General features: G+C 33.6%; 2 protein-coding genes, 1 long non-coding RNA gene and 3 pseudogenes across 4 annotated transcripts; 2 read left to right on the top strand and 4 right to left on the bottom strand.

Moving 5' to 3' along the window:
• Positions 1-2,077: 2,077 nt before the first annotated feature.
• Positions 2,078-3,175, bottom strand: LOC120192094 (protein MICROTUBULE BINDING PROTEIN 2C-like). The gene is made up of 3 exons (XM_039194945.1): positions 2,727-3,175; positions 2,429-2,647; positions 2,078-2,326 (listed from the first exon to the last, which is right to left on the bottom strand). Exons 1-3 carry the CDS (start codon positions 3,048-3,050, stop codon positions 2,078-2,080), a joined length of 792 nt encoding a protein of 263 aa, XP_039050876.1. The 5' UTR covers positions 3,051-3,175.
• Positions 3,176-11,256: 8,081 nt separating this feature from the next.
• Positions 11,257-12,216, bottom strand: LOC120191655 (annotated as a pseudogene).
• A 7,506-nt stretch (positions 12,217-19,722) lies between these two features.
• LOC120192095 lies at positions 19,723-35,474 on the top strand (annotated as a pseudogene).
• Positions 35,475-36,403: 929 nt separating this feature from the next.
• Positions 36,404-40,285, bottom strand: LOC120192096 (annotated as a pseudogene).
• A 7,596-nt stretch (positions 40,286-47,881) lies between these two features.
• LOC120191975 (protein MHF2 homolog) lies at positions 47,882-49,306 on the bottom strand. The gene is made up of 6 exons (XM_039194828.1): positions 49,216-49,306; positions 49,074-49,122; positions 48,940-48,986; positions 48,834-48,873; positions 48,051-48,104; positions 47,882-47,963 (listed from the first exon to the last, which is right to left on the bottom strand). Exons 1-6 carry the CDS (start codon positions 49,303-49,305, stop codon positions 47,896-47,898), a joined length of 348 nt encoding a protein of 115 aa, XP_039050759.1. The 5' UTR covers position 49,306; the 3' UTR covers positions 47,882-47,895.
• Positions 49,307-53,952: 4,646 nt separating this feature from the next.
• Positions 53,953-55,699, top strand: LOC120191805. Of its 2 annotated transcripts, none has more exons than XR_005522729.1 (4): positions 53,953-54,270; positions 54,372-54,961; positions 55,092-55,291; positions 55,383-55,699. It is a non-coding gene; the product is annotated as an uncharacterized LOC120191805 (long non-coding RNA). The 2 variants fall into 2 exon arrangements; XR_005522728.1 differs by having other exon boundaries at positions 54,403-54,961.
• Positions 55,700-72,089: the final 16,390 nt, after the last annotated feature.

Raw genomic sequence — 72,089 nt, forward strand, 5'->3', positions numbered from 1 at the left:
ACCTCTATTTTAAATTAGTCATTAGATTTTAAATTATCATATATCAATCTCCAAAGTATGATATACGTTCTAAATAAGTCCCTAAACTTTAAAGCTTTATATATCAATCCTCAAACTATCAATATCATTCTATTTTGGTCCTTTTATTAAAGGATTGATATAAAATATTTTAAATCTTTTATTAAAGTATTTTATCAAAAATAAAATGATATTAATAGTTTGAGGATTGATATAAAATATTTTAAAATTTCTCATTTAGAACATGGATCATAATTTGAGGATCGGTACAGAATAATTTAAAATACAAATCATAGTTTAGAAACATTTAATGCAATTATGTCATCAAATAATTGGACCTTATAGTTTTAAGTAGTTATGTTTTCTTTTCATGTGTTGAAATCCAACTTGCTTAAATGGAGGAGTTAGGCTAACCCAACATTAATTTAGTTATAGGAAATAGGAAAGAATAACATGGCCTTTTTGGCCATTCTTGCTTTGTCTTTGAATCTTTGCCAACTCAAAGTAATTTAAAATGTAATAAATATTAATTTTAGAATATAATTTCCCTACACATGGGAGACCATAACGCCCCTATATGTTTTATTCTATTTTTCATTTCAAATCAAAAACATTAATTTAAGAGTTGACTGTATTATGTATATTTAAATTATATCTTTTATTTTAAACTAATCTTTAAATTTTAAGTATTTTAATTTTATCTCGAAACTACCACTTCCATTCTAATTGGTCTCGGACTTTTGAATATTCCAAATTCATCCCGAAATGACGTGACATAAACACTAATTAATGTTGGGTTTAAATAAAATAATAATTTAATTTCCAATTTCATTCTAAATAATGATTTACGAGGACATGATATAACATTAATTGTCGTTTATATCCTAATATTTTTACATAATGCACATCAATATTTAAATGGCAATTGATAATTTTTATAATAATTTTATAAACAAGGAATATGATTAATGACGTGGAATTAAAATGTTCAAAAGTTTAGAGACTAATTAGGATGAACGTTACAGTTTAAAGATGAAATTGAAATATTTAAAAGTTCACAGATCAATATATAATGAGAATTATACTTTGAGGATACGTGATCCAATTAACTCTTTACAAAAAGACGGAAAAAAATTTAAGTTCGCTTGTAATGACGTGGATGAAGAAGGAAAAAATGAAATTTAAAAATAAGAAAAATACAGTAATTTTTTATTTATGTTTAAATAAAACTATAAAATAAAAATGAAAAATAATTAAAAAAGAAGAGAGATAGAATTGAAATTAATGGTTAAGTTGACTAATGATTTAAGTACAATAATATATTGGATTTGATGGGCTGTCTGTAGGGCCCTATTTGTGAGTTATTAGGATGGGCCCAAATTAGAGAGTTGGAGTGGGCCGTGAGATTTATGATCGTTTAAGAAAGAAATAGGAAATCATTAACTACTACATTTAAAACATGTTTAAAGGCACATGCAACATGGGACCTACTCTTTTGCTAAATGTAAACTAAATAATTATAGGATAAGGTCTGGCTTAAGGATGATCATGGGTCGAGTCAGAACTTTGACCCATTCAAATTTGATCCGAAAATTATATTTCTTCATAAATGTTAAAGTAAGGATTAAGAATAGAATGGGTTGGGTCAAAATTAATTTGAACTTTTAATAGTTAAGGAATTCAACAAAGCATTATTATTCCGTATAGTAAGGGGACTATTTGTAAACTTTAACCGAAAATCAATTAGTTTAAACTTAAGAGTTACTTGAATTTAGACACTTAAATTTAATTCTTTCTATAACTCAAATTACTCGAATTAAATTCAATAAGAATGGATTCGAAAAAATAATTACAAGAATTAAATTTAATTTGATCTTATTTATGGTATTTGTACTCGAATTTGAATTACATAGTTTATCAATGTTGTATAAAAAACTACATTGTCAAAATAACATGATGATTGAGACTTTTTTAAATGAGTATATTCATATTTGTGGGAATCCGAAATTAAATCATCAATAAAAGAATAAAAAGAAAATATTTAAATTACATGAATATTTTAAATTTTTATGGGTGTGATTGTCTCAATAACATCCCTCTCAATCCATCCTCGACTATTACATAAATGAGTTCTGTGCGAATGTAAGAAATTCTTCGGATTTGTAAAGAAGGGATTGAAGATATAACCTTGCATCAGCTGCTGCAGCAAGGGATTCTTCATCTTGCTTCTCTTTGGCAACATCGAGAGCGGCGATGTAAGCTGTCTCGCTTCTTCGATTTTTGGCATCTCCTTATCATCTATGTCATCCTGTTTACACCGAAATTGAAATCGATATAAATATTTTAGGAAAAACTAAAAATGCAAAGGAAATTTTCAATAAATTGATTAGGCAAATGATGGTGAGCTTACTATGTAAGGGAGATGCTCCAAATGATACGGCGCAACATCGTAATCTTCGACACGTATTGTATGCGTATTCTTCGTCAAACCATTTAACAACGGCATGAATGATGAAAATTCCCCTCGCATGGAGTTTATATCATTTTGCAGTTTCTCCAACTTTTGCTCGGATTTCATTGCTTCCCATTGTGTCTTTTCCAAGGCAGCCTGCTTGTCTGCTAGTTTAATCTAAAGACAAAAGCATGCATATGTGTGTATGTGTGTGTATATATATATATATATTAGCAGGAAGACATGAAAATTGTACCTTGGCATCAGATAGCTGCAGCTGAATTGAGTTGATTAAAGAGTCCTTTTCTGCAGCAACTCGGTTCACTTGATCAAGTTCTGCTTGAACATCATTATTCTGCTTCCTCAGAAGCTCCTCCTTCTCTGATAACTTTATCTGGAGATCCCCCACTTGTCGTCTCAGTATAATTAACTCCTCGTTTTCTTTTTCCGGTATCGATGAAAAGATCGATAAACCATCACCATTCTCTTCTACTCGATCCTTTTCCCGCTGCACCGGAATAGATAGAGCTGCATCCCTTCCTTGTACATGGCTAACCTTTATGAACAAAAACAGCAACATGATGTATTTAAATCCAAGAAAATGAGAACAAATTTGATAACCAAAAGGGTTGGATAATGAAGAGTTGTAATGTAAAAGTATTAAACATTGGATGTTTTACATTTTACGTCTTTGCTCTCCACACAAATGTATAATGAAGAGTCAATTATGCATACTATAATAAGACCGCCACTTCAATTCAACAAATACCAACAATTGATAACCAAAAAAAAAACAATTATTTAGAGACATGAAAAAACACCAATGATTAATGAACCTATATTATTTGGATTCAGATATGAGTATCATATACAAATACGAGTCGAATTTAATATTAGAATGTTCACTTTTATTCTAATGTCCTTGAACAGTTTATATTGTAATCTATGAGAACTAGACATGTATATAGGTCGGGTAAAGTTTTTAGTCGACTTTAACCCAATTCAAGTATTATAAATCTTCCACCCATTATCACTTAATCCGGTTCAAATTATATTAGAATGTTCATTTTTATTCTAATGTCCTTGAACGGTTTATATGTATCTATGAGAACCAGAGATGTATATAGGTCGGGTAATGTTTTTAGTCGACTTGAACCCAATTCGAGTATTATAAATCTTCCACCATTATCACTTAATCCGGTTCAAATTTAGGGACTCCATCCGATTTAAACTTGACTGATTTTTTTGGATAAAATCAACATCATACCCAACCTGTTTTTTAAGTAAAAACTCACACTCGAAGGGATCTAATACAAACTTAGAAAATATTTTTTTATTCTCTACATAGAGACATAATATATATATATATATATATATGATAATTTTGGATCGAATTTTTTCATCTTAAATTTAATCAATCAACTCAATCTTACTCTAAAAAAATTTGACTCAAACTAGTATTTTTTAAAAAAAATTCTAACCATATAAGATTAGATAAAAATTTGTGAATATGAATCTCATAGCCATCTCACACTAGAACCCATCGAAACCCAATAGGGAGGCTAGTAGAGATCTATGATAGGCTGATTAACTAGTCACATCAAAAATAGTGCACATTAAATAATATATTTAAATAATAAATAATTTGATATTATTTAATAAATCTCAAATTTATATTTATATAAAAATATTATGTTAAGAGATTATCTACTCAAATCAGATATAACATGAATTAATCAGAATTAATCAAGATGAAACGTTTGAAAAAAAATAGAACCAGTGTCAATGTTACCTTTGGCCAATCTTCAACGCATATGCCTAACTTGAGCTGGCCACTTTCAAGTCGCAATCCGTGCCACATTGTCGCCTTCGCTCAATCTTCAACGCATCATGGTCAACTCTCTCATTGCCCTATCATGTCAATTGTACCACCAAAAATTGTTTGTATTCTTCTCGATCTTATATTTGTTTAAGATTTATTTTAAAAATATTTATATTTTATAATAATTTAATGCACAAATAGGCTTCTAAAATAAATGGTTATTTTCTCGGTATATCACCGGTGATCGATATATTATCGATCTAACCGGTTAGATTTTTCGATTAACCCCTTAGCAGAAAAGCGCCCCCTCACCGCGTTATATGTTGATTGGTGCACGTGGGTATAGCGCGCCCCCCCCACGATATACGGTGATCTGGCGCCACGTGGGTATAGCGCCCCTGATCCGCTATACGCCACGTAGGGGTATAGCACAAATCAGGGGTCGCGCTATACGTCGTACCCAAATTATATTTAATGTGGTCCCGATCCGCGCTATATCTTTTATCTGAATAATTACATATAGCGCGGTGCAGGTACCGCGCTTATGCTTATAAATACACTCCTCCGGCTCACATCTCCTCGCATCTCTCATCTCTTATAATTAATACAATAATTCCGTCACGAGTAATAATTGCAATCTTCTCAAATTTGATTTAGAAGTTCGTGCGATTTTCGTTATAAGGTAATTTGTTATAATTTTTTAATTATACTTATTGTTTATTATCATTATTTGAAAAATATTATACTAATTATTTTCAATTAATTTTTTGTTTGTAAAATTGAAAAGCGGGAGCATACGTCGAAATAGTTTGCGGTGCAAGTAATAATATAAAATATATTATTTAAATTATTTACGTGATGTGTAAAAATTTATTGTGTTTATTTCGTTCATATATAATTTATTTAATCAGGTTTGTTTAAGTTATTTTTTTTGCAGATATAATATTGCTGCATTTTAAACTCAAAGAATGGCGCGACTTTCAACTATTGTTTATTATGATGGTGAAATTCGAGAAGATGAACCAGCGTTTTTTCGTATCAAATGAGCGTGTTAAAATATCATTCAAGAGAACCATACTCTGAGGAGCTAATAAGAAGATTTCGAGGAAGATTCATGTTGGAAGTAACAAAAGAATATCGTCGTTGCAGTACAGATTTCCAACATCATTGTTGCCATTAACTTATACACGTTCGAACTTTTGAACAATGATGATGTTCAATGATGGTTGAAGCTCAAAGTAATTATTCAGACGCCGCTATTGAGATGTATGCACATTTTGTTCAAGTGTGCTGTTCGGGGTCAATCTTAAGCTCACACTATGGGTTGGCTGAACAGTTGATAAAGTTGACAACCGACTACAATAATAATGTTTTAATGCCATAATGGGGAGACATTCATCCACAACTCCTTACGATATGTACCGAGGTGGGTCCACGAACAATCCGTATGGCAACACCGCGTCCAGTTAAGGGGAAGGCATTCATCTGCAAATTTCTTTGACCATAGGAGATGCCATCGACGCAACCATCTGTGCAGTTTTCATTTGACACGATGGCTTCAAGCTTCAGGGAGGCATTTGACTGCGAGCTTTTTCGATCTCAATGTCGATATGCCTTCCAGTTCAAGGGGAAGACGTGCAAGTAGTAGGTTCTTCGACCTAAATGTGGAGAGCATGGAGGAACCATCATCTCTACCAGAAGAACCGCTTCGTGAGCCTGGTGCGTGGTGCTGAGACTGGACTAATCATTCACCCAGAATCACGCAATTCAACTCCGATGATGAATCCAGGAAATGTGGCATAAGTGACCCTCCTGCACCATGTATGAAGCTGATTATGGTGCAATGTACGGGCCAGAATTTGCGGATGCCTCATCTCGGTGACTATGATATTATCATCAATAAATATGGTGTATCTTTAGGCATGGAGTTTTCAAGCAAAAAAGAAGCGATGATGGCTATCAAAAATTACAATATTTGTAATTCTGTTCAGTCCAGAGTCAACCGATCGACGACCGAAAAATATGTATGCTACTGTACCCGACGCGAAACGGATGCAATTGGATGGTTCGCGTATCGAAATGAAGAGAAAAACAATATGGGAACTAACAGTATACAACGGTCCTCATACATGTTGTGCTGGAGGGGTCAACCAAGATCATCCGAACTTGGACTCTGAAGTGATATGCCAGGGTACACCGTCTCCTATAAAAAAGCTTGGTTGGCAAAACAAAATGCCATTGTCAAACTTCATGGTAAATGGGATGCATCTTACAACGAACTTCCAGATTGGTTTAGGCTGGTGCGTTGAATCCTGGGAAAATTGGACTTCGAAACCTCTTATGCATACCATAATGATAGAGTTCTTCGCGATCGATGCCAATTCTACTGGGTTTTTTGGAGTTACCCACAGTGCGTTAATGCTGCCAAATACTGCAAGCCTGTGGTCCAGATCAACGGGACTTTCTTGTATGAAAAATACAAGCAAGTTTTATTATTGGCAGTTGTCCAAGATGGCAATCGCAACATTCTTCCAGTTGCTTTTGCTCTTGTCGAATGAGAAGATTCAGATTCTTGGGCTTTTTTTCTCCGAAATTTACATGCACATGTTATCACGAGGGAAACAATTTGTGTCATTTCAGATCGCGGAGTTGGGATCAAAGCAGCAATGGAGTCTTTGGGTCCAATGTGGCAACCACCCTTTGTCCAACATAGGTATTGTCTCCGACACATTGCTGCGAACTATCATGGAATGTACAAGAAGAATGATGAGCATCAATTAATTATGCGTATGGGTAAGTGAAAGCAAGTTAGTAAGTTATACATTTTTTGATCAGGTTACAAACTACTTCCTCGAACGTTTGTTTCAATGCTTCAAGATTTGCGAGCGAAGAACGAGGAATGATACGATTACATCAGCCTCATCGATAAAGAAATGTGGACGAACGCATATGATGGTGGATATCGATATTGACACATGACGACCAACTTGGCTGAGGCAATCAATTCAACTTTAAAGGGTACACGTCACTTACATGTAGCGGCTTTGGTAAAAACTACATATTTTCGTTTGGGGCACTTTTTGCGAAGCTCGGGGGACAAGCTCAAACCTGGATGCAAGGCGGTCATGTCTATCACCCTAGATTAGTTGCAGATCTACAGAAAAAAAAATTGATGCATCAAATGGAATATCTGTAACAAGCTTCTCTAGAAGGCATGAAATGTTTCGTGTCACAGAGTTGCCCCGACCTCTTCAAGGGATTGAATCTGTGTCGTTAAGAGTAAATCTAAGGGACAGAGCGTGCGACTGTGGGTTTTTTCAAGCTCTTAAGTATCCATGCTCTCATGTGATAGCAGCTTGCTCGCATACACGTCAAGACTATAACCATTTTGTGGATCCCGTATACCTACAATCTGAAGTTTTTAAGGTATACAAATTTGAGTTTCCCCCATAGGTAATGACAAAACCCTAACGAGGTTCAAGATTGGCTTCCGATTGTACCAAATCCGAGTTTATTGAGGGAGAGTGGTCGTCCAAAATCTAATCGAATTCATTGCGATATGGAGAAAGATCTAGACAAGACAGAAGATGTGGCCATTTTAGAAACCCAGGACACACTAGAAAACATGTCCACTTCTGTTGTCATCAAGTAACAATTGATGAGGAAATGATGTATTTGTTTATCAAATAATTCTTGTATTTAATTTGCATTTACTTCAAGTTAATGTCATTCGATAATCGCTGATGAAGATTAAAAAAACGAACACAATTATTAAATTTTATCAAACTAATAACAATTTGATATTTAAATACAAAATAAGAATTAAATGGTAAATGATAACCAAATTACAATACTGATATTAAATGGTAATAAACAAAATTAACTAAATATATTAAAAAAAGTCTAACAAATTTAATAAAATAAAGTAAGTATTAAATGAGAAATAATAAAAAATTACAATTAAACAAAATAAAGTAATACAAATATATAAAAAAATCTATCGATGCATGCGTCGCGAATGTGTTCCGCATGGCGGTGGCTGTCGGTCTCGAGGAGGATTTCTTCGTATCACTGTTCTGACTCCTCGCTGTCATCATCATCGCCACCGTCGTCGTCATCATCGTCATCGTCATCGTCGTCGTCCTGAGCAAGTACATCAGGTTGATGAGGAGCTGATGACGATGAAGCACCTCCATAGAATAAGGACCCTGGAGGTGTATGACTAACTATCCCACCGGCATGCGAAAACTGGGAAAACTGGGAAACCTAGACATTGTTGAGTGAAAACTGACAGGAGGTGTATGCTGCGGCCATGGGTGATGAGGATGAACCCGCCAAATATCTAGCATATGAACCCCAAGTCGAATCTACAAACATAAACCCATAATAGCCTCTAGAGGGGTAATCTGTGACGGTGGCGGTGGGGGTCATAAAACCAGGTGAAGGCGGCGACATCTGGTAATGAAAGGCGATGGCATCATCATATATGGCGGCATCATATATGGTTGTGGCATCATATATGGCTGCGGTGGCTGCTGGGAAGGTCCTGCTGGTGCAGCTGAGATGAACCGGAAGCACCTGCTCTCCGTCCACGAGTCGGGGACGATGGTGCTGTGTCGGTGAACGTCTGTCGACGTCGTGGAAAGGTCTGCCATCGTGCATTCTCGGGAAGTAGAAATGGTTTCCCGTTACTGTTGAACACTCATAATCCTCAGCATATATCAAGAAGTCAGTAAAAATGGGCTCTTTATGGAAGGTGCCGATATCGATCCTCCCACAACATGACCCACTCATGATGCCTCATCAACCAATTGTATCTGTCTTGCCGCGTCTATCTAACTATGCAACTCGTCCATATTGCGAGGTGCTTCCGGAATTGGTTGAAAACAACCAACTGCGGAGCACGCGATCATTGGAGTGCCACTCGACGGTCGCATAACAGATCAGAGGGACCATCGCCATCCAAACATCTGATGGACCCCTCAACTCAGGTGAGATCACCGCCTCACATCATCAGTAGAATATGACACCTATTCAAACTAAAAAATATATAATTTTTATCAAAATAATCTAATTATAACTATAATCTAAAATCGATTTTAAACATTAAAATTCATACATGTGTGCCAGCCTTCTGATCGATTAGCACCCTAATTTTTTCTAAATCATCAGGTAGCTCCTGATAATTTTTCCTATCAGTAGACCACCTATTCAAGGAAAAAAATTTGTTATACGATGTATAAAATTATTAATATACAAAATCAGTTTTATAATTACCTCAGAAGTAGTGGAAATACGAATGGGTTCTTCACAACGGGACATAAAAAGGGCAATCAATACCATGCCCAAGACTGCAGCAGCAGGAGACATCTGTCGATAGCATTACGCCTGTAGTCAGGGCTCCACATATCTCCCTGTACAACAAAGCCAAAACTGCCGAGCCCTAACTGAATGATCCGGCGAGACGAAAGTCGCTAAGATGTCGCAACCACATGCAGTGAACTAGGTTACGCGATTTGTCCAGCATCAGCATGCCCGTGTATACATCTTAACCTCATCCTTAGAGGCGTCTGCGCTCAACTCCCGAAAATTGGCATCTAACCAATTTAACGGTATCCTACCTCCGATAAAATTTTTCGGGACACGTCCTAGACTATCCCGACACAAAGTAGTCCAAGAACCGGAAGCTATCCCCGATATCACATCTCCATCCACAGAAAGCCCAGGTGTATAGAAACATCCTAAAGCGTGATCGTGCACTCTCCGCACGGAAGATGGAATGTGTGGGTCTCCGGCCTCCACCGCTCTACTAAGGCAGAAATCAGGTCTGGCTCTATCTTACAGTGACCCTGATATCTACCTATGTAACCGAATCCAACCTCTACTAAATACGGCAAGACATGGCTGGGTATCACTAACTTAAGATTCCTAATAAAAGGATCTAATACACGGCCCTTCTCCTAAAAATAAATAATTACAAAAATTAATTCTTAATCTAATAATTATGCATTAAATGAATAAACTAATTATTACTAATAATTTAAATTAAATTAAAACGTTAAAATGTTACCGTATCAGCAAAGTGTCGAGATATTTAATTCTTAATCTAATAATCATACATTAAATAAATCAACTAAATATTACTAATAATTTAAATTAAATTAAAACGTTAAAATATTACCGTATCAGCAAAGTGTAGAGATATATGATTTCCATCCGAGTGAAGTAGATTGCCTTCCATTATATCTGCAAAAGAATTATTAGTAAAATATTAAATAAAGTAAAATAATAGTAAATATTATAAAATATACCTTAAAAAGAGAGTATTTGAGAAAAATTTAGAGAATTTGATGTGATAAAAGTGATTGAAGATGGGGGTATTTATAGGGAGGATGGGGATATGAAGGGTTGGTAATTAGGGGTATAGCGCTCTCCCTGCACCGTGCTATACCACACGAGTTAGATATCCAGGTATAGCGCGGATTAGGGGGCGCGCTATACCCACGTGGCGCCAGATCACGTATATCGCGGGGCAGGGGGCGCTCTATACCCACGTGACACCAAATCAGATATAACGCGATACAGGGGCGCGCTTTCCTGCTAAGGGTTAGATCGAAAAATATAATCAGATCGGTTAGATCGGTAATAATATCGATCACCGGTGATATACCGGGAAAATAACCAAAATAAATATTAGTTAATTTTAGATTCTTCATAATTTTTTTTATTAAAATTTATCACTTAATCAATTCAGATTCATCACATATTTGGATGAATTTGAGATAAAATTAAAATTGAAATGATCAAAAGTTTGAAGACCAACTTAAAAATTAGGACTATAGTTTGGGGATATATATATATATTATGATGTAATTAACTCAGTTTTTTAATTTAATTAAATCCATAATAAAAATTTGAAGGAAAAAATCACATTCATATATTATTTTTAATTTGTGTAGTTAATAAATAATTTAAAGAAAGTTAAAGGTAAGATACAATTTAGGGGAGATAGAGTGAAGGGTCATATTGATTATCCCACTGACTTTGATTCCAGTAAGTCTGGTCAACAGTTTCGATACAGAGACCACTGAACGCTGTCCGTTGATCTCCATTCCCTTCCCAATCAAACGGTCCGAATCCTCCACAATCTCCACCCTCCGATCTATGATGCAATTCAGATAACTCAACCGGCACCGTTTGATCAAGCAATAATCCCCTGGTGATTTCATTCCCTCCTATGCTTACCATCTTTAGCCACTGTGCTTGCTCACTTAACGCAGCAATACCGGAACCAAACGGCACCGTTTCATCGTTCGACGATGACGCCAAGCTGGTAAAGCTCCCAATCTCCGTCGTCAACCCTAAATTATTAGGGTTCCCGTAAAACTTCGAATCGCTTACATTTAACGAGCTAGAATGAGATGTTAATCCGATGCCGCTTCGGCAGTTGCCTGCGGAGCCATTCTTCTTGTTGTTCGTGGAAAGTTAGAATTGACTGCAGTAAGACTCGAATTATCGCTGCTAGAGTGAGAATTCTTTTTGAATTGATGTTCACGGTGTTGTTGCCGTAGTTGTGGATCTGCAGAGACGCCGGAGACTGTGGTAATTTCGGTTGCAGGTTTGGTTTTGGAGCGCCTGGCTTTGCGGCCGCCACCGCCGACGGGGACGTTCCGGTACGCCACCTCTTGTCCAGTAACGACGGCAGCTCTTGCAGAAATGACGTGGCTGAGAGAGGTTGTAGTTGTTGTAGTAACAGAATTTTGTGTTGAGAGAGTCGCAGCGGGGGCAGTTGAGTGAATGATAGTGGTTCTGCTGCCGTAACCTCTTGTCTCCTCCACCTCCGCCGCCGCCGCTGAACACATGGCCAACACCTACGATCGAGTTCATGTCTTGCATTGCTCACGACTTTGGCTCCCGCGAGAAGTAGAGGTTTATTTATTTAATTTCGAGAAAAAATTATAAAATAGAAATATAAAGTGTTGTAGACCAACTTACCCTATTTCGGACATGAATAGTTTATCCGTCATGGGAAAATGAGTTGCGAACGTGTGGGGATAAATAGATCGTGGCCGTTGGCTCAGCACGTGCAGGGTGGAGATCTTCCTAAAATCAAATTGTCGGCCACCATTTTTTAAATACGTGGTATTGAAGTTGCCACGTTACGTATTATAATTGGTGGACCATATGACATAGTAAAAAAACGTAAAATTTTATTACCAATTTATCCAATTAACATAAAATTTTAATATTAACCAATACTATCATTAATACGTGGACACGAAAGTTAAAAATTAAATTGAACTATATAGCAACATTAAGGATATTTATGCTATAATTTATTTTGAATGTCTGAGTTCATTTTATAATATTTCTCGCTTATATAAAATCATATTATTTAAAAGATTTTAAAACATTAAAATTATAGTTAAAATAAAAAATTATATTAATAATTATGAGGTAAAAATAAAATTTATGAACCATATTCTAAATATTTTTGTTTTAAAATATTATTATATTATTAAAATTATAATCAATTAACATGTAATATGATAATATGAAATACGTTACTTTTTTTGGTGTAATATTTTCTTTTGAAAGAAATATTTTGTTTTAATATGATCGTGAAATATATTTTTATATACAGATATACCTATAAAAACATACCCATCAATCATTAAGTAAATATGATTTGTTTATTTAAAATTTTCATAAAATTATATATTAGACATAAGAAAAATATAATAATTGTCGCAGTCGTTTTTCGGGTTGGGCCCGAAATTAAGCTTCAGCTTGAAAAAATGGGTTAGAGTCGCCACCAATCATTTATTTTAAAAAATAGGTTGATCGGATACCTTGATTTCTTACTTGATCTGCATTTTACCAAAGATATGTCGGATTCGGGAGTTGGTTACAGTCAAGAAAAAAGCACTCTTGAATTGCATTTCGGTACTAATTAATTTCCAGTAATCTTAATTGAGAAAATTGTAATTTAAATTAAATGATAAAGTTTGATCCAATTACTTACCTCTAATAGATTTAAAAGTGTATCCTTAAGAAGTCAAGAAAATGTTAGATAGAGAAGAATGCAAATCGAATTAATAAAAATGCATGCTGGTGAATTAAAAGAAAAAAAAAAATAAAATAAATAAGGGTCAATTGAATTGAAGTATCGAGAAAGAAAAAATGCATAAATTAAAAATACTAATTGCAAAATTAAATATAAATAATTACTATAATAAATAAATGAAGTAAATAAAAACATAATAAAAGACTAATCTAAAAAGAAAAAAATACAATACAATAAAATACAATATAAAAATGAAAAAATAAGTAAAATAAATAAAACAAAATAGAAAAAAAAAAATAAAATAAAAATAAAAAAAAATGGAATTAAATAAGATTAAAAAACAGAAACAAAATAAAAAAAAGAAAACAAAAAATAGAATAGAAATAAAATAAAATAAAAATATATAATAATAATAATAAAAAATAGTATTAATTAAATAAATAAATAAAAAGGATTAAAACAAAATTAAAATATTAAAAGAACTAAATTAAAATAAAAATAAAATAGAGGGAAAATTAAAAGGAAATCGAGGGTAAAATTCGAATTTAATGGTCAAAATGAATTTTAAAAAACAATGGGGGACCAAAATTATAATTCCCCCTTTTAAATTGAAAACAAACGGATCCTGGAGTTGGATCGGGTCAACACGTGAGTCACCCAGTTGGTCGGCGGGTCGAGTATAAAGCCCAAAGTTCAAAAACACAAATCATTTTTCCTTCTCCTCCAAAATAGATCAAACACCCCCTAAATTCTCTGAAATGTTCTCAGATGAAGAACATCGCCGTGAAACCCAAAAACTGACATGTTACAGCCTCGCCAGCAACCGTTCATCGACGGTGGTGGCCAATTTGTTTTTGTGTTTTTTTAGAAAGGACTTCTCCCCCTTCTAAAAAATCAACATGGTTTCTTGAAAATCGCCTCGGGGAGGGCTAGATATGAGAAATAAATTCTCGACTTAAACCCTCTTTTTTATTTTTCGAATCAAAATCAAATAAAAAAAAATCACATGCAAGCAAAAACTGAACTGAAATAGGTAAAAAAATACATCTTTTATTTATTTTCGTTTTGAAAATTACAAGTGCTTCACGTATTTTCTTTTTTAATTCTGTCTTTCTTGTGTGGTTTTACATGCAATTATAGGGCTAAAACCTATTTTTGTTGTTTGTTGGTTGGCTTTGGAGTCCTATAACATCACGTCCCCGGGAAAATCAGAGGTGAGGATCTTGCTTGCGCGACGCTAAGGAGATGGGCTAGGGTTTGAAAACCGTATATGCTTCAAGTGCTATCTGGACTATTGGATGGGTCTAGATCCAACGGTGGAGATTGAGAGGCGGCTGTCGTTGAGATATTAAAATCTCTAATCTACTTTAGGGTTTCAGATCAAATCAATTCGGGTTACAGCTTGGGCCGGTACGGGTTGCTCCAATTGAATCCAGGTATGCTATTATTGGGCTATGGCTGGTCTTCGGGCTTTCGGCCTGATATAAAACAAAACCCAAAAACCTTTAGACATGTAATATAATATGTGTATTATAGTTTAATAGACTATAATATTATAATATGTATTGTATGGTTGATGTAATAAATAATAATATGCATGCCATGATGAAAATAAATGCATATAAGGTTGAACAAAAATGGGTGGCTACAGCTGCCCCTTTTTGCCAGGGCCGTGTAACGGGAATAGGGCAAAGATTACAAGACATAATTTTCGTCCATTACGAATGTAACATTGAGTTTAACATCCTTTATTATGGGGATCAATCCCCATCTTATCGAATATCCTCCGTTGTAGAGTTGAGATCCGATGATTGGTTTGTTAATTTGGACTAAATCACGAAATGATTCCCTCGCTTGTGAGGTTGAGTTGAACGGGAAAATTCTGAGCATGATATCCTTCGTGAAGTTGAAATCGTGGACTTCTTGAGCGCTATAACTCTCGTTATGATGTTGAAACCGAGCTCAAAGTATTGGGAAGTAGCTCCTAGACAATCTTCTAGCCCAATATATTTCATCGTGAAGCTGAAATTCGACATGAAGATACCACTTTTCCATTGTTTGTTACAGTTGACTCATTCGTCATGAAGTTGGGTTAATCTTTTGGGTACGATATCATTGTTGTGAAGTTGAAAGTAGGTAAATCTAAAAATGGCTCTTTGTTGCCTTGGTTTGAAAATTTGACCGAAAATAGTTCCTCGACACTACCATGTGGTTGATAGACCCTCGAACTAAATGAAATTGAACTCGAAAGTTTTTTTTTGACATATAACCTTTCGCCTTGAGTTATGTTGTACTAAGCTGAAAGACTGCCCCAGATCTTCCTCTTGACTTAAATACCTTAGTTTAAACTTCAACCGAAAAGTAGTTAATCGTTGCTACCATGCGGTTGATATACCATCGAGTTGAATGGAATCGAAGTTGAAATTTTTTATCGACAGATTACCCTTCTCGCCTTGAGTTATGTACTAAGCTGAAACTTCCCCAGAGCTTCCTCTTGACTTAAAGACCTCAGTTTAAACTTTAACCGGAAAGTAGTCCCTCGTTGCTACCATGCGGTTGATATGTTATCGAGCTCATAGAATCGAACTCGAAAGTTTTTGTTGATAGATAACCCTTCTCACCTTGAGTTATGCTGTAAATTTTATATGTCTTTGAACTGAATGTAATCGAACTCGAAAGTTTTCGTTGACATATCCCTTCTCGCCTTGAGCTATGCTGTAAATTTGTTATGTCTTGAGCTGAATGGAATCGAACTTGAAGGTTTTGCTGACAGATAGCCCTTCGCCTTGAGCTATACAGTAATAGGCTGGGAGATAACCCCCTATTGATGAGAGACTAATTTGTTGTGAAACTAAGTCAATCCACTTGGGCACAATATCCTTCGTCGTGAAGTTGAAATTGTGGATAACTCCTTCGCTGTGAATTTGATCTTTGGATCGGATGTTCTTTGTTGTGAAGTTGAAATCCAAAATTGCATTGTTTTTTAGTTCAATATATTTCACTGTGAAGTTGAAATTGACTCAGAATGAAACTGGAGAGTTGTTTGTTGACACACAACTTTTCTCGGCTTAAGTTGTGGTGTAAATTTCTTCTAATTGAATGATGGCCTCCCTTCGTGGGTCTAAGCCGATCATAATTCTTTGGATGACTCCCCTTTACGGGAAAATCAAGTGGTAAATTCTGTCAGTCGAATATCATCCGTCTTGGAGTTGAAATCTTGCTTGAAAATTTTAACTGGAAAATAGCCACTCGTCGTTGAGTTAATCTGAATTAGCTCTCAAACCCGTCTGAAGTTGATTCTCAGATCTATCGATCTTTCAATATGTCAAGTTGGTTGAGGTGTAGCTTCTCACTGTTGAGTTAATCAACCACTTATCAATCTTTTTTGAAGGTGCTTTTGAATCGAGAATCTTTCGTCTTGAAGTTGAAACTTGACTCTAAAAGCTGTAAAAATTATGTATGCGAAAAATGATAAATGTGATGCTCTTAAGTATGTCTTAGATGCATGCAACATGAATTAGTTCTGTTTTATCCCTTGAATAGAGTTTCATGTTTTCTCTACTGATCTGGTCCTTGGAATCGATCATGCCCCATTTTCTTCTCTGGTTACTGACAATGTCACAAGAGAGTGTTACAAGTTCTATCTGATCACTCGAACTGATTACTTCCAAGAATGTGAAATGCTCGAAATTTGGCATTGTTTGTTTTTTCTTCAATAGAGGTAAAATGAGCCTCAACAATTTCAAGGACCTTTCACATTTGAAATTGTCCTGTTTGAAAATGTTTTTCTCATTTCTTTTATTTTAGGAGGGAAAAAAGGATATAAGAATATAAGAATTTTGTAAAACATTGCCTCTTAAATCAGGCTCATAATCGAATCAAATCATAAACATGAGTTCACAGAAAATCAAAATTTATGAGTTGGCTTCCTAATTTCTAAGGTTTTGGCCACCAAAATGTCATTTCTTTTTTGAACATCGCAACATGCCCCTCTTTCTCGGCTTGGCATTTTAATCTGATGCTGACAAAATGACGCAACTAGCATAATCAATTACTATATCTTCTATTTCGATTCTTTGAAATCTTCTATATGTTCAAGCTTCGAAGGCTCCTCTAAATAAGGCAGTGCAAAAATATCGGTCTAAAGATGAAATTCCTGAGTGCTCGTGTGAAATTAACTATAGCAGGTGTTCCTTAACTCCCTTAGTCCATTTTTACCGAAACTCTTTATTTCGGTAAATTACCATTATCTGGCTAGCTGAATCCATAAAGCCGGGTCGTTTAACCAATTACTCTAGAGGGACAACTCAATATTATAACCACCTTTATCAGGCTAGCTGAATCTTATCCATAAAGCCGGGGCGTTTAACGAATTGCTTTAGAGGGACAACTCAAGCTTTATTATATAGATATTATAATCACCTTTATTAGGCTAGCTGCATCTTATCCATAAAGTCAGGGTGTTTAACCAATTGCTCTAGAGGGACAACTCAAGCTTTATTGTATATATATAATATTATAATATGGGTATACAGATCCAATTCTTAAGTTTTTCAAGGAGAACCTATTAGTCTATGTGTTGAAAGTTAAAGAATCTCATCTTTAGAGTTCAATTTCCAAGCAACTGACCTAAACTAGATTCACCTACTCGACTATTCCATCTGTGAAGATCATTATCATCATTGAACGTCCTCAATAAAAGTATAGTAATGTCATACACAAGAGATGCCCCATGTTGTCCACTCTTATGCATACCTAATACCAAGCCTCTTGTTCATTCCCTTATGAAAGGAAAATGCTATATCTATCCATGCAAGAGAAGGATAGGGTGTTCGAGTGTATCTTTTGGGGTAAAATCAAGGGTCATTATTTTACCAATTTTAATCATGTCACTTTGTCAATGATCTATAACTCCGATAATTTACAAAGTTGCTTAACTCAGATGATATTCAAAGAATTTCAAGTTGTAAATTTGGTTCAATACTCAACATAAATTCATTTAAATATCCATATAAAAAGAAAGTTCAAAAAAACAAGTTACAAAAAATGAGAAAGTTCAAAAAACAAAATCAAACAGGATTCTGTAAAGTAGAATAAGGCCTCATTAGGATGCCTCACTAGTTGGATTAAAGCCTTCATATGCACTTGCTTCCCATTTCTCAATCGTTTCACTTGTCGGGGGATCCTTTTGATGTACCCTCAGACGCACAAATTTCTGCTTCCTCCTGAGAAGCTTCTTGTGAAAATATCATTTCCTTGTGATTTATCAGCTTTTCCTTTCCTGGTTGGATATTGGGCCCAAATTTGGATCCAAAACGATTTTCCTTGGTGATGATAATTTTGGTTGGATCCCGAACGTTTATTGCAGCTGTGATTGGCGTAATATTCGTAAGGTCTTCTAAGCTGCCTAAAACCCCACTTGCCTTCAGGAAATCTGATATAGGTGTTTAAGGCGTCTTCAAAGCTGCATTTATCCCACTGATTCTTAAACCCACGGGCCAATCTCAGACTATATTCATGGAAGCCCTTTTGTTTGAATTTCCTTTCATATCCTCTTGCACCTTATGTTTTTCACAATAATCCTCTGTTGAAGTAGTTTGAGGTGTTCCTGGTTGCATCTGCCTCATCCATTCTCAAAACACAGGCCAATCTCTAATTACATTCATGGAAGCCCTTCTGTTTGGATTTCCTTTTTCACCCTTTTGCTCCTTACGTTCTTCATAGGAATTCTCTATTGAAGCGACGACTTCTGATTTTTGGACCTTGATCCCTTTCTCTTCTATCTTACACCCCTGAATTGCTTATTTTAAAGGATCCTCAAGGTTACTAGAAATCTTACTGAATAAACTGGGGTTTCATCCTGGTTTATCCAAGGAATCCTTATAGGTCTATTTATCATTCGGGGGCCACTGTGGCTAGGACATATCACAGTGCAACAATCTGGCTGTGAGTATTTTAATGTAATTTTTCAAGTGAAAATGGAAGGGAACTAAAAACCTTGCACTCTCTTTTTCTTCGTCTAATCCCATGACGAGAGACTACTGACAATGAATTTATAGATAGAGCTTGAGTGTCCTGACTAGATGATTGTAAAGGGTTGAACCTCGAATCATGAGAGGTTGATCCTTCTTAACTTTTTAGTCAATATTTGGTCTTCTATGACCCTCTTCTTTGAGTGAAACTTATCTCTTACAAGGGAATTTATCCCTCGTTAGCTTTCCTTCATTGTTGGCCCAGTGGAACCTTCTACACCACATTTGATTTTTTAGAGCTGACCTGAAATATCCACTCTAACAGGTTCTCTTGCCACTATCATTTTAGTTCCAGCACCACCATCATAGTCCCCCAAAATAGGATCCACTAATGGCTTCTCTCATGGATCAAACATTTACCATGTCTATTAACTTGGTTATTGTTCTCTTGATTCATCCTGAATCTTCTTGCTTGATACCATCTCCTGTTGGGTTTTTACGAGTTGCTCTTGTATTTTCTTAATCTTACCTATACTAGCTTACAATACACGCTAGTATCTCATTCATTGCTTGGATCTTCTTACACCGCTTCAGGTAACTTCAATTTTCTTTTAAAGCTTCTTTTTAATTGAGTTTTTGAACGCTCAACTTGGTTATTTGTTCTCTTGATTCATCCTGAAATCTTCTTGCTTGATCTACCATCTCCTGTTGGGTTTTTACGAGTTGCTCTTGTATTTTCTTAATCTTACCTATACTAGCTTACCAATACACGCTAGTATCTCATTCATTGCTTTGGATCTTCTTACAGACACGCTTCAGGTAACTTCAATTTTCTTTTAAAGCTTCTTTTTTAATTGACGTTTCTTTGAACGAGCTCAGTGTGTCCAGTTTTTGCTCATTTTTTATGAGACATCCCTTGTTAGTTAACATGAATGTAATGAAATGAAAATAATAAAATGAAAAATATGTTTGAATGCATGATGCATGAAATGTTCGAGGCATTGATCTAAAAATACTTTTGTTATTATAAATAACCTTTATTGGGACAAAAGTGTTATTTCTTAAGAGACAAAAAACCACTAATTCTTCTAGACCTCCATACTTAAACGGAGCCAAGTACCGTCATTGGAAGAAATTAATAAAGGTATTCACCCAATCCAATGATCTTGATGCATGGAAGAAGATCGAGAATGACTACTCTTCTTCAAAGAAGAAGGAGAAGAAGTGGAGTGACCAAGAACGGAAGAAAGCTCAACTTAATGCCAAGGCCATACACATGTTGTTTTGTGCATTTGGTCTTGATATCTATGAATGAGTTTCTTCATGTTCGAATGCCAAGGAGATTTGGAATAAGCTCGAAAAGCTTCATGGAAACAAGAAAGAAGAACCAACAAAGGTGGTGTCTCAAATGGCTCGTGAAGAGCCCGAGGTATCTTCTAACTCAAATGAATTAAATTATTATTCTTTTAATGAGTTACAAGATGCATTCGAGAAATTATTTTCGGAGTTTGAGACCATGAACTCTAAATATAAGAAAATGATTTCAAAATTAAAAATTGAAAACGATTTTCTTTTGAAAGCTAAAATTGATTTTAAAAATCAAAATAAAATGTTGAAAATGATTTAGAGCTTTCAAAAATGAAATTGAAAATTTTGAAAAAGAATGTTTTGATTTAAAAGTTAAGCTTGAAGGCTTAACAAAAGAAAAAGAAATCATTTTAAATAATTCATCTAGTTCATAATGGAAAAATGCTCACATTGTCATTATCATGGTCATAAGGAACATACTTGTTCTTTGAAGAAAGGAAAACGTTTTAAAATTAGATAAGTATGGGCTCCTAAGGGAACAAGGGGCATTGAAACTAACGTCCAAGGATCCAAAGCAATTTGGATACCACAATCGAAATAAATGTCTCTTGTAGGTGTGGGAGCATGATGATGAAAGTGAAGATATTCAAATGCTCTAGCCGCACATGAAAAATGAATGGGTAACCTCTAAGCTTAATGCTTTTGTTTTTGATTAATTGGTTGCTCATTTAGATTTATACATGCATGAGTTTTGAACTTAAATGATTTTGTGTTAAATTTCTAGCTCATGTATGTTAAAAGGAAGTTATGATGAACATTTTAAAATTTTTAATGATTTTTCATAATTTTTAGTTCATCATAATGAATTTTGGTCAAAATTGATTTTCAATGCAATTGATATCTCTCTAACAATTGATATCAAATTTTCAAATGCTTTGATTTTAAAAAATTTAAAGTTTTTGACCTAAATTTAAATGTTTATGCATATGATCTAAAATGTAGATGATATCTCTCTAACAATTGATATCAAAATTTTCAAATGCATAACATTTTTGGAAAACTTTATGCATATAATTTCAATAATTGGTGTTGCATAAAATATTTTAGACTTGAATATATTAAATTTCATGTGTTACTAACATGTTTGTTATTCTTTGTTGAAATTCAATTTTGTTTAAGTGTCAAGTTTTTTATGCTAAATTTTGTTTGGAATGCATTTATTGAGGGGGAGCTTTCATTTTTCAAATGATTTTAAATGTCAAATTTACTACTTACTCTCCAAAGTTATTTTTAACTTCAAAGATTGAATTATTTTTTATATAACAAAAATGGGGAGAAGTTTGGATTGAAAAAAATCAAATTCTTAATGAAAAAATGGTAGCTTAACATTTTCATATATTTTCCAACAGTTGGTAACAATTGATATCTTTTTAACAATTGGTAACCTTTTGTTAACAATTGACATCTTTTTTATTAAACATTTTATTAAGGGGGAGTTTTTCCAAAAACAAATTTTCAAATGTTTTGTTATATCAAAAAGGGGGAGATTGTTGAATTATATTTTGATATAACAAATTTAAGGCAAAATGTTTTTGGACTTGAATTGAATTTATTCAAAGTTTTAAAAAGGTTTCAAATATAATTCAAAGTCTATTAAAATTCGGATTTGAGCAAAAATGCTAAAGTGTACCGATACACCCTGCAGTGTATATATACACTGGTGTACCGATACACCCTGCAGTGTATCCATACACCTATGACTGCTCAAACACCGAATGTAATTAGTGTACCGATACACCCTGCAGTGTATCCATACACTTTGGCTGCAACGGCTAGTAACGACTAGTTTAATTTGAATTTAATGAAGATGTATCGATACCCTATTAAGGGGTACCGATACTCCATGTTATGGGCAGCTTTGTTTTGCAAAAAAATAATCCTCAAACGGTTCCAAAACATCCCCAACGGCTATTTACGACTTCAAACTCATTGCAACTTATAAATACATGTTCAAGACACTTAAAGAACTAAGAGAACAACTATCCAAACAATCAAACACAAGAGAAGAGTTTTTCATTCTTATTTCATCTTTCTCTTGTAAATATTTATGTTCTTGTTTGTAAACACCTACCTTAGATAGGTTTTCTTGTTTACATTTCCTTTCATTGTAAATAGGTTTTGGTTCTAGCTGAGCCCGTAAAAAGCTATGAATAAAATTCTAGTTTAGCCCTTGAAAAACTAGGGAGTTGTAAAGGTTATCTCTTTGTCCTTGAAAAAGAAAGAACAAATTAGTGAATTTGTTGAAAAATCCTTGGTGAGGAGCTAAGGTAGTGGATGTAGTCTTGGTTGAGAAGTCGAACCACTATAAATCGCTGTGTAAATTTTCTATCTTTTAATCTCCTTACTCCCTAAACACAAAAACCGTCCCGGCCCCTATTGGAGAACATTTTCGGTTGTCAATTTGAGCTTCCGCAAATCCTAACAGACTCTCCAGGTTAGTAACATTTTTCTCGTCTTACCCCTGCAACCTTTGCTAACCCATTTTTGTAAAGCTTACTTTTATTGTGCTTGGTGTAAACCCGATCAATTTTGAGTCTTTTCTGACCATAGACAGACTTCTGAGCTTTTCATCTCTTGTATTATAACCCCTTTGTCCATTAATGCAAATTATTTATATTTAATGAACACATTTTTGGTGGATCAACACCCCTTTTAGATGATGTAAATGATAAAAATAAAAATAGAAGAAAACAAAAATGAAAGGAAAAAAAGTTAGTGAGATAAAGATAATAATCAAATGATAATAAAAGTCATACCCCACATGATATCAACCCAACATGCTTTAATTCTTACCCATATATGATCTCTATCCCGCAAGTTGGTTTTGGACAAGTCCTAACCACATAAATTTCTAGTTCACATGCTCTGAACAGAAATTAAAGCAGGAAATGATATCAAAATAGCCTATGGTTTGAAATGAGGTTTTGGGGTGGGCTCTAAGTCCTTGTATTCTCCCGATTTAGGTTCTAAAGAAAGGTACCCGAGTTATCCTTGCTTGTGCCCCCTTGGGCTTACCAAACCCTTAGTCCTAAACCCATTACAAGCTTATGTGAACCAAGTTAAACTCAAGAGGATACATTCTCTTATGTCTATGCGGTGAATAAATTCACACGAAGACATAAGGTATATGAATCCCAAAGGCTACTTGCTAGGCCCACACGGAGAATAATTTCTCACGAAGGCGTTGCTTTTTCACCACTTAAACAGGGTTTAAAGCTCAGGTATAGAGCCTTATATGAAAAAGCTTAGTAGGCTGAAACCATTGAAAGAAATCGTCAGTACAACTATTTATTTGAAAAGATAATCAAAGTAATTAATAAGGATCGAAAAAATTACCTTACAATTTAAACTTACCATTTTCACTTAAAAAAGACAACTGGAAATTAACCTTAGCCTTACTCACTTACCTATCCCCAACAGAGTCGCCAAGTTGTCGTTGAGCCCATAATTGGGCTTCGATTTGAAAAAATGGGTTAGAGTCGCCACCGATAATTTATTTTAAACAAATGGGTTGATCAGATACCTTGATTTCTTACCTGATCTGCATCTTACCAAAAATATGTTGGATTCGGGAGTCGGTTACAGTCAATGAAGGATTAGCACCCTTGAACTGCTCTTTCGGTACTAATTAATTTCCAGTTGTCTTAATTGAGAAAATTGTAATTTAAATTAAACAGTAACGTTTGATCCAAATTACTTACCTCTAATGGATTTAAAAGCGTACCCTTAAGAAGTCAAGAAAAGTGCAAGATAGAGAAGAATGCAGAATCGAATTAAGTAAAAATATGCATGTTGATGAATTAAAAGAAATAAAATAAAAACAAAGCAAATAACGGGTTAATTGAATTAAAGTAACGAGAAAGAAAAAATGTATAAATAAAAAAATACTAATTGCAAATTAAATATAAACAATTACTACAATAAAGAAAGGAAATAAAATAAAAAACATAAAAACCCTAAATAATAGCTAAAATAATAAATAAAATAAAAAATAATAATAAAAGACTAATCTCAAAAAAAATACAATAAAGAAAAAATGAAAAAAAATAAAAAAATAAAATAAAATAGAATAAGATAAAAATAAAAATAAGGAAAAATGGAATTAAATAAGATTAAAAAACAGAAACAAAAGAAAAGAAAAAGAAAAGAAAAAGAATAGAAAGAATAGAAAAAAGAAATATATATATATATATATTAAATATAGTATTAATTAAATAAATATAAAAATAAAAATAAAAAAGGATTAAAACAAAAAAACTATAAAAAGGACTAAATAAAAAAATATGGCAAAATTAAAAGGAAATCAACTGTAAAATTTGAATTTAAGGGTCAAAATGAATTTTAAAAAACAAAGGGGGATCAAAACTGTAATTCCCCATTTTTAATTGAAAACACGCGGATCCTGGGGTTGGATCAAGTCAACACGCGGGTCGCCCAACGGGTCGGCGGGTTGAGTATAAAGTCCAAAGTTCAAAAACACAAATCATTTTTTCATTCTCCAAAATAGATCAAACACCCCCAATTCTTTGAAATATTCTTGGGTGTTCCTCATTTGATGAAGAACACCGCCGTGAAACCCAAAAATGGTCGGCCACCGCCTCGTCGACCGCCGTTCATCGACGGTGGCCAAAATATTTTTTGCGTTTTTTTTCGAAAGCTCTTCTCCCCATATCAAAATCAACATGGTTTCTTGAAAATCGCCTCGGGGAGGGCTAGATCTGAGAAATAAGTTCTCGAAACCCTCTCTGTTCATCGACTCAAACCCTCTTTTTTTGTTTTTTCGAATAAAAAACAAAGAAAAAATCACATGCAAGCAAAAACCGAATTGAAATAGGTAAAAAAATACCTCTTTTATTTATTTTCGTTTTGAAAATTACAAGTGCTTCGCGTTTTTTCTTCTATATCTTGTATATTTCTGATGTGGTTTTTACATGCATTTATAGGGAAAAAAAACCTATTTTTGGTTCGATTTTAGACTCTTAATAGGACTAAAATTCCTGTTTTTTTGTTGTTTGTTGTTTGGCTTTGGAGTCCTATAACATCATATCGTCGGGAAAATCGGAGGTGAAGATCTTGCTTGCGCGACGCTGAGGAGATGGGCTAGGGTTTGAAAACCCTAGATGCTTCAGGTGCGATCTGGAACGTTGGATGGGTCCAGATCCAATAGTGGAGACCGAGAGACGACTGGCTGTTGAGATGTTAAAAACCCTAATATGCTTTAAGGTTTCAAATCGGGTATGTTCGGGTTGCAGCTTGGGCCGGCTCAGGTTGCTCCAATTGAGTCTGGGTTTGCTACTGCTGGGATATGGTTGGTTGGGTTTTGGGCCTGATATAAAACAAAACCCAAAACCTTTAAACATGTAACATAATATGTGTATTATAGTTTAATAGACTATAATATTATAATATGTATTGTATGGTTGATGTAATAAATAATAATATACGCATGCCATAATGGAAAATATAAATACGTATAAGGTCGAACGAAAATGGGTGGCTACAATAATAAAAGAAAATCTTAATATTTATAAATAACGTTGGACACAAACGGAAATAGAAAACTTAATTGTTAGTTGATCATTTAAAAATATTTAAAATAAATTAATATAATAATAAGGTCGAAGTCAATTTAAATATAAATGCACATAAAGAAGAACATTAGAATAACAAATAAAAGGAAAAGAACTGTGGGTAAATGCTCAAAGGAATCAGTTTAGTCATGTACTCTATCATAATATCTATCTCGCGTTTGATCAAATGAAATTTAACATACTAAACTGACCAACAAAAATTAATGATGGAGGGAAAAATAAAGAAAGAACTATCAGCGAAGATATTTTTGCTTATATCTTTAAATTACGTCTAACACGTATTGTATAAAACATAATTATTCCACTCTATTTCAAATAGATTTAGAAAAAAATTATTTTATTAGTTGGCATTGCATTAATTATTATTAACAACACTATGACAAGACAACGTGGATTTGGTCATGAGGCATTATTACTCATTTAATGGCATTCTTGTTATTGTATATTGCTTGACGTGGTGCAATCATTGCCTTGTAAGGTGGCATTGTGTTGAGGAAGGATCATGGTTTTAGAACCGGACCGGTTAGCGAACCAGTCATGCTATCGATTCATTGATTCAACCCGTTGAATCGGTATGACCGGTCGAAAGAACTGGACGACGTCATAATTATTTAAAAAATTAAATAAAAATACCAAAAATAGTTAATAAAAATAATTTTTTATATCACAAGTCATATTCAAAGCAAGTAATAACATATATAAGTTAAAAACCATAAAAGCAAGTGAAATAAAACGATTCAAATAAACTACAATATAATATTTAAGGTTAAACATATTAAATATTAAATATAATTATATAACTATAATTAAAAAATAAATTTGGGACTAAAAAATCATAACAAAATGATATTGTTTGGTTTAATTTAAAAAAATAATCTCACATGCTAAAAAACATAGAAGAACATCTCAAAAGTCTAAAGAGTAAAAATATGAGAACAAAACAATCCTACATGGCTAGGAAACATAGAAGAGCATCCCAACTAACTTCTATAAATAATAGAGGTAATTTGACATCCAAAATCATGGAGCCTTTTGGTGAGCATAGAGTGAACTATTCTTTCACTTCAATCAAGCTCGAATTTTAGGCTTCAATCGAGCTTCTAATTTTTTTTTTTGAGTTCAAGCCTTTTCGAGTTCAAGATTCAATATTATATTTCGAGTTCGAGTTGAACTTGATAATTTTTAGTTTGTGAGTTTGAGTCGAGTTGAGCTTACTTTTAAAGTTTGAGTCGAGCTCAGCAATACTCGAGTTCGACTTTGCTCGTTTAACAAACGACGTCGTTTGGTTTAATTTTTTTTAAAAATAAAATAAAATTGACGGTTTTTCCCGGTTTTCAACCGGTCCGGTTCGAATGGTTCAACGGTTCCGACCGGTTCACTAATAGCGGTTCAACCGGTTTAGTTTGAACCGGACTAGGCAACGGTTCCCGGTTGAACCGACCGGTCCGGTCCGGTTTTCAAAACAATGGGAAGGATCGAATAATGCGAGCGAGGGTCGTTGCTCTATGTAAAATTAAAATTATCACATATTTTAATTTTTTATGTAAAATTGTATTCATCCTTCTTAATATTTTATAAACTTATTTCTTTTTAAAATTTAGAGATTGAATTCTAAATTAAAATCTTGTATTCGTCCCCAATTGTATTATAACTTAAAATATAGACTCAAAATTTAATTGAGATTTTATTTAATTCATAAGGTTGAAGTTTTAAGAAATTTGAAATTTTAGGTTTTAGCTTTATTTTTTTTCAATTTGTAAATGTTGTTTGTGTATCTTAGGTTTTTTTTATCTAAGTTTTATAATACAAATATTGAATATATTTCGACTATTAATTTGATGTTATATTATAATTGTTAAATTTGATTAGATTTTAATTAATTTGATTTAACTTGAGAATTATATTCCTCCATTCAAAGTCGAATTCAACCATAATTAATTTCCACTTCCACATTCATATATATGCTAAGTAACTTAATATCACATTACTCAGACTCAGTACAAGTGTTGGTAACAAATATATATATATATATATCACCATTTATTTTCCAAATTCACTTTGAGAAGAATTTTCAAACAAATATAATTTCACTTACTATCCATAAAATCCACATGAAATACTGTGGAGATAATTGCATCACATGTCTTTAAAATATGACACTCGTTTTAAATTGGTCCTTAAACATTAAATTTCAATTTCATCTCTAATCTATGGTTATCATTCTAAATTAGTCCTCAAACTTTTGAATATTTCAATTTCATCCCCAAGTTATGTTGCATTCTAAATTGGTCTCCAAACTTTTTGAACATTCCAATTTCACCCAAGTTATATTATTATATGTTTCAAAAAAAACAAAATTAGGTTAAACTAGGGTTGAAACTAATCACATATTTGGATGGATTTGGGAATGAAATCGGAATACTCAAGAGTTTAGGGACCAATTTAGAAAGAGGGTCATATTTTAGGGATGAAACTAGAATTTCAAAAGTTTAAAGATTAATTTAAAATGAGAATCATAGTTTGAGGATAAAATTAAAATATTCAAAAATTTAAAGACTAATTTAAAATGAGTTATTATTTGGGGGCATATAATATAATTAACTCATATTGTGAGTAATGGAAATAGTAGGGTGAATTAGAGAGTCAGTTAACGTTTAGAGAAGAGTTATAATGTTTAGTTGTCATTTGACAATTTTACTTTTCTGTTATTTGGGATAATCATTCTAATTGGAACATATAATTAAGAGAAAATAACCTCAGTGACAAAAAATCCCAGATAATATACGATTTTGATCAACTTTTTTTGGATTTGCGAAAATGGCCAACAAAATCGCAATGCGATCTCTAATTCGCATTGCGATCTCCACTATCGCAAATTCGCGTTGCATTTCGATTTGCGATAGTTGAAAATCGCATTGCGATTTTCCATTTCGCGTTGCGATAGTCTACAGTTGTCGTTGCGATTTTCCAAATTCGTTGCGATTTTCCAAATTCGTTGCGATAGTCTATAGTTGTTGTTGCGATAGTTTACAAATTCGTTGCGATAGTCTACAGTTGTCGTTGCGATTTTCCAAATTCGTTGAGAAAATTCGTTGTGATAGTTAAAAAAAAGATTTTGTTTCTTAAGAATTTTCTCTAAAAAGATAGTATCCGCGCGGACGTGTCGAAGACACGTATTACCACGACCACGAGCACGAGCACGAGCAAGACCACGACCCGAGACGAGACGGCGGCGGCGCGCGAGAGTCCCCTTGTTCTCTTCCACTCAACAAGGAAGTGGGAAATTCAAGCCTTAAATACCATTCCCATAGTTTCCAAACTATGTGGGATTGAGCATTACCAACACCATAGAATCTTAGTTCCCGACCACCACTTACTAATCAAAGAGACCGAAATATGAAGGGACTGTTAAACTGCATACATAAGCATCTGTTTTAGTGCTTCCTTGACTATGTAATGAGCATGCATTTCTTTGATATATGTGTATTTTTCTAAATCTCTGCATAGGAAAATGCTAATAGAATATAGTAAATAAGTACATGCAGTTGTTTTCTCCTCGAAACATTTCTATTCAGTTAATATTATGGTAGCAGAACATGTGAAAGTATTAGATAATCTTACTTGATCGGTGGTTTTAATGCGTCTTATGATGGTTATCCATGAGTATCAAGAGTAACTTATTGGAAATTAATCGCTAAAATGATTGGTTCAAGGGCTTGATTTGCGGTGTCGTCTGTTATTGATTGAGTTAACAATAGTTGTCTATGTTCATTCTCCACTGTTTTTGAAAGTCAAGTTAGGGAAGTAGCAGTGAACTAGATATGACTCATGCCTTTCAAGTGATAATGGAAAGAGATCTCAAATCTGTGGTATGGTATATATCTTTCTTGTTCTTTAATTGAATGAATCTTAAATAATCAAACGGTTTTGATATGTGGTCGGGAACTAAGATTTTATGGTGTTGGTAATGCTCAATCCCATATAGTATTGGAAACACTATTGGGAATGGTATTTAAGGCTTGAATTTCCCACTTCCTTGTTGAGTGAAGAGAACATGAGGACTCTCGCGCGCCGCTGCCGCCGCCGTCTCGTCTCGGGTCGTGGTCGTGGTAATATGTGTCTTCGACACGTACGCGCGGATATTATATTTTTAGAGAAAATTCTTAAGAAACAAAATCTTTTTTTTACTATCGCAACGAATTTGGAAAATCGCAACGACAACTATAGACTATCGCAACGAATTTGGAAACTATCGCAACGACAACTTGGACTATCGTAACGCGAAATGAAAAATCGCAATGCGATTTTCAACTATCGCAACACGAAATGCAACGCGAATTTGCGATAGTGGAGATCGCAATGCGAATTAGAGATCGCATTGCGATTTTGTTGGTCATTTTCACAAATCCAAAAAAAGTTGGTAAAAATCGTATATTATATGAGATTTTTGATCACTGAGGTTATTTTCTCTATAATTAATGATTATATTATATTATTTTTTTGAAATCTTATGGAAGTAGCAACACAAGTGGACTTTACTTCTTCCCTTCAAGTGTGTGAGGTTTGAAGACTGTACTAATCTTGGAATAATATTTATTACAATAATTGTATCAATTCAAACGAAATTGTTATTAACACGGCACTATTACATTAAAAATATTTTATTAAAAAATTCCCTCGCAATCTGTCCCCTACCCCTTCCCGTACAATCCCTTCCCTCCCCCACGCCTGTTCGTTCCCACCCGCCTGGGCAAATTGTCCCCGCTTCAATCAATTGTATTCAATGATAAATTTAGGGTTAGAGTTAGGGATTTGGATATTAAGTTTAAGAATTTAAGTTCAAAATTTAGAGAGATTGAGATGATAACAAGAAGAATAGTTAGCAGTGGATGTTCGATGACGGGTGGGTGGTCGTTCGATGATAGCGAAGACGTCGCTGGTGACCGACACAATTGAAATGGGTTGGAAGGAAAGATTTTAGGGTTTTTATGGTTTTAGTGATTCTTTTGTAATTTTTGAAAAATAAGGTTTTTTTAAATAATAATATTCATAGTTTTTAAAAAATTAAATTTTTAAAAAAATAAATGTGACACGTGCCATTAACGTTTTTTTAACGACCGTTACAACTTAGGCACCTAAAAATGTAAAGTTAGAAACATTAAACACCTATTTTCAACAAAAAAATTCTTTGAACACCTAAAGTTAACTTAATGTATAGTTTGAGTTAATATGATGATTTGTTATAAATCGATGACGTTAATGTCAATTCATAGTTTGAAACTTCAATAGAGAATGAAAATATACTCAAACACTAGTGAATTCATATAATTTACCATATTATAAAAAATAACTCTCAAACACATACTAGGATTTCGTCAAACTCTACTGTTAAAAAAGTTTATTTTACTCAGATACAAATAAGCAAACATATAGAAGGAAAAATGTAAGGGTAAATTATAAATTTCTTCACTAAATTTACTCTCTCTTATTATGCTTATGAACTTTAAAAGTTTATAATTTCTCACAAACCTAATATATTTAATTTTTTTGTTCACTCTGCCGTTAAATAATTAATAGCGTTAAAATGAGTGTTTGAAAAAATATTTTTTTTATCAAAATGAAGTTTTGTATCTATATATCAGTCCATTTTTAATGTCGTATTAAGTTCATTGAGAAAATTGAAAATGATCTAAAGATAATTAGTGAAAGAAGGGAGTAAAGTTAAGTTATTAAATTTATAATTTACCCAAAAATAAATAAAGAGAAAGCTAAAAACAACTTCTCTACGCGCTATAAATTTTTTCAAACACGCCCTACGCACAACATCAACTTTTGTGAATCTTTCTAGGGGCTGTTGTTTGCTCTGAATTGAACCGTTCAATATTCAACATTTGTTTTTATTTCTGAATGATTCAGTGCTGACTGATTCAACAAACAATGAATGATTCATCACAGAAGTACATTCTGAATGATTCAAGTATTATCAATACAGTCACATTCAGAGCTAATTCATACAGAACTCTAAATATCAATATTTAAATCATTCAACGATTAATTATCTTAAATAAACAAAAGCCCTTAGTCCCTAAAGCTAGCGCGTTAATTCACGAGCTAACAACTGAATGTTCGCTTATTTTCCTTTTTTTTTGTTAATTCTTTGTTTTACCTAATCGACTGCGCTTCTGAGGTTCCTCTCTTTATCGTGAAGCCCCCTCCTTTGCCTTTATCTGAAGAACTCCATAAATCAATCATGTCCTTCCCCTTGAATCCCCTGGACTCGGATCGCGACTCGCTTGACTTGTTCACCGTACTTTACGTAGGAACATCACGCCCCGACGTCTTACTCGGTAACTCGGTGAGTCGATTCTCTCCTCGGTCTCCTCGCACTAACGTTTTAGATCTGTTTATTTTCGTTTGTTTTGAATTTTTTTGTTAATTTAGTTTTGAAGAATTAAAAGATGGATCCGATGGATATCGTAGGGAAGTCGAAGGAGGACGCTTCGCTTCCCAAAGGTAAAATTTTCACGTTCATACTTTCTCATCGTATTGTTTATCTTATCTATTTGAAATTATTTGGCATTTGATGATTTTTTTTAATTTCTCTCATTTTTTCGTTATTTTGATTCTTTGGTTTAAAACTTCTCAATCTCAAGACTCGAATTTGCTAGTGGTGCTTTCTCCAGCATCAGAGTTAGTGAGATTGATTGAGCTCAACCGTTTTGTCCCTTAATTTAGGGTTCTGGATTATCTATGTCAACGTATGCTTCGAATATTAGTAAATAAGTGAATCAGTTCCATTTAAAGTTATTAGGGTTATAAGTAAGCTACCAAAGGGTGAAAGTTTGCATAAATTGAATTTGATGGTGTTAAGGTGAGCACGATGAGACGATTTAAGAAAACATTTATCTTTATGATGTAAAGCATAAATTTGTGTTCAACGTTATCTTGTTGTTGATTCGTTTTCTATCGTGAGAGTTTCAAGCTTTTCCCGAGGCTATATGTTGCTTTGTCTCTCAAAGATGTTTAAAAATGTTGTTGGTTATATATGCGTGTATCCATATATTATATATTATAAATTATTTATAGTACACATTTTTTTTGTTTTCAAACTCCAAGAGAGAGGTTCTTGTCTAGAGCTTATTCTATGGGAGGGATTCCATTACATGGTTGAGGACTGTGATGTCTTTGAGAATGGATGATAAATATTGTATAAGAAAATTTTCTATGCTGCATGGAATTAAGAATTGGGAAGGTTTGCAAGTGTTTGGATAATTATGCCTTGTATGGGTGATGTATTGCTTTCCATGTTAAGCTTTTTTACTTGGTGAAATGGAGCTTATTAGCTAATACAGGGTTAATATTTCTAAACATCTACATGATTCACTTTTGTAGTAATTTATGATTTTGATTCGATTTTACTTTTTAATGTTATCAAAAGAGTACAAGGATGTCAAATTTTTGTCTAAAATAGCTGAATTCCTTCTTTTTGCACATGCAATTATCTTGTAGTGTGTGCTCAGGGCTTTGTACCTCTGTGGTTTAGTTTGGATTTGTTTTATGCTTTGTGAATTGCGATGCCGATGTATATATATATATATTTTTCAGCAACTATGACAAAAATTATAAGGAGATGTTACCGCCAGATGTACGTGTTGCGAGAGATACTCAAGATCTTTTGATTGAGTGCTGTGTAGGTTAGATAATAAGTTTGATCTTTCTTTTTAGTCTATTTAAAGTAACACTTTCTACTTGGTTTCTACAGCCTGACATCTTTCTTCCTTTTCAAGCTATGCTTTTGCATGTTAGTGTCAATTTATTTAGTAATGGTAGATCTATGCATGTGGTGAATAAGGGAATAATCTTCTCCTGTGTAATATTTATTTTTCACTACAAGTCCTAGTGGCTAGTCAAGCCAGGTTAGAGACCTTTTCAGTAGCTAGCACCTTACAGCTGTACATTAGTAATTGATAAGTTGAACGATCGAGTATCCTTCTCTTGTAAGCACAAGTACTTGAGCTAACCTTACTGTCGCTATCCTTCAGTTTTACTGTCCCAAACCATAATGTAATTGGTAGTATTAGTTCTTATTTGTTGGAACTAATTAAAACTTTAATCCTTGCAGAGTTATTAATCTCATTTTTTCAGAGTCGAATGAAGTTTGTAACAGAGGAGAAACGAACCATAGCACCTGAGCATGTACTGAAAGCTTTAGAGGTATCTATGTCACTAACCTACTTTCACTTTTTAATTTGGTTCTTTTTGTTTGTGGTTTTGTTTTTTCTTGTTGCCTTATTAGGATTGGAGAAAGTAATGTATTGAATAGGACCTTTACTGTATGGTTGAGCAGTATCTTTATGTTATAGGCACTTTAGCCTGCTCTCGACCTTAAGTAAATACATATGGGATTTTAATTAGTTATACCAAAAAGATTCCATCAATCAAGGGTCTAAGAAGGATAATTTTTGTGTTTATATTAATCAAGCTTTAACTAGTACATGCTCCATCTGAACGATAGAGGCATAACTCTTAAATAGTTTTTTTCTCATAACTGTGTGAAGTCAGGTAGCTTTAAGCAGAAGTTCTGCAACGTCCATTGAATTGGCTCGTACTGGTGATTTCTGTTACAGTGATCTGAAAAAGGTAATTATTACTGAAACTTATGTATATTCAGGTTCTTGGGTTTGGAGAGTACATTGAGGAGTATATCTGCATATGAGCAACACAGATCGAGACCATGGTAATTGATTGTCTTCTTGTTCCTTCTTTGCATTTGGCATTCTGCAATCTCAATCTTTGGAAACTGATTTTAGTTTGTATAACCGAGATTACCCGCTTTGTTTTATCTCCGACTCCCTCTCTTTTTCTCTGGGCCTATTGTTTTATCATTTGTTATTGACATGAAGTATTCTTGAAATGCAGCATGACTCCTTAAAGGGGAGGCAAATGGAGCAAGCAGAGATGACTGAAGAGAAGCGGCAGCTGAGCAGAGAGGATGTTTGCTGAAGCACGAGCAAGAGTGAATGGTGGGCTGTTGTTCCGAATCAACCTGAATCTGACCCAACATTAGAGAGCTAACTGTTTAGACTTATTTTCTTTCACTATAGGTAAGCATCCTTGATTCTTCCATTAATGCTCTAAAGTTATAATCTGAATGCCATGGTTAGTGCATTGGTCCATGTGGTATCTGTGAATTCTATCTATATCTACAACATAATGCAATTAGCAAGAGTTTGTTCATTTCTTTCTGTCATACATTTATCTATTAGCTAACAATATATGATACAAATTTGATATATAAATATGTGAATTATCTGATTCAGTGACATTGACAAGTAGTGACATGGATAATCCGACTTGACCGGTATGTTGGTATGATGAATTGTTTTAGCCATATTATCACAGATCATCTGAATCGATAAGGTGTCATCAGTTCATTCCATTGAGTGACCGTCATATCGACATGAAGATATTGTTTATTTCTGTCGTTGATATGTTGATTACCATTCATTTCAACCTATAAAGTATTATCAATTTCGGTATCGGTCCATCGGATTTTGATGATTGTATATACATAATGGTGGTGGTTCTTTCAACTTTACCAATACAGAGAAAATAAGGAATAATTGTATTAAATTTTGAACTTAATTAACATAAATTACACATTGAAATAATTAAAATTAGAGTAAAATACTGTGGTCTTATATTATAATTTGTTGTCGAATTATAAATTTTATTAAATTGTTTTAATTTTAAAATTATTTAACAAATTAATCTTTTATATTTAAAAATTCATCAATTTAACTAGTTTAGCTTAGCAATTAGGCAATTTTAATCTGTTAGTATTAGATAAGTAATTAGAAAGTAATAATGTCATTAGAAACATACAATGTAAGAGAGCAAAAAAATTAAATTGATAGAAATTTTTAAATATGAAGGGTTAAAGTAAATTTGAAAGTATAAATTTTGGGAAATAAAGCTGTTATGATATTTACATCATTATTTCTTCTAATATCTAACTGCTAATATTTATATAATATTTACTTGAATTAAATTGTAATTTTTTTTAAAATAACTCAATAATTGTGGCGTATTTCCCAATAAGAAACACTAATGAGAAGAAATGAAATGAGAAATTAAAACATTTAAAAGAATTTCTAATGTATTTTGAATTGATTATTTCTTCATACATCTGGTCTTTGACGTGCAAATCCTGGCTGCAAAATGTGGTTAAGCATCTATTAGTTTAATCCGAAATAAAAGGACGGACGAAGGATGAAGAAGGTCACCATACCTGAAGAAGCATGGAAGGAGCTCCAAAAGGTTGTGAAGTTGTATGACTTCGCGTTTTTCTTGCATTCGATGTAGCAATTGAAGGATTGTTGACCGTAGTAATTTCCCAGAAACTTCGTTTCTTCGTCTTCGAAGTGATCGGCGTTTGAAACCGATGATTCGGGCTTTTCGATTCTCCTAATGGTTTTTCATTCTTTCTCGAAAGCTCCCGGATTATATCTTTTTTTCTTTAATTCCAAAGCATGGTCTTCTTCATTCTCGCCATTTCTGATTCCAAAGCTTTCACTCTCAGTTTAAGCTCATTGACAGCTTCTTCTGCAGCCCTTTTTCTGGATTCTGGTGTGGCGAAATTCCGAGCTAAAATGGAGAGTTTGAGCTTCATTTTCTTGGCTGGTTGGGATGTTGATGGAGGTGTCGTTATAGATGTGAGTGAAGTAGGCGTTGGTGGCGAAATGTTGGCAATGGCCGCTATTGATTGTGACTGAAAACTTAGCAACTTTTGCCGTTGGCGAACCAGTTGAATTTGCAGTTCTCGATTCTCCTTTCGCAGTTCAAGTACAAGCTTGGTTTGATCGGCGGCTCTTGTTTCAGGTAATGCAAGTACTCATTGGCCTATGCCTGCAAGTATAATAAAATGTTATATTTTATTCTGATTCGGGTGAGAATATAAGATACGATGCGTTCGTTACACTATATTTATGTCTAGATATACACACATGTATATCGTACACGAATACTTCAAAAAAAAAAAAAGTTGGATTCGAATATAAGTTACGAACCTTGGTTTGGATTTCCTTAGTCCGGTCAGCCCAATGAAGGGTGCTTTGTGTTTCACCAAATGAAACATTACTGGGACTGATATTAGTGATCATCTCAGTGTTACAAGCTCCACCTAACGAGTCCTTCAAGAGTTGAGTGAGTTTCGAGTTCTGGTATGGTATGTGTGTCTTACGCTCGGCTAGAGCATTGAAGCAGCTGCTGAGTGCGAGAAGCGACCGATTAATGTTTGCACCTTCGAGTGATCGAAGCGTACTTTGATCGGTCGCGGGCGCTCGTTCTGAACCAGCAAGATCGATGAATGAGAGCTTTCCAACTCTATTAATGACATTCATTGAAGCGCCTTTCACTCTATATTCAACCACAACCTAGAAGAGCAAAGATAGTCAGTCATGGATCTGTAACAGCCAAGTCTTTCGGACTCGGATTTGACTCGGACATAGGCATATATGATTCTTTCAAGCTTTTCCGTATTTAAAGAATCCTATACCTGAAGAATTGCATGGGATCGAGAAGATGTTTCGTTAGCAATGGTCGGTTCGGTGATTCGGTTTTGGTTTCCTCTTTGAAGCAATGCCATCACCTGCCACAACCAAAAAGATTATTAAACCCTTTTCAGCAATCAAATGTTCCAGGTTATACTAATAAAATTAGGGTTCAATATGAAATTTACTTCATCTGTTGAGTAAGCCCTGTATTGTGTGAAACCTGCTGCTGCAATTCCCTGCATTACATAAAATCAAAGGCATACATGTTTAGAACTTAAATAATATGTAATCATAGGGTATTTTACTAAAATTTGGGCGTAAATGTCGGAAATCTGCATGTATTCGGATGACATTTGAAGGGTTATGTCAAAAGAAAGAGTCGAAACAACATAGAATATCGATTACAGGTCTCTGTTTGATCATATCAGACATCTCACACTCATGAATATATATCAAACACAATATGAAGGCCTATATTACTCGAACTCGAGTGGACGTGCTGGATACGGATACGTATCAAACTCGGATATTTAAAAGAAAAACAAAGAGTCGGAATAACCTGTTTATCTTCTCAACAAGGGTCTTCCAGGAGAGAATAAATCTCTGACGGTTTCATTGTAGACTTCGAGATAAGAAAGATGAACACATGGTTTCCATCAAAGCTTCTTTGTCTAATCTTTGTAAAAAGATCCTTTATTGCCAAAACCACGACGCCTGGGTTATTGACGGTGCCTAACATCGTATAAGTTTTGCCGGCCTGTGGCACCATAGCAGAACACTGACCCATTTCTTCCCCGCAACACGGCTTCCACAAGCTCTGCAGTCCTGCAAGTCCAACTTGCTTCAGACGACATCCGACATGGGTAAAGGGATAAAATCCTCCAAGGATCTTTTCAAATGCAATAGAAAACTTGAAAAAATGAAAATATCCATCTCGGTTACATACTTGTATCTAGCATTCATGCCCGACTTCGAAAAACATTAAATACCAAATACCAAATACGTATTCGTATTTAGAACTCTTACGTAAAACCGAATAACATAAGCTATAACAAGTGATAACAAAAACTAAAATCCAACTTGAACCTCAACAAGAAGTGTGAATTATCAACTGAACTGATCACTAAAAACTGGGTCAAGTTAACGAATGTCTCAGATACGGAATGTTCAACTTTTTAAAGGTTTTTCGAGTAACATACTCCATATCCATATTCGAATATGTGTCTTAAATTGTATATATTCATGTAGTCTGCAGTTCATATCAAAATGGAACAATGCATAAAATATTTTGCAACAAAGCTAACATTGTGGCATAAACTTCATATTGACAATTGGGATCTGGAAATGAAGCTTCAAAAGTGAAAATTTTCCTAGCTTCCAAGCACACAGTTAAGAGCTAAAACTACCTATGGTACTTCAACTCCTCGAACATGAATGTCGGATATGAGTATCTCTTGGTTTTTTTCCAAGTTTTTCGCAGTTATTAGAGTTCATACTACTACATAAGTATCAAACACGAAAATTTTGAAAAACCCGAAGTGCTAGAGTCTGCATTTCAAATCAAAATAGAATCATACATGAAAACAAAACTACATGCCTACTTCCATATCTCAGGTGCAAGTAACATACTCCATATCCATATTCAAATATGTGTCGTAACTTGTATATTCATGTAGTCTGCACTTCATATCAAAATGGACCAATGCATAAAATCTTAGCAACAGAACTAGCATCGTGGTATAAACTTCATATTGACAATTGGAAATGAAGCATCAAAAGTGAAAATTTCCTTGCTTCCAAGCACAGAGTTAAGGGCTAAAACTACCTATGCTACTTCAACTCCTCGAACATGAATGTCGGATAAGAGTATCTGCTGTTCGAATCAAAATGGAATCATACATGAAACCAAAACTTACGTGGTGGTATAAACATCATATTGGGTACTGGAATCAGGGAATGAAGCATCAAAGGTGAAATGCTTGCCTTTAAGCCTCTTCAATCTAAGATAATCACTCTCATCACCACACTCAGTCAAGTAAACATCTTTTTTGTTCACAATCTTCACACAACACCTTGATCCTACTTCTTTCTCCTTCTTCGACATCAGCCTAAGCCTTACGAACACACGAATTCGACTCTCGTTTTTCTCATTCATCTCCATTGATAGCTTCCTTGCAACTGCAGTGTCTGTACCCTTTGTTGCAAAAGATGAAACCCCAAGAATCTTATGATCAGTACCAATGAAAAGATTCTCCTTTGAATCATCAAAAGCTTTCGAATTCGCTATCGGAGCCGATGTTGTTGTTGTCGGAATTGTGTTTTCTTTCATAACATTGTTGTTGCTGCTGTTTCTAAGAACTGCAGAAGCTTTCTTTTGTTGTTCATATAAAAGAGTTAATTCTCTGAGTTTTTCCTTCAATCCACGGTGAAGATTTCTCATTGGAACATTGTGGATTTCTTCTCCTTCTCGTTGTTGTTGTTGTTCGTTTGATTTACTCTTTTGCTGATCTGAGAGTGAGATCTTGTAGAAACTGTCATTTATGATTTTCTCGCTATCCAAACACGTCTCGAGGTATAATTATGTTGAACACCCAATTGAGAAAAGAGCTGAAAGTGCAAGAAAAATTGAAGGAAACTATTTTCCTAGAAAATTCAAAGCTTGGGAAAACACCCAATTGATATAAAAAAGTGTAGTTGATACGAATTTCCTAACTATCCAAACATGGCCCGAGATGCAAGTTTTTTTAAAACATCCATTAGATAAAAACAGCTGAAAATGCAAGATAAAAAGTGAAAGAGACTATTTTCCTGGAAAATTCAATGGTTGTGAAAACTCAGTTGATACAATTTTTCTCATTATCCAAACACTCCCAATATATATTTTTTAACACCCCGATTGATTTAAAAAAAACAGCTGAAGAAGCAAGAGAAAATATGAAAGGAACTATCTTCCTGAGAAAATCATGATTGGGGAAAGTATCCATCTGATACAAGTTTTCTCACTATCCAAACACACCCCAAGATGCAATTTTTTAACACCCCAATTGATAAAAAAAAGCAGCTGAAGAAGCAATAGAAAAAGAGGAAGGAACTGTTTTCCTGAGAAAATCAAAACTTGGGAACGTACGCGAGAGCTAAAACCAGCTAAAAACGAACGAGAGGGGAAATATCAAAGATCGGGTTAATCTAAACCGTTGGTTTTGTAGGTGATGAATATTAACGGTTGGTAGTGGATCCCTTAGATCAGATGAGAAATGAAAAGGCTATCGGCACTCAACATTTTAATTTCTTCAAAAAGGTAAGAGTGGAAGAAGCAAAAAGTGAAGGGTCTGTTAAAGAAATTTGAAATGGTGGTTTAACGGTAAAGAAACATTGTCAGAAAATTCAGGGTCCACGTTCACGTAGAAATTAATATATATTTTATGATCCGATAATTCATTTGTTATGTTTTAATTATATTTAAAATATTTAATTATATATTAATCAAACAACTTCATTAGTTAAGAGATGATGTTTTTTTATAGTTTTAAATTTGAACATGTCGGTATTTAAGCGTTTAATATTAAATGATTGAATTTTTTAAAACAAATATAATATTGTAACTATTTATACTAATAAAAATATTTAATTTAATTAATAAAATATTGATTTTGTATTTAAATTTAGAAGAGAAATTTCAAATTTTTGTTGAATGGGTGGTACTTCAACCATTAAACATATTATGGCCCATGTTATTATTATTATTATAAAAGCCGATAGTTTTATTAAAAAGATAAATATTCAAAATTATAATAAGGGTTTAAAATTATCATAGTAAATTAAATATGTGATTTGGATTTTCCTATAACATTGACATAAGAAATTAATCACTTTGGATCATATAAGAACCATAAATGAAAATATTAAAAATCCAACTAAAAGATTCGAAGGAAAATATATAAACAAATTGATTCCATCAACAAACGAACCACAAAAGAGATTAAACTATTAAAAACCAAGAGAATCTCAAAGTTGGTTAATATCACATTAATAATATGATTTGTTATTGAAATATCAATTCAATTCCTCTATTTGAATTTATTGAATGCCTAGTGGTTAAAAGGTGCATTATTGTAACATCCTCAATAACAGGTTAGTGATTAAATTGTAAAATTTCAGAATTGGTGATTAAAGTAGAATAGTTAATAGTTCAATGATTTATTTGGAAATATTTCCTTAAAGTTGTTAGTGATTATGAAAGGAATTAAAGGGCAAAATGATCATTTTCAAGAAAGATATTTTCCCCTTTATATGAATGAATCACGTAGGGGGAAGAGAGTTATCTTCTTCTTCTTGCTTTCTTCTTCTCCACCGTGAACCAGGAGCAAAGGTGAGTTTTCTGATTACTTGATTGTTGTTGATTTTAAGTATGAGTTTTGATCCTTAGGTGATATTAAGCTTAAGGAAAGCTTAAGTTCTTAAAATCAAAAGATGAAGAAGTTATGAAAGATTAAAGAGAATAGGTTTTTAAGTGAATCTCTGGAAAAGAGTTGACAAGTTCAATTTGAAACTAAATTTGACTTGTCATCAACTTAATTAAGAGATATGAAGTGATAGAATTGAATTTAGAGTATATGGAAAATTGGGTATGATTATTGATTTTTATATGGATAATAGGTTTTTGAGGTTTGAGATGTGATAAATGAGTATAAATGGGTTTAAACATATGTATGTGAGTAAAGAACATGAAAGGGGATGAAACATGAAGAATTTCAGCTAAGAAGAGTGAATTTTCGGGTTTAAATAGTAAATTCTGGGTTGAGATTAAGTTGACAGATTATGCATCGATACCCTGAAATTTTGAATGCAATATGGGTATCAATACCTAAGCTGTGTATCGATACCCTAGCTATGGAGGTACCGATACCTTATGGGGAGGTACCGATACTACCCTAAGATAAAGTGAAATTAAGCTTTCTTTTAGTATAAGAAATGAAGGATTGAATCATAATAATTGAAATACTGATATGGATTATATGTATGATTGTATAGATATCAAGCAAAGCAAGTTCATGAACAACCGCAAAGATAAGATCGATTCAAAGAGAGAAATCATAGAGGTGGAGTTGGTAATTAAGTGAGGCTAAGGTGAGTGCAATTTAATTTGTACTTATGTTATTGATCAAATTGGCTTGCGATGAGCCAGTGACGGAGTTACTATGGTAAGAAGAAACTTCTAAAATGTTATGTGATTCTTATGTGTGCATGAATATATAGAAATGGGTATATGTTATTATATGTGACATAATCTATATGCTTACATGTATATGCGATAGGTGATACTGAACTATAGGAATATAGTAAATTATAATATAAGTATGTGGTATTGACATAAGTGATTATGTAATAAAGTGAAATAAGTCCCATGATATTGAAGTATGTAAATATAGTATATGTGATATATGTGATGTATGGGAAACATATGAAAACAAAAGATGACAATGATTTACATGTCATATGAACACAAGAGAAATGATATAAGTTATATGATAGATAATATGTGAACGTATTCAAATGACATATGTTATATGATATGAAATGGATGATCATATACACATGTGTTATGTGATAAAAGAAATTATATGAGTACATGAATATATGAAGCATAAGAAAAATGCCAATGTTATATGGTACGAGAGTTATAGGTATAGTTGGCATGCCAAGAGTCGAGGGTCTACGCGGTTCTTCGGGACATATACAATATACAAAGGTCCTTCGGGACAAATACATAGGTCATTCGGGACAAATTTCATATGTCGCTCAGTGGGACTTGTATGAGCTGTGGTGACAACATAAGTGCACAACCTGTACTCGAATACCTTAAGTTCTTAGTAATGTACACGGGCCTATAAAAGATATCAAAAGTGGTTGTATTATTATATGATGTTATGTGTTTTCTTTGTGAAATGATATATGAGTTACATTATATACCGAAGTGATAGTACAAGATCATATGATAAATGAGTTAATGATAATGGTAGAGATCATGATAATGAGGTTGATGTTGATAATGATGGTATATATATATATATATATATATATATATATATATATATATATATATATATATATATGTATGCATGTATTTGTTATGTGAAATGTATATGATTTATATATGTTTTATATGCCTCACTAAGTCAACAACTTAGCGTGTGATTGTTTCACGCGTAGGTCCGAGAAGAGGAAGAATAATAAAGTTAAGCAAGACATGTCAGTTCTCCTTTCCAAAGATCAGATCAGAAAAAAATGAATAGTCTGTATTTTGTAATACTAATTGTGGTTGGTATATAAATAAAGGTTTGAATCCTATATGTTCTAATTGGTTTGTAAAATCATATGATTGAGTTTGGTAATGTTTTAAACGTATTTAAGTAATGGTAACAGTTTAGTAATGAAAGTTTAAATTTTTATACATGTTGACCGAATTACTATAGCAAGGGTATCGGTACACTGTATCAGGGTACTATACCCCTGTAGCATTGGAAAATTTTAGCATTCGGTACTGTTCACGTACTGTTCACACTGTTCACACTATATACTGTATATGTTCATAAAAACATTTTTCCTTAAATTGTTATAACGAACATAATTCAATGGTATTATCGTATTTTCTTAATATAAGTTCAAACGATTTGTTATTTGTAAGAATATTATTTTAAAAAGTCAACGTGACATCTCGAACTCGTATCCGGGTCGGGTAGGGTTGGGGTGTATATATTTTCCTTGAAGTCCTAGGTTTCAAACAGTTACATTACAAGGTGTGCATTGTCAATCGTTAAAAAATTATAAATAGATTCAATTGTAATCACCCCATATTATTCAAAAAGATCTTGTATTATTTTGAAATATTTTTGAGTTTAGGTATTAATTTGAAAAATATATATATAAATTTTAGTAAATTAAGTATCTAACTTTTTTAAACATCTATATTTTCTCACATGTTTAATTATGATTCGTTCTACTTATAATTTTAACATTTAATTAAAATAAAAATTATGTTATATTTAAAAGTGAAACAAAATTTAATATAAGCTCATGTATTTAAAAAATTAAATACCTAATTACATCAAAAATATGAAAAACATCTAATTGCACCCTAAAAGATAGAGAGAGAAAAAGCATATTGCAGATAAATATTAAAATTAAGTACCAAAAGTTATAACCTTCTAAATTTATCACTAATTAAATTAACAAATAATATAATTAAAATTAAAATATAAACTTCCCATTTGTCATATACATATCAAAGTGAAAAAAAATTAAAGCTTAATAGCTAAAATACGAACATAACCAAATTTGGCTGATGAAATTTATAATTTACCTTGTCTTAAACATGCTTTAATTTTATATATTCTTTTTAAAATTTAGTCCTCTCAATAAATTGTTTATTAAATTCAAGTCTATTAAAACGTGAGCTTTTTACTTACATAACTATCAAGTATTGTTATTTTTTAAATACCTGTAAAGTACTTAGGTGTTTCCTATTAACCAGAAATTTAAGAGATGGTGATGGAAATACTCGTGTAGAAAACTACTTCGACGTGAGCTGTTACATTATCATTTGCTCATATATTTTTTTTAGTATTAAGTGATACAAAATAATATTTATTCGAAAGATTTTAATCATTTGACAATAAACGTTCATAAATCTCTATAGATATCGTGCTCGACCCTAAAATCTCAACAAATAACAATAATTTCATAATCACTGAGATAACTTGATTTATACTGACTCACGCATTTCAGTTACTCACAAATGTTTCACGAATTATTTTACATGTTAACTTAAGTTATCGATTCGAGATTCATTCTTTTAAAGTTATATTAGTCATTAAATGAAATTTAGCCCGTACAATAACAAGATTTTATATTATTGATACTAATTTCTTAAATTTTATTAAAAATTTAGAAGTGTATAATTATAAAATTCAATAAGTATGTAATTAGATCATCGATAAAATAAAAAATTTAAATTATAATATAAAATAATATATTAATTAATGATATGTATGACTAGAGAATTATATGAAGTTTTCATGTTAACAGTTCAGCCATAGACTTCATATGTACCCAAATTCTCAACACTTTCACCGGCAGACAACTCCCTATCAAGCCAATATACAAAAGTCAAGTGCCGCCACATCAAACATCCCGGGGCAGCGCGGTCGTCTGCAACCGAACGGGATGAACCGAAAGTTTTGACATTCGAAATCAACAGCGTTGTTTTCGAATTTCTCTAAGATAAATTCGTTCATTCAGTGACGAATTTAAATTTTTTTTAAAAAAAAACACATATATATGTTAATAATATAAAATTTTATACGAAATGAACATAAATAAAATTTCAAGATAAATATAATCAATAATATATATAATTATTAGAAGAAAATTCATATTATATGCCTACCATCAAACCTTAGTGGAGACGTCACCTGCGTCTAGTTTGTCTTACCATGTGAGGTCTCTTTGAAGGCTTTTTACTCAAATATATCACATTTAAAAATAATTTTTTATTCTAACCGTCATTCCATATTATTTTATAATTTAATGCGTTTTCTGCAAGAAGTGTCATCCGCTTACATGGTACAAATGAGTTAAAACCCTTTAAATGGATTGAAATAAATAGGGGGAAATATGGGCAAAAATTATGAAAGAAAATTATACGAATTTTATTCAAAAAGAATAAATGTATGTTGTGCATAGCAAAAACACATAACAACACGAGTACGAATCAAATAATACAACATCACATGTATATTAGTCTTATGTTCATTAACTCAATAAATATATGCTTAAAATGCTATAATTAAGCACTTGAAAAACTATATATTTAAACAATGTGGTTGTAAAAAAATGTTCTTTATCTACATGACAAAAAAGAATGTTAAATTGGAAAACAATATGAAATAAATGTTAGAATAAAAATTATTTATAAATGAAATATATTTGGATAAAAACCATCTTTTTAATAGTATGATTAAAGTAATATATATTCAAAATTTTAATCTATTGATAACACATACTGCACATAATCTTTAAATTACTCATACATCAATGAAAATTGTGACATCAGAAGGAATACCATAGTTGGAAAGTTCAATAATTGTTAAAGTAAAGTTTTTTTTTTCTCGAGGTTCTTAGGCCTTCGTCTTGATTAATTCAGATCGATCCGTGTTACACTAATTTTGATGATGAATCTCTCAAAATTATACATATACAAATATTCGAATTTAAAACTACTTAAATGATATTTAAATTGCGCTACTTTCAATATATTAGTGACGTAAAGTTTCTTTGATGACACATTTAAGGTACTCCACTTTGTGATAGCCATCGGTACTATTTTAGGTTTGTTAAACTCTTCTTACTTCCATTTTAACTTCTTTTGTCATGGTATTCGGATGAACTTGGGATGTGCCTTGGATCGATGCGATAAGTAATCGATTTGATTTTATGAAGTTTTTTTTTCTTCCAAAAATATAAATTTAAATTGCGTTTAGATTCAAATTTATGACAAGAATATTTGATTTTAATTAATAATAATATAATTAACTTTTAAAAATTCGATCTAACTCTATATTACTTTGTTTTTGAAAAATATGCACAATATCATTGTTTTTAAATTTTAATTTTTTAATATGAAATTAATATCTTTTAATTCTTTAAGGCATAATATAAATAATAATAACACACTCTTTGGACGATTATTTCTCTATTCACAAAGACTTGAACCCGAGAACGAATATTCCGGTAAACTTTGGCAAAGCAGTAACAAAGGGGAAGTATGGATGAACAAATTGGAAAAAGAAACAAAGCAGCTAGGTTAATTCATAACGGTGAAATTACCGCATTCTTTTTCTCTTTCCTTAGAGGAAAATCGAACAATTCCCTTTACTTACAATTAATGATATATACCAAATTAAAAGCTATAATCACAAGATTCTTGTAAAAAAAAATCAATTAAAGGCATTAATTAGTGAGTTAAGTTGAAGTAATCGGGGAGAATTCTTTCTAAATGAATTGCTTCAACTTAGCACCACCCTTTGCTTCAGCAACCGTAGCAGCTCGCTGCACCGCCTCTGTTTCCAAAAATAAATAAATATTTTTTAACCCAAACAAAAAGTCTAATATATATTCTGAAATAAACACTACATTTTGACAAGAACCTGTAATAAAAAATCGAACGAGTTCGCAACTCAGCTTTAGAGCATTTGGATTAGCTGCAATCAGATTGATTTCATCAATTTTAGATTTATACATACTTGACACGTTAGTAAATGTTAAAAATTACTCGTAAAACTCAAACATAAAATACTTTTAACATTTGATTAAATAGTATTTTTGGTCCCTATCTTTTTATTACTATTCTTTTTAGTTGTCATCTCAATTTCAAAGGCTTCACATTACTTAATCTGATCGACCCACGTCGCACATTGATTTGATGGACGAGTCTCCCAACGGAATTTTTGAATACACAAGACATCAAACAATACCTACTTTAGCTATATCAAACTGCTTACCACTTGAACCAATTCGTTAATTTTAACCTAATATACCATTTTGAAATAAAAAAAAATCTTTTTGTAGATTGAAACGGTTAATTAAAAACTTTTAACGCTCAAAATAGGAGTTTTTAATCATACAATGAAATATTGGAGTCAAAATATTTTTAAAAAGAAAAATAATTATTAATGTGATAATTTAACCAAATATTCTGAATTTTTTTGCTTTACAATGAAATATTGTGATTAAAATGCACCAAAAGAAAATAAAAACCAAAACATTTTCTGATATTATGTTTGATTATTATTCTAAAATTAAATACAATATTCAGTCAGATTAGATATTATAAAATCATATCACGAGGACGATTTATCAATTAATTTGCTCGATTCATAATAACAATATTAAAATTTGAATATTTGACGTTGTTTAAGAAATAAAATTACCGAATGTTGGTCGAATCTTCTTTGATGTTCCTGCTCCAACCTAAAATTAAAGATTTTAGTGAAAGAAAAGATGAAATGTGAAAGAACAAATCACTGATAAAGATACCTCGGAATCCATGGCGTCGGTGTGATGAAAATCGATTCCTTCACGCTCTGAAATAAAACACCGAAACCCTAAGTTTTTCTGAACTCAGGCTAAAATGGAAGGAGAAAATGGCGAGATTGATGAAATTGCGGAACCTTGAGCTTTTCTGGTCCAAATCTGCTTGAAGATGTCTCTTGTCAAATCCTTGAAAGAAAGAAAAATATAAATTAATTTCAAACAATTCGATTCAAATAAGAAAACGTAAAAGGAAATTGATACAAAAAGGGAGGAGATTACAGGTTCAAGAACGGGAGTTTCGTGGTCATCCATGGCGGAATTGATTTGATTTTGTTCCTCGATCTTGAATTTTCGTCGCTTCTTGTCCATCTGAATCGGGAGAACGAGAAGCCGCCATGGAGCAGAGCTCAAGGGTAGAGCGCGTCTCTTGTGAATTGAAGGTAGTAAGTTTCATGAACATATTTTACTTAGGATAAACTATAAGAATGGTCATTTTATTTCAGTCTTGTTCAATTTCAGTCATCTATTTTAAAAACGTTACGTTTAGGTCACTTATGATTAGGGATGACAATGAGTCGGGTTGGGTCGGGTTTTGATCAATCTGGCCTGGCCCGACCTGACCCGACACAAAAAATATATACTCTTTACCCTACCCAACCAGATCCAAAAAATATATACCCTCCACTCGACTCCGACCTAACTGACCCTAAACCTTAAACCCTAAAATAAAGACTTAATTAAAAAAATAGAGAGGGGGTATTATAGAAATTATCCAAAAATTTATTTGAAGAAATTACACTATATCCCCGAGTCGGGTCGGATCAAATTTTTTTCACCCTTAACCGAACTTGACCCGACCTGACCCGACATAAAATAAGCTTAAATAAAAAAAATAGAGAGGGGGTATTATAGAAATTATCCATAAATTTATTTCAAGAATTATCCCCGAGTCAGGTCGGATTGAAGTTTTTTCACCCTCCACCCGAACCTTATCTCACTCCTTTGTAAAATTCGGTTCGATCTAATCCGAACCCGAATTTATTTAAAAAAAATTTAACCCTATCAGACCAGGTCAGGCCAGGTTTATTTAAATTGACATCCCTACTTACATTATTAATTTATTATATTTTGATAATTTATGTTACGTATTTATTATATTTTGGTTACTAATTCGTTAACTTATGTTCTAATATTAATTTTCAAATTAAAGTATATATTAAAATGTCGACATCATTTTTCGCCTGGACGGAAAAAAAACTCGTACGACTTGGGGGTTGTTCTTTGAAAAGGTTTTGAAATACGAGTCGTCACCAATCATTTAAGGTGTGATTGGGACACTATAAAAACCAGGTGATTTTAATCAAACATTTTATTTTTATCAAAATACCTAGTTTTAGGGTTTATGAAAATTCAAAAATCAGATTTGGGAGTTGGTTACGCGTGGGGAAGGATTAGCACTCCCACAAGCGCCCAAAAATTAGTACCTAATTGATTACCCTATATTTAGAATTGAAAATTTTGAGTTTGAACTCTATATAATTTAAAATCATTAAAGATGCAAAGTTAAAAGGGTATTCGTTTATTAATGCCAATAGCATTCTCCCACTAGCATAAATGTGGGAGATCAGCTATTGTGCCTAATAACTGGACATTGCCTTAATTTTAGAAATCATGATGCGGTCATGAAAAGGATGTTGACCTATTTCGAGAATCACCAGTAGTCACCCCAGAGCATACTTGCGAGAGATACACTATCGAATCCGTAATAAGTGAACATTGCCTTAAATTTTAAAATAAAATGCAATCGAACAAATTTTTATTAATCCTAATTAAATTAAGGATATATTAAGGGTTTCTCTAGCTTACAATGTCAAATTATGAAAATTAAAGAACTTAGAGGCATAAACCTAAAAATGTAGGCTCTAATATTAATCCTACTTGATTTTAACCAGTTATTGAATCAAATAATTGATATGGTCCCGTGAGCATTTAGGCGAGGGCCAACTCGAATTATTCCCTAAATTAAAAGGACTAGATTAAAATCTAACTAAATTGGAGGCTCTAATATTAACCTATTTAATTGTATTAATTTAAAATTCTAATTAAACTTTAAGGACCATAATGTAAGAGAACTAAAAACCAAGGATCTAAGTTTATAAGACCTAAAGTTTGAGGATTAATTAATTAATCAATCAAAGCTCTAATAATCCTAATTGATTTGTTTTTAAAAGATAAAAAATTAGTCGTTGATTAAAAAATTAAGGGTTCAAATAATCGATTCGAGTAATCGGGCATTTTATACGAAAACTCGAATTGGATTATTCCCTAATTAAAACTAATGTGAAATCCTAATTTCTAGATCAAATTTGATTTACAAATCTAATATAAAGACAAATTATAAAAAAACTAATTAAATAAAACTAAAATAACAAATTTAAAATAAACAATAAACATGCAAAAAAATAAAAAAAGTAAAGTATGTAAGGATTAAATTGTATTAATATTAAATTACAGGGATTAAAATGAATAAATTAAGCATGCAAGAAAGACTAAATTAAAACAAATTAAAAATTAAGTGACTAAATCAAAACAAAACAAAAAAACATATTAATGACTAGAATACAAAAACACGCCAAAATTGCAGGGTCTAAACACTAATTATCCATTTTTTAAAAACCTAAAATGCACTATTAAATAAAAATGCAAAATTATGAAATTGGTCCAGTCAAATTAAACTAAAATTAAACTAAAATTAAACAGTCACTACATATGACCAACATGTAAAAACATGCTTAAAAAGAGGGACTAAACAGTAAATAACCCAATAAAAATTTTACATAAGAAAAAGGGGTAAATAACAATTTAGTCATCACAGATGACCAAAATGCAAAAACACGCTAAACTTAGAGGGACTAAACAACAGATTACCCAATAAATGTATAACAAGCATAAAAGGGATAAATAACAGTTTTGGTCCTTACAAGTAGGGGTGTGCAAATCCGGGTACCTGATTTCCGGGTACCCGGAACTTCGGGTCGACGATTTCTCGGCCCGTGTCCCGACCCGGATGTTACGGGTACCCGGAAATCAGGTACCCGGATTTTGCGGGTACCCGTAATCGGGTACCCGATACCCGATTTTTAATATTTTATTTTCAAATTATTAATTTAAAAAAATATATACACAAATTTAAATGTTCGAAACTTCGAATTACATACTCTAATATCCGAACATAAAATTTAAAAGTTCAAAATACAAAATATAATAATCCATAATATAAATAATTCATTATATTTTATATAATTATATAAAAAAAATAAAAAAAAATAAAAACTAACCGGGTACTCGGGTAATCGGGTACCCAAAAAAACTAGATTTTGTGACCCGGGCCCGACCCGGGAAATGTCGGGCCAGGTACCCAACCCGGCCGGGTAATTTTTTTTAGAGAATTACCCGGTTTTTTTAGATCCGAGTCGGCGGGTCGGGTCAACCGGGTCGGGTAATTTTGCATACCCCTATTTACAAGTGACCAAAATGCAAAAACACTCTAAACCTAGGGGGACTTAAACATGATTTTACTCAAAAGATTTTCTATAAAACCTATTTTTCTAAATTTTTTTCATTTTACCCGAAAATCCCAAAAAAATTGAAAACTCCCCCTCTCTCTTCTCTCTCTCTCGACCCACTGCCAACCACCTCACATTGCTGCTCCAGCCACCGTTTCGACCCCCAAAATAGCCTAAACTTCTAGACCTACCACCTTAAACCCCTATTTGGGGCCTAAAACACTAAAAACGACCCCTTAAACACAAAACAAACCACTCGACTTTCGACCTCCTCTCACTTCAACCACCGTGGAGATGAACCGACCCTTCTTTTCATCTTCCCCTCAAGTAACCGCTCACTCTCTTCCTTTTTTTGCTTTTGTTTTTTTTTTTGTAAAATACTTTTTTTGTTATTTCGAAACTAAAAAAAGGAAAAAAATTGCCTCAAAAGTTTTTTTTGTATTGATTTTGCCAAACGGGAAAAGAAAATCCTTTTTTACAACATGTTGGGGTTTTTATACCCATATTTTTACATAGCCTTTCAAATAAAATAATACCTAGTGCTATTGTTAAATAGCTGTTTGTAATGATTTTGGGTTTTAATATCCTAAATTTTTTGAGGTTTGCTGATTTTAACATTGATTTCCCCTTTTTTATGTTGTTGAGATGATGGTATCACAATGAAGGTGGTTGGTGCTTCAATCAACTGACAGCGGTGTCTGGAAAAACAGACCTGGCAACGACGACGGTAGCAATCATTGTTGTAATGATTTTAGGGTTTAATACCCTAGATTTTTAGGGTTTGTTGATTTTGACATTAATGTCCCATGTTGCTAAGATGATGGTGGCACACTGAAGGTGGTCGGTGCTTTAGTCGATTGACGGTGGCGTCTGGAAAAGCAGATCTGGCGACGGCGATGGCTGAAGGGACACTAGGGTTAGGGTTAGTTTGTTTGGGTCGTTTGGGTTTGGTTTGGGCATTTCGGGTTTGGGTTATTCTGTAAATGGGCCTGGGTTTTTTCTGTGTTTGTAATAATATTTAAATAATAATAATAATAAATAATAATATAATAAAAATGAAAAAATGGTGATTGTAATTCCTCTTTGCTCATTGATGTGGAACGGGAATGAAGCAAAGATATAAAACATATTTTTTGGCTCAATCACTGTTCTTCAAGTTGCGAGTTCTTCTCATTATGAACTCTTAGCTGGGGATGTTAATCCACCTTCACTACAACATAATGGTTTTTTAGCAACGTTTTTTTGAATACTCGTCTGTAAATACTTGTACTTTAGTGGTGTTTGTATATAAACTCCGCCAAAGATTCATACTTTAGTGTCGATTTTATACAAATATCGCTAAAGATTTATATTTTAGTGACGGTTTTATAAAAACACCGCTAAAGACTCGTAGCGTTTATATATATATATATACCACATTTAACCAAATTTAGCAAACCCTAGCCATAAACTCAACTCTAAGCGGCCTCATGCTTTTGAGAAATCTCTCAAATTTCACCTCCATTCTCTCTCGGCCGACTCCTCAAAGGCCCAAGGCATTCACTCTAAAGTCACGGGCCACTCATCGACCACCACTTTTCGGTGGCCATACTCCGATCTCGATGGCTAAACAAACCAAAACTAACCCCAAATCAAATCTAAACATCACTTTTCTTTAACCCTTATCTCTTTAACCCATGGTTGCAGCCTTCGAGAAAACAAAGCCATCGTCGTGGCTACCGCATCTGGGTAGCCATCCCTACCTCCGAACGCCCAAATCCAAAACCAGGTGAGATCTATAAAATAACCTATTGTTATTTACCATGCAAAGACAAAAATCATTTCTCATCTTTCACGTGATGGTGCTTTTAATTGTTGTTTGATTGCCAGAACTTTGGGGTTTTTTTTGGTATAAATACAGGGAATGGAGAGTCACATGTTGCACTATCCTTCAATGAATTCTTTTTAGCTTTCTGGGTTTTTTTATAGAGCTTGAGAATTTCATTTCTGATTCAAAGAAAGAGAAAATGAAGGGATTTGTTCTATTTATGGCCGTTGGTGTTTTCTTACTACGTGGAAGTGTTGTGAGTAAATAGTGTACGAACATCCCAACTCAGCTATTGTCACATAGTTTTCGTTACGAGCTGTTGAAATCTAATAACGAGACATGGAGACATGAGATGTTTGCTCATTACCACTTAATCCCGACAGATGACTCTGCTTGGTCTGATTTGTTACCAAGGAAGATTTTGAGAGGAGAAGATGAATTGAGCTGGTAGATGACGTATCAGTGCATAAAGTTAGATTGGATTCTAATTCGATTCACTAGAGAGCACAACAAACTAACTTAGAGTACTTGATGATGCTTGATGTGGATGATTTGGTGTGGAGTTTTGGGAAAACTACTGGTTTGCCTACTCTTGGGAAGCCATATGGAGGGTGGGAGGCACGCGATGTTGAGCTCCGGGGTCATATCGTCGGTAATTGATGGCTTTAGTTCGATTTCTTTGCTATCCAAATTTCTTAATTATATTGCTTGCCGATGTAAATTATGAATTTAGTTCCTTTCTGCAGCTCTTGAACTTAGATTCACTGTTTTGAATGTTGAAGGGCATTACTTGAGTGCCATGACACAGATGTGGGATAGCACTCACAATGACACTCTCAAAGAGAAGATGTCGGCAGTCGTGTATGCCTTATCCACTTCAGAAGAAAATGGGGACCAGATATCTTTCGGCATTTCAGTCTGATCTTTTTGATCATTTCGAACCAATAAAACCGTCTGGGCTCCATACTACACCATTCACAAGGTAGATTATATGTCTGTGATTTCGAAGAATGCTTATGGGGTTCAATTCTAAGGAGAAACATAATAACTTCTAACTCAACTCGATTTAGTAGATCATGGCAGGTCTCCTGGATCAATATACATTTTCCGATAATGTTGAATCTTTAGATATGACAAAATGGATGGTCAAATACTTTTATGGCCGTGTTCGGAATGTTATAACAAAGCACAGTGTGGAGAGACATTGACAGTCACTTAACGAAGAAACCAGTGGCATGAACAACATCCTCTACAGATTGTTTACCATAACGGTGGGTAAATTTCACTTTTGTTTTACTTACCGCATCTCGTTTATTTCACTTTCTTTTTTTCGAAACTCCCCTTCCCCCTATTTGTATGTTTGTTTGAATGAAAAGGAAAATGACTTTAAAAAATGTGAAAAACTATAAATGAAAACACAAGTTTTTCCTCTGTTTATTGCTTCGAAAATGGGTGGGGTGGATATCTTATATGTATATATTTATATCATAATTATGGATTGAATGATGACTACTTCCTGTGGAAATAGTTCATCTAAGACTCTAAGTTGTATTATAGAACAATGTATATCATAATGGCCATGCTGTATATCTATGGTTGCAGAACCTTTTGGACTTTTTGGTGATAGTATGACAAATTAATGGTCTAGCTCATTAGTGTCAATTGGCAATTAACCAAAACCAGAGTCATAGTCTGGAATCTCAGTAGCAAATGCATGATCGTTGAGTATTTATGCAGTTTGCAAGTGTGCATATGATTTTCCTACAGATACACACCTTAACATTTACCACAATTAGATCCACTCGCACTAGTGACTGATAATATGCAACATCAGTCTCAAATGATAATTTTATGCGTGGAAATGATTTGTTGAAAAAGAATTCAGTCTGATTGATATATACTTGCTTTAAATGTCTGATAACTAAATAATTTCGTTTTGTTGCCTCAAGCTTATGTTTTATCACCATTGATATTTATATGTGAGACTGCGTCTTTTGTTCAGAGTTGACAGTTAATTAATGATATCCATTCTCCTTTGTATAATGTACCCCTTTTAGGTTCGTATTTTCTTTTGGTAGTGAAGCAGTTTTCTCATGCCAGTACTTTATTTTGTTAAACATATCTTAATTGATATATAATTAGTTGTAGCTTAGTTTTGGAAAAATAAAAGATTAATCTATTATTTTCATTAACGTTGAGTTACTTTTGGGTCTATCTCTTTCCATATGCAATATCGTCCATATTCCATACAACATTACTTAGTACTTCCTAAATCATGCTCTTGAACTTTGTCTTGCAGTATAGTCTGAACAATGGTGATAGATACAACAACACTGATAAACACAATTTATTAAACCAGAATACATCAAGTATGAAGTCCAAGTAGAGTGATGATTAAGAGGGTATCTAATGGGTTTCAAATGAAGGTGAAACCAAACAACAACTTCTCAAAACAGCGCATTGCTATCTACTTGGATCATATGAGACATGGAAATTTCCAACATCTTGAAACAAATACACAATCATAAAACAACACAATGTATCAATCTAACATACATAAGATAAATAACAGCGTTTGGAGAAAATGCCGTTAAATATCATTACCCTTAGCGACGTTTGTAAAAAATGCAACTAAAAACATAACCTTTAGAGGCATTTGTGAATGACAAATGCTTCTACCTTTTGCGGTGTTTGTTTCAGCGGGGCTTTTTGTGGTTTTTTTAGCTCATAAAGGTTTTTAGCGGGCTTAAAAACGCCACTATATGACTAAAAAAGCCACTAAAAACCTGTTTTTGTTGTAGTGATTCTTCTGTGATGGAATCACCTAAGTTGAACAAGTTCTTATTATTATGAACTTCTTCTCCCTCGTTGGATGAATTCTTCTCATTATTAACTCTCCCATTGGAAATGTTGATCTGCCTTCTTCTGTGATGAAATCGAACAAAGTGATGATGTTGATCTAACTCCATATGCGATGGATGAGCCAAATATTGGTTTTGTTCCAACTCCTTTTGTAATTGAAATGAACTAAGGTTGAACAAGTTATTCTCATTATGAACTTCTTCTCCCTTATCGGATGAGTTTTTCTCATTATGAACTCTCCACTGGAAATGTTGATCCACCTCCTTCTCTGATGGAATCAAACAAAGTGATAATGTTGATCCAACTCCATATGCGATGGATGAGTCGAGTATTGATGTTGTTCCAACTCCTTATGTGATGGGAATGAGCTAAGGTTGAACAAGTTCTTCTCATTATGAACTTCTTCTCCCTCATCAGACGAGTTCTTCTCATTAAGAAGTCTCCATTGGAAATTTTGACTGGTTTATCCTATCTCTGATAAGTTTTAAACCTACAAAAGATTATCACATGTTAGTGATTGTATTTGAAATACGCGAAGGTAATGACCCGATAGTCCTCCATTTTGCTAAAATCCATTTCTTTCAATGGCCTAATTCTTTGCTGAAATCATATTCTTTCTCATGAAGTCATGAAATGAAATATTTGTTGACTCTTTGAATTCCTGTCAGATTTTCAAAACTTGATGAAAAATGAATGTGAATGCTCCTATTTTTGCAAATGCCTAAATGTATGATGTGATTTTCGTGTTTTGAGTTCTAAGGTCTTGTGGATCTTTGTTTTTTTTTCTATCTTCGTCGAGTCCTCATATTTGCTAGATCCTTGCCTGATCGGTAATCCTGACATTTTTCATTTCTAAAATCAAGATTGATCTCTTAATAATCTATGTGTGCCTCTGCTCGGGAGCGGCTAGAGATATGCCTTGAAATGAACTGTGTTATTGCCATCTCATTATTCATTTTGTCATTCGGGCTATTGACATCTCTTGTGTCGCCTTCTGTCAACCACTTACTTTAATGAGTGTAGATATCAACATGGTGGATTGCCTTGGATTCCCAGTATTTTATAGGTTAATTCAAAGTTATACTGAAAAAATCACTTGTTTGGAATTGGATTATTTTAGGTTGTTTGTAACATAAAGACATGAATGATTTGAAACTTGAAGTGATAATCATGAATTTTATTGACAAAATATAGGTTTGTACACAAAGTCATGGCATTCAAAAGAATTGAATAGAGATTCTGGAAATAAAAAACATATATCCTAATGAATTCTAGCACAAATGTTCTTGAATTAGTTAATTTGACATCTCGAGATGATCCTTTGTCTGGGAGATTTCATTGTTGCTGTAACATCCTCAATACGGGCTAGTGACTAAATTGTAAAAGTTTAGAATTTATTGACTAAAACAAAATAATTGAATATTATTGTATTTTGGTATAGGGTTAAATTGCAAAGAAGAAAGAATAGAATGATAGAATGGTCTTTTGCAAGGAAAAATAATTAAAGAATAGATTTATATATTAGCTCCACGTGGAAGAGAAGAAAGAAAAACAAGGTTCCAGAGTTCTCTTCTTCTCTTCTTTTCTCCTAAACGTGAAGAGGTCAAAACAAAGATGAGATTTTTCATGAGCTAATTGTTTACTGAAATTTAAGTTTTGTTTTGATCCTTAGATGCTAATTAAGTTTAAGGAAAGATTAATTTGCTTTAAAACAACAAGATGAAGGGTGTAGGAAGAATTAAAGATAAGGAGTTATTGAATGGAATTTTGAAAAAAGTTCATATTTGAAATCGGAGGTTGAATTTGACTTGTCATCGACTTAATTAAGACATACGTAGTGTTAAAATTAGATTTAGAACATGTTGGAAATTGAGGGAGATTCTTAAAATATATGTGGAGGATTGAATTTTTAAGTTTAAGAGGTATTGAATGGGTATTAATTAGTTTAAGTAGGTATATGCAAGTTAAGGATATAAAAAGAGGGGAAAATATGAAGTGTTGAAAATATTATGAAGAGATTGTCGTGCTAAAATAACATTTCTGGGCTATATGCATCGATGCACATTCAATGTGTTTCGATGCATCAAGGGTGAAAACCCAGAAATTGTTCAATGTGCATCGATGCACTTCTTTAAAATAAAAATAAAAACATCGAATGTCATTAGTGTATCGATGCACAAGTATTGCATCGATGCACCCCCTTAAAATACAAACATCGAATGAGATTTATGTACCGATGCATAGATTGTGCATCGATGCACCCGTCAAGGGAAGCATCGATATATGGTATAGTGCATCGATGCATACCTTCATTAAAAGATGAAAATAACTTTCTTTTTAGCCTAAGGATTGATAGTTTAGAATATATTAATTAGTATACTGATTAGTATCAATGTATTACTATGTAGATATATAACGTAATTTCTTTCCGGAACAAACAAAGGATTATGATCAAGTCAAAATAAGCAAGGCCAAGGTGAGTGCATATCCTAGATGAAATGGAATTGAGACAAGACTTGCGATTAGTCTATCTCTTATCATTGAGTTTATGATTTTATATTCATGCACATGCATACATATATATGTGTTAACGTTATAGTGATTTCATGCATTTTTCATTCATGATTAATATGGTATTATATGAATGAATGCCATTATCAAAGAATTCTTCCAGATATGTGAAATAATGAAAATGATCATATAAAGTGATTTGTGTGTTTACATGGACAGTGATGAAAGAGATATGAAATGAGAAATGTATTTATAATTAAGCCCATGTTATTTAATATGAGAGCTATAGGTATAATTGGCATGCCAAGAGTTGAGGAATTATCAGTGGTCCTTCGGGACATAGTGGTTCTTCGGAAAAATCAGTGGTCCTCCGGGACATAATGGTCTTTCGGGATAAATATTCAGTGCCCCTTGAGGGAATTATATGAGTTGTGGTGACAACATAGTGCACAACCTCTATGTACTCATATACTTTTGTTCTCCATAATGTTCATGAATGTGGATTGTTATATATATTATATATATATATTATGCATCAAATAAGTCTATGATTAGCATGTAAGTGATTTATACGTAGACTACGTGTAAGAATCAAGAGGAGCAGTAATAGAGGCAACAAGGACAACATCACTGCTAAAAGATCAGATCAGAAGTAATTGACAAAGTAGCTATTTTGGTTGTGTATAGTGTTGGCATGTAATAAGTGGTTAATTACGAATGCTCTGATTGATGCTGTATTTTGTGGTTTTTATGTAAATTAATGTATTTGGTTTTAATGAAAGTTTAAAATTTACATGTTTTTCTTTAAATGTCAAAGTTTGAAAAGTCAATGTGACACCTGAGACTCATATTCGGGTCAGATATGGGTTAAGGGTGTTACATTTAATGGTATCAGAGCCACGGTTTAGTTGATTCTCGGTATAAACCGAATTCTAGAGTGTCCTATAAAGTATACATGTCAACAAAATAATGTAAACTTCTGATATGATATAATAGTAAGTATACTGTTTTGCTGATAGAATGATATGTGTATGTTTTTATAGATGTCCGGATATGGTAGCTCTAGAAGTGAAGCGGGAGATGATAGACTCGCTGAAAGCAGTAATTCAACTGCCCTGGCCAGGCAGAGTGAAGATCAGACACCCTCTGGAGTGCTTGTAAGTGATCAAGATGTGTTATTCAGAACACTGGACGTGGTATTGGTGCGTTTTCAACCTTTTGTTACTTTAACTCGAAGAATGAATGTTGCAAAGGAGTTGAAGGGTTTAGGAGCACCAGAGTTTAGAGGTGAAGTCGAAGAAGGTCCTGTTGTTGTGGACCTTTGGCTTAATGATGTAAAAATCATGCTTGAGAGACTTCATTGTTCCGATCCAGAGAAGTTGGATGGAATAGTCTCATTGCTCCGAGGGCAAGCAAGGATTTGGTGGACCAACATTACATTGAGAATGCCCGGTGATCAAGTAACTTGGTCTTTATTCTTAGAAGAGTTCAAGCATAAATATATCGGAGATTAGTTCATCCGACAGATGAAGCAGGAGAGATCAGTTCATCCGACATATGAAGCAGGAGTTCATGAATTTGAAGCAATGAATCGTACTGTGTATGAATACGAATGTGAATTCAACAAATTGAGCCATTTCGTTCCGGAGTTAATTTCTACAGAGAAGGATGTTTTCGATTGGTTTGTAGAGGGATTGCATCCTCGTCTGAAAGAGATGCTTATTGTATTGAATTTATCGTCGTTTCAAGAAGTGGTGAACCGTGCCAAAACTTTGGAAAGAGTTTAAAATAAGAGGTTCAGGGATTCTCGAGTTTAGACTTTGAAAAGATCGGGGGCATCATCGAGTATTGCACCATCAAAAAGGGGCAGAGATGAGTTCTCGACCCTAAGCAAGATCAGAGTCAGTTGCATCTCCTGCAAGGGGATCAAATCAGATGAGGGGTCGACATACACAGTCAGTGGGATCTGGAGTTGGGAGATCTAACCCGAGCCAATTCAGACAATGTCCATATTATGGAAGGAACCATTCGGGGATATGTAGAATGATTTCTGGAGCCTGTTTTAAATGTGGGGACATTGGACATTTTGTTCGGGATTGTCCCATGTTAGTGGGTGAATCTGCTCAGCCAGAGAGGTCTGTCTCGGCTACACAGAGATGAAGAGGTAGAGGTAGAGGAAGAAGTCAGCCAGAATCCTCGACTCCACAAGAGATACCCTCCACAGCTTGGGTGTATAATCTCAAGACTAGCGAGGATAGAAATGACTCAGAAATAATAGCAGGTATCTTTCAGTTGTATGACAAGAATGTGTTTGTATTGATTGATTCGGGGTCCATATATTCTTACATTTGCAGTAAGTTAGTGAAAGAATTGAATATTCCGTTAGAATCTACTAGCAGTGAGGTAATAGTGACTAATCCATTATGACGCAGTGCTCGAGTCAATATGGTGTGTCGAGGGTGTCCCATACGGATTCAGGGAATTAAATTCCCTGTTAATCTGATGGAATTACCTTTTGACGAATTTGAGATGATACTGGGAATGGACCGGTTATATCGTTATTACGCTAATGTTGATTGTAGAATGAAAAGAGTAACGTTGAGAAGTTCAGAAGATATAAAAGTTATTTTATTTAGTGAAGGATGAAACTCATTGACTAATGTAATATCAGTGATGTCAGCAAAGAAGTTATTGCTACAGGGATGTCAAGGGTTTATTGCAAGTGTGCTGGACGTGAGAGCAAAAGAGAAGGGGATTGAAGAAATTCTTATAGTCAGAGAGTTTTCTGACGTTTTTCCTGCAGAGTTACCGGGTTTACCTCCAGACAGAGAGGTAGAATTTCAGATTGAAGTAATGCCGGGAACTGCACCTATTGCCAAGTCACCATACAGAATGACCCCAAAAGAGTTGCAAGAATTAAAGATCCAATTACAAGAATTACTGGACAAAGGGTTTATCAGACCGAGTGTCTCACCAAGGGGAGCTTCAGTTTTGTTCGTCAAAAAGAAGGATGGATCCATGCGTCTTTGCATTGATTATAGGCAACTCAATAAAGTGACTATCAAGAATAAGTATCCCCTTCCCCGAATTGATGATTTGTTTGATCAGTTAAAGGGAGCTTCAGTGTTTTCGAAGTGATTATGTTCTGGGTATCAATTGAAGATTCAAGATAAAGATATTCCAAAGACAACATTCAAAACGAGATATGGTCACTATGAGTTTATCGTACTGCCGTTTGGAGTTACAAATGCTCCAATTGCTTTCATGTATCTTATGAACTGAATATTTCAACCCTATTTGGATCGATTCATTGTGGTATTCATTGACGATATTTTAGTGTATTCGAAGTCGGAAGAAGAGCATAGTTCGCATTTGAAGATCGTTCTACAAACTTTGAGAGAAAAGAAGCTTTATGCTAAACTCTCCAAATGTGAAATTTGGTTGAAGGAAGTGATGTTTCTGGGACATGTAATTTATGCAGAAGGGATTCGAGTATCCCCAAAGATTAAGTTTTTTAGAGTGGGAAGTTCCAAAGATGTGTCAGAAGTTCAGAGTTTTCTAGGGTTAGCTGCTATTACCGAAGGTTCGTTAAAATTTTTGATAATAGCATTACCTAACCAAGTTATTGAGAAAGAGGTAAATTTACTTGGACTCGGAGTGCCAAGAGAGTTTAAAAGTTAAAGAAGATTTTGACAGAAGCTCCAGTCTTGGTTCAACCCGAGTCTGACAAGAACTTTGTAGTGTACAGTGATGCGTCTAATAGCGGGTTGGGATACGTGTTAATGCAAGAAAGTAAAGTGGTAGCTTATGCATCGAGGCAATTCAAACCACATGAGAAGAATTATCCCACGCATGATCTAGAGATGGCTGCAGTAGTATTTGTACTTAAGATCTGGCATCACTATTTGTATGGTGAGCGATGCCACTTGTATACAGATCATAAGAGTTTGAAATATTTGATGACTCAGAAGGAGTTAAATTTAAGATAACGAAGATGGGTGGAATTCTTAAAGGATTATGATGTAGTGATTGATTTTCATTCGGGGAAAGCGAATGTGGTAGCGGATGCCTTAAGTCGAAAGACGTTTGCAGCCTTAAGAGCTTTGGATGCCAGACTATCATTAAGAGGAGACGGTGCCATATGTACAGAATTGACTCTCAAGCCATCATGGCTAGATCGAATTAAAGAATTGCAAGCTAGAGATGAAAAATGTTTAAAGAAGTTACACCAGATAAGGAATAGAGAGGTTATGGATTATGAAGTGAAAGCTGATGGGAACCTATATTATCAAGGGAGGCTAGTGATTCCAGATGATGATGAGTAGAAGAAAGACTTGTTAACGGAAGCTCATTGTAGTCCATTGACTTTGCATCCGGGAGGAAATAAAATGTATATGGATCTTAAGAGTCGATATTGGTGGCCTGGAATGAATAGAGACATTACGAAATTCGTATCCAAATGTTTGACGTGTCAGCAAGTCAAAGCTGAACATCAAGTTTCGTCCGGACTGTTGCAACCTATGTCTATTCCTTAGTGGAAATGGGAGAATGTAACAATGGATTTTGTAACGGGGTTACCTTTGACCCTGAATAAAAGAGATTCCATTTGGGTGATTGTAGACAGATTGACTAAGTCAGCTCATTTTATTACAGTACGAGTTGACTTTTCCATGGATAAGTATGTTGAGTTATATATCAGAGAGATTATACATCTACATGGTGTACCTGTTTCTATTGTTTCGGATCGAGATCCTAGATTTACTTCACGGTTTTGAAAATCATTACATAAAGCGTTGGGAACTCGGTTGAACTTTAGTACAGTGTTCCATCCACAAACCGATGGGCAATCCGAGAGAACAATCCAAATTTGGAAGATATGTTGAGAGCTTGTGTTATCAAGTTCAAAGGATCATGGGAAATGTACTTGCCTCTTGCTGAATTTGCATACAACAATAGTTATCAATCAAGCATCAAAATGGCACCTTATGAAGCTCTTTAAGGAAGAAGATGTCGTACGCCTCTAAATTGGTTCGAGCTTAAAGACAAAGAAATTCTTGGTCCGAAGTTGATCCAGGAAGTGGAAGAAAATGTTCAAGTAATTCAAAGTAATCTCAAAGCAGCAGCTGATAGACAGAAATCATACACGGATCTAAAGAGAAAGGAGATCAAATATCAAATAGGAGATAAAGTGTTTCTCAAAGTGTCTCATTGGAAGAAGGTTTTGAGATTTGGTCGAAGAGGAAAGTTAAGTCCTTGATTCATTGGACCTTATGAGATTGTAAAGAGAGTTGGACCAGTGGCATATCAATTGACATTACCACCTGAAATGGAAAAGATTCATGATGTATTCCATGTCTCAATGCTTCGGAAGTATAGATATGATCCCTCCCACATTGTGAATCCAAAAGAGATGGAGATTCAACCAGATTTAACATATGAGGAAGAACCGATTCAAATTTTAGCTCATGAAATTAAGCAATTAAGGAACAAGACTATTCCATTAGTCAAAGTATTGTGGAGAAATCACAAAGTAGAGGAAGCAACATGGGAGCGTGAAGAGGATATGAGGAATCAGTACCCCCATCTTTTCGTGCAATGAAAATTTGAGGACGAATTTTCTTTAGGGGGAGATTTGTAACATCCTCAATACCAGGTTAATGACTAAATTGTAAAAATTCAGAATTTGATGACTAAAACAGAATAATTGAATAATATTGTATTTTGGTATAGGGTTAAATTACAAAGAAGAAAAAATAGAAGGATATAATGGTTTTTTGCAAGGAAAAATAATTAAAGAAGGGATTTATTTATTAGCTCCACGTGGAAGAGAAGAAAGAAAAACAAGGTTCCAGAGTTCTCTTCTTCTCTTCTTTCTCCTAAACGTGAAAAAGGTCAAAACAAAGGTAAAATTTTTCAATAGAAGGATATAATGGTTTTTTGCAAGGAAAAATAATTAAAGAAGGGATTTATTTATTAGCTCCACGTGGAAGAGAAGAAAGAAAAACAAGGTTCCAGAGTTCTCTTCTTCTCTTCTTTTCTCCTAAACGTGAAAAAGGTCAAAACAAAGGTAAAATTTTTCATGAGCTAATTGTTTGCTGAAATTTAAGTTTTGTTTTGATCCTTAGATGCTAATTAAGCTTAAGGAAAGTTTAATTTGCTTTAAAACAACAAGATGAAGGGTGTAGGAAGAATTAAAGATAAGGAGTTCTTGAATGAAATTTTGAAAAAAAGTTCATTTTTGAAATCGGAGGTTGAATTTGACTTGTCATCGACTTAATTAAGACATACGAAGTGTTAAAATTAGATTTAGAACATGCTAGAAATTGAGGAAGATTCTTAAAATCTATGTGGAGGATTTGATTTTTAAGTTTAAGAGGTATTGAATGGGTATTAATTAGTTTAAGTAGGTATATGCAAGTTAAGGATATAAAAAGAGTGTAAATATGAAGTGTTGAGAAGATTATGAAGAGATTGTCGTGCTAAAATAACATTTGTGGGCTATGTGCATTGATGCACATTCAATGTGTATCGATGCATCAAGGGTGAAAACCCAGAAATTGTTCAATGTGCATCGATGCACATGAAGTGTATCGATGCACTTCTTTAAAATAAAAATAAAAACATCGAATGCTATTAGTGTATCGATGCACAAGTAGTGCATCGAATCACCCCCTTAAAATACAAACATCGAATGGGATTTATATACCGATGCATAGATTATGCATCGATGCACCCGTCAAGGGATACATCGATATATGGTATAGTGTATCGATGCATACCTTCATTAAAAGATGAAAATAACTTCTTTTTTGCCTAAGGAGTGATAGTTTAGAATTTATTAATTAGTATACTGATTAGTATCAATGTATTACTATGTAGATATAGAACGTAATTTCATTCCAGAACAAACAAAGGATTAGGATCAAGTCAAAATAAGCAAGGCCAAGGTGAGTGCATATCCTAGATGAAATGGAATTGAGACAAGACTTGCGATAAGTCTATCTCTTATCATTGAATTTATGATTTTATATTCATGCACATGCATACATATATATGTGTTAACGTTATAGTGATTTCATGCATTTTTCATTCATGATTAATATGGTATTATATGAATGAATGCCATTATCATAGAATTCTTCCAGATATGTGAAATAATGAAAATGATCATATAAAGTGACTTATATGTTTACATGGACAGTGATGAAAGAGATATGAAATGAGAAATGTATTTATAATTAAGCCTATGTTATTTAATATGAGAGCTATAGGTATAATTGGCATGCCAAGAGTCGAGGGATTATCAGTGGTCCTTCGGGACATAGTGGTTCTTCGGAACAATAAGTGATCCTCCGGGACATAATGGTCTTTCGGGACAAATATTCAGTGCCCCTTGAGGGAATTATACGAGTTGTGGTGACAACATAGTGCACACTTTCGGGACAAATATTCAGTGCCCCTTGAGGGAATTATACGAGTTGTGGTGACAACATAGTGCACAACCTCTATGTACTCACATACCTTTGTTCTCCATAATGTACATGGGCAATTCAAAGATAAGTTAAACTGGAATTAGCATAAGAATATATGTTTTATATGTGTATATTACCGTCATATATGTTATAGTGAAATAGATGCATACAAATAAAGATGTCATGATCAGATGGTAAGAATGCATGTTCATGAATGTATTGTTATATATATATATTTATATTTATATTTATATTATGCCTCACTAAGTCTATGACTTAGCGTGTAAGTGATTTATACGTAGGTACCAAGAATCATGAAAAGCAGTAATATAGGCGACAAGAACAACATCACTACTAAAAGATTAGATCAGAAGTAATTGACAAAGTAGGTATTTTGGTTGTGTATAGAGTGTTGCATGTAATAAGTGGTTAATTAAGAATGCTCTGATTGATGTTGTATTTTGTGGTATCTTTTATGTAAATTAATGTATTTGGTTTTAATGAAAGTTTGAAATTTCCCTGTTTTTCTTTAAATGTCAAAGTTTGAAAAGTCAATGTGACACATCATACTCATATTCTGGTCGAATATGGGTTAAGGGTGTTACAGTTGCGGAGCTGTATGCAAATGTGAAGTCTTTCATGAACTATTAGGCTTTCGAGAGAGTTTATTTGTCGGATGCCCCAACATTAAAATGCATTTGAGCCGCATTTTCAGGTTTTCAACTCAAATCCTTCCTTTGGTTTGAAGACGCCCTTTGAAGGGTTTCATCTTGAACCCTTATTTCCATTTTCATAATTTTTCTTTTTTTCTTTTTTTCTTTTCTTTTCACTTTTTCTTTTCTTAGGTGTAATATTTCTTGACAGAGTGAATTTATTGGTTTCCTCAACACTTTTCCGTCCATCTCTGCCAAAATCAATGCTCCTCTAGAAAAGGCCTTTTTGACAATGTACGACCCTTCCTAATTAGGCATCCATTTCACAAGAAAATCTTTCTGGATTGGCAAGATCTTTTTAAGCACTATATTACCTCTCGAAATTCTCTTGGGTGAACTTTCTTATCATGGGCTCTCATTATCCTTTTTTGGTACATCTGTCTGTGACATATAGTTAGTCTCTTTTCTTCGATGAGATTCAATTGATCAACTTGAGATTGAACCCATTCTGCTTCATCTAACTCTACTTCTTTCAAGACTCAAAGTGATGGAATTCCAACCTCAATGAGTATGACTGCTTTTGTTCTAAAGACCAAAAAGAAAGGGGTTGCTCCTGTCGATGCACGCACAATCATCCTATACCCATATAGGGCAAAGGGTAATTTCTCATGGAAATCTCTATAAGTGTTTGTAATTTTCGTAACGATTCTTTTGATGTTTTTGTTTGATGCTTATACTGCCCCATTTATTTTTGGACGGTAGACTACAAAATTAGCATGTTTTATCTTAAATTGCACACAAAGTTTATTCATCATCTTGTGTTGAGTTAATCGATTAACGGAATCAACCAATAGGGGGGTGAATTGGCAATAAAAATTTTGGTGGAAGCTTTTGCAGAAAATTAAAAGAAATTACACATCGATTTAGAGTGATTCGATTTTCTCAACCAAAGTGTACGTCCACTACCTTAGCTATCTACACTAAGGATTTTCTACAAATTCACTAATTTGTCTTTCTTTTGAGGATAAAGAGTAACCTTACAAACCCTCAAGAATTATACCCCAAATTCTTGAGAACACTCTCTCCCAAAGAGAACAATACAAATTTACAAACTTACAAGGAAATCCTCACAAGGTAGATTGTTTGCACAAATTCTAGAACAAAGAAAAGAACACTCAAGAATGAATACAATTGAGCACAATAAGTGTTCTTGAAAGCAAAATGAATATTGAATGAAAAATAAGCTTGAAATGCTCAAACTTGAGGTTTGATGCTTTCTCTTTGATTCTCTCTTGATTCTAGTTGCTTGATGTTTCTTGTTGTTGATCAATGGCTTCTAAGCTTGTTTAAATACAGCTTCAAATGATTCTGAACGTTGGGGATGCTTAATGGATTCAATATAGCCGTTTAAGTGTGAAAACAATTAATTAAAACAGTTAGGAGCGTCAGTGCATCGATGCATACCCATGGTGCATCGGTGCATCAGTGTAAAATTCAAATATTTTGACCGTTGGACCCTTAGTGCATCGGTGCACTAAGAGTGCATCGATGCATCAAGTGCATTCGATGTTTCAAAATAGCCAGAGTGCATCGATGCATGACTGGTGCATCGATGCATCAAATGCATTCGATGTTCAATTTAATTCATGGTGCATCGATGCATGGATTGGCGCATCGGTGCATCACTCTAAAAAATTGATTTTAGGCTTGATTTTGGTTCAAAATACTTTGTGAAAATTGTTTCAAAAATATATTAAGTATAAAACACAATTTTACACATTTAGTAAGGTTTGAAATTGATCTTAAAAGACTTGGAGTAATAATTTGATATTCAATTAATTAAATTGAATATACTTAGAAAATTATTTGTAAAATCTTAAAATTCATTTAAATTTAATTTTTTATATCGAAACACAAAATGTTTTCAACAATCTCCCCCTTTTTGATATAACAAAACATTTGTGTTATTTTAAGATTTTTTAAAAATTTGAAAAATTACTCCCCCTTGCTAAAACACTTCTCCCCTTTAAAAACACTTAACATCTCTCCCCCTTTTTGTTAAATCAAAAAGCTTCAAAATGTTTTAAACAAGTTAGTGAAAAATATAGCCAATTGATTAAATAACTATATACATATATATATATATAGCTTAAGCTGCTAAGATCACAATCAAAAGAGAGTTAGCCATTAGTTTCATAATCAATATTCATAATAAAATTGAAATGTAAATGATATATTTCAACTAAAAAAAATGATGCACATGTTGTAACAACCAAATATATAAAATATCAACATCATCCAACAATCAAAGAAAGATATCCAAAATGTTTTAAAAATTCATGTTCATCCCAAAACAATCAAGAAAGATAAGTCTATTCATCCATTGAAGGATCGGGAGGAGGAGGAGGGTAACGAGCTCTCATCTCAAGTGAGAGTGCATCCAAATGATCATTTATATCTTGTTGTTGAGCTCCCAAGGTAGAGAGCTGGGACTCAATGAATGTGCAACACGAATCCATGGACGCATACCGTAAATCAAATGTCTCCAAAAACGAACAAAAATATGGAGGCATTTGTTCTTCTTGTGGAGCTGGTTCCGGTGCAGGCTCGTCATTAGGTACGTGATCATCGATGTCTTGCATAAGTTTTTGAAATTCAGGATCATCGTCATCAGCCGGAGCTGGAGGAAGAGGAGCACGAGAGGAGCTAGGAGCAGCTCGTGAGGAACTAGCTCTCGGAGTTTGCTTTCCGGGTCTAAAAACCCATTGACCGATAACCTCGTCTTGTTTCCAATCTGCTTTCTTCAAAGATGTGAGATTGATTTGATTTTGAAGTGGGATAGGATTGTCAAGAGAAACGTCTAGACCAAGTTTGATAAAGAGGTTGCTAAGAAGACATCCATAAATCAATGTTTCAACATGTTTGAAGGAACAATGTTTATGATGTCACTAGTTGATGAATAATGTGGGGCAGATTTATTTTGATTTTATTTTTAAGACAATACATCCATCATAAATCCCTAGCACGAAGTGTGGAGTACTACCTCCGGATGGTCTAAACCACCAAGAGATCATCAAATGGAGAAAACGATCGTGATGAGATCGTAGAGTACTAATACTTGAGTTTGGAACATAGGGATATTCCACATTTTCACTTTCATTATATACACCATTATCATTTAAAGTTTCGGGGTCAATATTAATATATTGGCCTAACAGATAGGATCTAATGGCTATAATTCCACATTGAGTTTCATTTTGAATACACACCGCATTGGAATAGAAAATGCGGATCAATTGTTGATAGACGATATGTTTAAGCTTAAACAATTTATCAAACTTCCAAGCTTTAAGAATCGGAAGGTATTCGAAATCAATGTCAACCATAACTTGAAGAGAAGGAACACGCTCTTCACGGATTCTATAAGTTTGGAAAGAGTTTCTGTACCTAGAGTATAATTCGTCTCTACGACGCTCAGGCATGTTAAAACAAGACCCTAATAGAGATGAAGGTGGAGGAGGACCGTGATTAGGAGGTTGAAGAACGGGAGGACGGTTTTGGTTTGATCGACTCAAAGATGACCTAGGTCGTTTAGGATTTGACATGATTAAAGGAAATCAGAAGGAATGTCACCTAATTTGAAACACAGTATGCATAATCAATCCCAAAACTCAAATGAGTCCTCAATAATTCAAGGTTCTCTAAACCATATCCTAATGGCATTTTTGAAACTATTTGATAATCATAATATAGTTTTCATGAAAACAAAACAATTAAATAAAAAATCTTACTAATTTTCGAAATCATAATAATTTTTTTTAAATTTCGAAATTAAAATTTTTTGAAAAATTGTTTGTTTTTGATGAAATTGGTAGTAAAATCTAGTTTAGAACCAACAAACAATCAATGCCCGATATAATATACATTCTAGAACTAATCAAACTAGTTCTAAAATCAAAGTTTGTAAAATAGAGGTTTTTAGAAAAATACCTTGAAAATTCGGATTGAGAGGGATGAGGAGTTGTTTTGCACGATTTAATGATTGAAGCAGGTTTGCAAGTTGAAAAACTTGAAGATTCCGACGAAAAATCATTGATTTTGAGCAAGAATGGAGTTTTTAGAGTGAGAGGGACAAACGACTTGGAGAGATTAGATTTTAGGTTTTGAGAAAATGAAGAAAATGAGGCATTTTAACCTAAAACCCGACGGATGCATCGATGCATGACCTCGTGCATCGATGCACATTCAAGGAGTGCATCGGTGCATCAACATGATGAATCGA

This window comes from Hibiscus syriacus, unplaced genomic scaffold (assembly GCF_006381635.1).
Source record: "Hibiscus syriacus cultivar Baekdansim isolate YM2019G1 unplaced genomic scaffold, ASM638163v2 tig00116971_pilon, whole genome shotgun sequence".
Classification (NCBI taxonomy): Eukaryota; Viridiplantae; Streptophyta; class Magnoliopsida; order Malvales; family Malvaceae; genus Hibiscus; species Hibiscus syriacus.

Bases quoted from the DNA above. Each gene is read 5' to 3' on its own strand.
- LOC120192094 (XM_039194945.1), bottom strand. From the start codon at position 3,050: ATGTTGCTGTTTTTGTTCATAAAGGTTAGCCATGTACAAGGAAGGGAT. The intron at 2,648-2,726 runs GTACAATTTTCA...TTTTGTCTTTAG, and splicing joins TGCAGCTATCTGATGCCAAG to ATTAAACTAGCAGACAAGCA. The intron at 2,327-2,428 runs GTAAGCTCACCA...CGGTGTAAACAG, and splicing joins TGGAGCATCTCCCTTACATA to GATGACATAGATGATAAGGA.
- LOC120191975 (XM_039194828.1), bottom strand. From the start codon at position 49,305: ATGGACAAGAAGCGACGAAAATTCAAGATCGAGGAACAAAATCAAATC. The intron at 48,874-48,939 runs GTATCTTTATCA...CTTTAATTTTAG, and splicing joins CCGACGCCATGGATTCCGAG to GTTGGAGCAGGAACATCAAA. The intron at 47,964-48,050 runs GTTCTTGTCAAA...TTTTGGAAACAG, and splicing joins CGTTCGATTTTTTATTACAG to AGGCGGTGCAGCGAGCTGCT.